The sequence below is a fragment of the Cyprinodon tularosa genome, unplaced genomic scaffold (genome assembly GCF_016077235.1).
Source record: "Cyprinodon tularosa strain WSP-4 unplaced genomic scaffold, ASM1607723v1 ctg196, whole genome shotgun sequence".
In the NCBI taxonomy this organism is placed as follows: Eukaryota; Metazoa; Chordata; class Actinopteri; order Cyprinodontiformes; family Cyprinodontidae; genus Cyprinodon; species Cyprinodon tularosa.
In genome coordinates, this window is record NW_024038715.1 from 456,609 (window position 1) to 517,363 (window position 60,755).

Genomic DNA, 60,755 nt, shown 5'->3' on the forward strand with positions numbered 1-60,755 from the left:
GAAATGGGACCGACTGACTTTAATTGCATAAAAAAAAATGTTTTATTTACCCTCTTTTTGTAGTTAAAGCTACCAGTGATATATTACACACTTTGTTAATAGGGCCACATTTACTTCTTTTATTTATCTATTTGGCAAGCTGTACTATTTGGGCTTGTTTATAGACAACTTCTTACAGGATTAAACCTTGGTTCCTCAACAAAGAAACAAAGCTGGCAGAAAGGCTCGTTCTAATTATTCTACCTGATGAGAGTGAGGTGAAGTGATGTCCTTAAAGTAAACTCTGCTATGTGTCTAGTGAGCCAGAAATAGCTGTATTTGTTTCTGTAGCCCTCCTTTCATGATTCCTTTAGGAAAAGTGTTTAAGAATACCTCTCGTTTTTTTTTTTATCAGCTGTCTAAAAAAATTATCTGGTTTTATTTTTGTAAAACTGTCGAGTTAGGAAAATGTATGTAAGCATATTTATATGAGTGTTATTTTTGGTAGTTTTTTTTCTGTACTTTAGAAATGACCTGCTATTATTTCTAGTTTACAAAGAGTTTTTGGATATGATTTACTCAGACTTATTGCTTTTAAGGCTTGTGAAATCCTAAGATGAAAAGAGAGATAAAACTGGATTTGAAACTAATAAATAATTGCATAATTTTTGCTTACAATCTCAAAAAAATTGTAAGAAATTGCAAAAAGTAAAAGCTGTTATAGAAAATGGTGAGCCTGTTTATGTCATTGTACCCTTACTTAATTCTCCTATTACAATGTTTACATTAATTAAGCAGCAAATGCGAAATGGTTAGCACTTTTTCTGACTTATAGGTGAACTTATATTCTATTCATTCAATGCATATGTATTTAACATATATATGTGTTATGTACTTCAGTCCGTTTTTATGTTGTTCTTAAAGTGCTCTATTAATAAAAAATTTATGGTAAAACATGGGCTGAAAAGCACTTCATTAGGAAGATTCATTAATTTATAGCAAAATCAGAAGACATTCATATTTTCAAATGATCACACAAATAAGTGACTTATCTCTTTGGAGATTTGTGGTCTGATAAACCTAAAAGTAAAGTTCTAATAATACCCATCTTTAAAGCTAAAGGAAAAAAAGACTAATTGCTGATGTAAAATAAAAAAAAAATTATAATGCCCTCACCTTGATGGCTTTGTTTTATTTCATTTTGCTGCAATGTGACTGGTGCTCTTAGTAAAATAGATGATAAAGCTCAGGTCTGTTTTTAAATATGTTGATGAAAACATGTAATAATCTCGAGATGTTGCTTCAACATTTCAAAACATCAGCCATGAATGTAAAGTTTGGGAACAACAAATCTTCCAAATGGACTATTACAATACAGCACCAATTAGTTACTATGGTAACTGGTTTACAGACAACACAATCAGTGTGTTTAAATGGGACTAAAAAGGCTCTGATCTCATTATCCTTGGAAAAATGATGAGAACAAACAGAAGGACCTGCAGTCTATAGTGGTTCTGTCACGAGATACGAGCTGAATCTCATGAAACTGTTGGAAGGAGCTTGTGAAAGGAATTATTTGATCCATGTCCCACAGCCAATTCTGTTAAACACTAAGAAAGTTTAATCAAAGTTTTGACTGTTTCCCTAATACCCTGCATCCCTAATTTATGTAAACAATATGTAGAAAATGATATTTTCTCTCTAAATGACACTAAAATGGATTAAACGTTCCATGTTGAGTCTCTGGGACATGGAACCTACCTATTAAAAAAGAGTGGTGTAAAGTCCTGGTTTGATTCTAACTGCATATCGTCATTTGAACAGTTGAATGTGGGAACTTCAGTCATCTGCAAATCATGATAATTACAAACAAAAATAGAGGAAAACAATTGTCTTGCTGATATCATGACATCTTTAAAGGAAGAACTGGGTTTGGGATGTTGTTTCAAACACATTAAAGCTGTGCATATGTTTAATGTGGATTTTGTAAAATTCAGTGTCAATTTTATTTATAAGGCACTTTAACAAAGGCTTGGAATTGCACCAAAGTGCTGGACAGTTTTCAAAAAACATCAATGAATTAACCACATTTGAATAAAACAAATAAATGCAAAACACAAAAATACCATAACAACAAGAGAGGTCTAAATAGTTGGAACTTTTTAAATGCCAAGAATTAAATCAGCCATTTAAAAGCTTACATCATAATGAGTGGTATTTTCATCTGGGCTTTCCTAAATAGTTTCAATGCTGACTTTAAAGAAAGTAAAAAATATTTCTATATTAGTTGGTAACTTGTTAAGTAAATGTAATTTTGCATTTGATTTTGTCATCCAGTTTAATATTTATGAGAATAAATAGATATAAAATTACTGTGACGTGATTTTGTCAGTATGTTTGCGTATGTGTTGTATACTATATTTGTTTGTATGGTATAATTAAGGTATTTCTAACATAGTATTATTTCTTTTAATTTGGTTTGATATGTCAAAAAACTGTGAGTTTACTTCAAGTGCTTACAAAAGACCAAACATCAATGTGTTTTTATCTCTATCTGACGGAAGCAATTAATTAAAAGCCCATGTTTAGATACAGCTAATTTGTCAGCTGGTTGTTACGCATGTGCTTGTTCTACTGCAATTCCAGTCAGTTACATAATGTTCTAATTGTTTTTATTGTAAGTCTTGAACATTGAAGCCAGATTACAGCAAGGATTTCAACCCAAAGAGATTACCTCTAGATTTAAGCACCTTATTTAGTTCCAAGCAATGAAAATCAGTCATAAGCTTGTTTGTTAGGCACATATAAAAAGGCCACCACGATTCCAGGCGGGATCTGTTGCAGAGAGAACACAACCAGAACTTTGATTTTTAATCACCAGACTCCAAACAGGTGAGAAGCTGGATTTCATTCTTATTATTAGTAGATTATTTTTATTATTGCTTAGAGTGATGTTTCCTGCTGGGTACAATGTGGTGCTGTAATGAGAAGCAGTTATGCTGAAAAAAAGAACATCCTTGTTGAATGCTGAACTACATTAGACACATATTGGAAAAGAAAGATCTCATGTAATAATGCAACTATTATTATTTATCAAATACATCTAACTTGGAATAAATAAATACATTTTACTTTCAATCATATTTTGGAGTTTGGATTTAAATGAGGACTAAACATATATGTTGTAGTTGCAGGTTTCTCCCTAATCTAAGTATTTTTCACAACAGAATGGGATCCTGTAAGCTTGCCCTGCTGCTGGTTTTTGTATCCTGTGTTGAACGCAGTCTGTCTGCCTCCTGCATCGTAGACAGTTTCTCAGTCAAAGAAGACTTTGACCCCAAAAGAGTGAGTCCAGTGAAGCAAAACACATTGTTTGGGACGGTGTAAAACATGTTCTGATAGCTGTTTTTTTAAACTATTACCACAGTATTCTGGGAAGTGGTATGCACTACAGAAGAAAGACCCAGAAGGACTTTTTCTGCAAGACAACATCTCAGCAGAGTACACCATTGATGACGATGGCTCTATGACTGCCTCCTCCAGGGGACGAGTCACTCTGTTTGGGTAAGTGTTAAAGGCAGGAACACAAAAGCTTCTGCAAATATAATTTGCTGATATCCTAAAGAAAAGAGCAACCCCTCTTTTAAGAACATATGATGACAGGAGTATGAATAGATTTTTAAAATGTGCTAAAGCTGAGAGATTTAGGAATAGGAACATTCTGGTTGGTATTAGTTTTAAGCAGTGGATTATTGAGGATTAGGAAGAGCTCCTGGAGGAAACAGGTTTGTTTTGGGGGTTTTTTACACTAGAAGTTTAATGTTTTTTGGATTTAATTATAGGTCATATACTCAAAATATATTTCTTAAACTCAAAAAAGCTAAATTAAAGATCCTTTTGCTTAATTGATTGGATCTTTGGTTTTGCAGGTTCTGGGTTGTCTGCGCTGACATGGCTGCTCAGTACTCTGTACCGGACCCCACCACCCCAGGAAAGATGTTCATGAACTACCAGGGCCTGGCTAGCTACCTCTCAAGCGGAGGTAGGTTCAGCACATTTTTCTATCCTACAGTGGTATTTTTTTGAACGTCATTACCTTTAAAATTGCATCTATTCCTTCCACCAGGTGACAACTACTGGGTGATCGACACAGACTACGACAACTATGCCATCACCTATGCCTGCCGCTCCCTAAAAGACGATGGCACCTGTGAGGATGGCTACGCCCTCGTGTTCTCTAGAAACCCCCGTGGCCTGCCTCCAGCAATCCAGCGCGTTGTTCGTCAGAAACAGGAGGAAATCTGCATGGCTGGACAGTTCCAGCCAGTCCTCCAGTCTGGGGCCTGCTAAACAGATTTAAAAAAAAAGAGAGAAAAGGGGAGCAGCAGCATATGCCAGTTAAATGCAGTTTTACAGCATGCTGACCGAAACATCTGAGAACAAGCATGTGAGAAAAGATTCATGTGTGAGAGTGATGGAGTTGAAAATTGCAAAAGAGATTGCAAGAAATTTTCTTTTCTTCTGCCTTTTATAACATTTTCTTCAACTTCCATCAAATATTAATTCATTGTCAGAGAAAGGAAAATGTGACCTTGCAGTAAAGCTTTTGAGTGAATGTGACCATAAATAAAATGTTTTTCTACACAAATTAAGCTCAAAATGTTGGGGTTTTTTGTTGCTCAGAAATATAAATACAATAACGAGGATCACTTCTATTTGACCCATGAATTTTAAACTCGTAAATGTTGGAGTTCATCGAGAGCAACTTAAAGATGACCAAAAGACAGTGTGGTTATTCTCACTGTAACAGATGCAGAAAAAAAACAAGATTATTAATACCACTTGCAAAATAAAATGTTTAATTATTTTTATTTAACCAAGATGCTTTTGTCTAAAATGTCAAAAATGACACAGGCTTCTAATTAGGGATAATAAAACACTTTTAATGGAGTTTAGATCTTTATCTATTTTCATGTTATTTTCTTGTCATTACTTATACCCCTTCCAGATTTTTATTTGTTCAAAACTTTATGACCCACTTTTTACAGCACTTTGGCTGCAATAATTACAAGCAAAAGCTTCTTTTCATGTTTCCACTACTTTAAAATCGTATCTATACAGTAATAACAATGGGCTCTAATTCAGTCTAGTTGAAAGAGCTTCCAGCAATCCTAGTAATCTTTAAGTTCCTCCACAAATTCTCCATCACATTGAAGTGAGGTGTCTTGTTTGGAGTTATTTAAAGTTGCATCCTCAGGGACATGGTCAAAGTTTGGGCCTGAAAGTTCAATGTGAATTCAGTCACATTATGAGCTTGATTCTCTCTTCATCTGATGCACATAAAGTATATGTTGACTCAGACATAGTCATGGTGGAACATGTACCAAGCGCTGAGTAAAACACAGACCTACAACATAAATGCCCATCTTTATCAAACTTCACAGCTGACAAAATGTAGTCATGAGGTAATCATGTTCCTATGACAACGGCCAAACCCAGAATTCTTTATTGGATTCACAGAGAATTATGACTCCTAGATTCAGTGAATATCTTCCCTGCTCAGGAGTCAAATGTTGGTCTGCTCTACACCAAGGTTGTAGTTTTTTGTTTGAGTGCAGTTATTGGGTGTTTTGAAGGATGTCTACAGACCAAATGTGTTATTATAGCTTTATTACGCCAGGCCCTAAGGACCCACGGTCTGGCATATTTTAGGTAAGTCCCTGCTGTTTCACCAGACTGGCACTTCATGGCATGTTGAAGGGGTAAAGCAATCATTTCTAATATACTTGTGACTGTGGAAGTGATGGGAACTTCTAAATGTAATGAGTTGTGGGGTGAGTACATTTTTTGGCACCATAGTCTATTTTAAACAATAATAACACTGATTCACTCTGAACATTTTAGCATGATTTATTATGTTGCTTAAAAGTATATTTTGAATAGTAAACATTTGTCTTGAGTATTTTATCACAATCACACAGATCCTCAAACCAAAGCAACCATTTAAGCCTGAAAGCTACATAATAAGCTGCACTTTGGCCGTGCAAATCCCTTTTTAGCCCCAGAAATGAAGCCAAACCCCAAAATACAGTAATATTAGTAATGGGCAGTAATGGGCTTACTGGTAGTCTGAGGTTTAGGAGTACTTAGTTAAATTGCACTACATCAGCATTCAGGCTATCGGGGGCAAGCAGGCTCATGATCACATTTTCTTTTCCTCTATTTGTTAACATAAAGAAATCACTGAGCCCCGCAAGGGATATATAAAACAAAAACAAAAAGTAAATATACACCCAGTTGCGTTGAGATCCAGCACAAGTTTTGCAAGATCTTGACTCAACTTTCCGTGACTCTGCAAAATCTTTGATCAGTTGAAATTGGTTAATTTAGAGATGCCCAGAACCACCACAGCAATAAAGTGCACACCAATGGGAAAAGATTTGTAGAATTAGATTTTGAGCTTGGGTTAAAAAACAAACATCAAAGGAGGACTTGGCAGAAGAAACTTTCATAGCTGCAGTCAAGCAAACCTACCCTTTGAAAATGACAGGGAAACCAGCCCCAGTGGGTTTGCAGGTCATGCAAAGACAATGAATAAGAGTAGTGTTTGGGAATTTCCCTTGTGTACGAATATTTATATTCCCTTCCCCAGGGCAAGTTTCCCTTTTAATATATCTTTGTGTTCAAATTCTGTACAGTTAAATGTAATAGGTAAAATACATTTATTAAGTAAAAAAAAAAAAAAAAAAAAAGAATTAGTCAGTCTGGGTTGCATCCATTAGAGGGCAGTGAAGTCAAATCTGTGCCTCTTTATCTAAGAGAAACAAAAATATATGCTTTTTGCTTCATTTAGAAAAATAACAGTTTATGTACATAAACTATTATCTTAAATAACACCAAAGCTCTTTTTAGCATCAATTCCCTTTTTTGGAGTATTTAAAAACTTTAAAATGTTCTAGTAAAGTCAGTGACTGATATTCAAACTGCTGCCACCAGATGGCACATGTCAAAGCAAACAGACAAGTTGTCAGGTCAGACAGCCTTTTTTCTTCAAGACCCTCCAGTTAGGTTTGACATTAAGGAACCAGCAACATATAGAGAAATGCAAGGAAGCCTAAAGGGACAAAGGACTGAGATAGAAAGCCATAAAGAGATTTAATTATGTCTATCTCAGCTTTTTGAACATTTGAATTTACTTAAGACTTTTTTTGTGTATCTTTTGAAATAACATCTTAACAAACTTTCAGTCTGCTTGTTTTCAATGCTTTCCCTATTACAAAGATCCCTGTCTCTGCTGTCATCGTTTCACAGAAAAATTAGCAAAGATATTACCCTAAAATGACCTGCCTGACTAAGCCTAATCAGATAATTAAATTCCATGGTACAAATCTCCCAGATTTCATGGAATAGATTAGTTATTCTGAAATCCACTTATAATATATTTCATTTAAATAATTTAAAAATATTAAGATATTGCAAAAATACAACTATTACAGTTAAATAAATTATAGTCAAATTTCAGATATTTGTTAAAACTGCATAAAACAAACCCAAACCCACTGCTAGAGTAACTATTATTTATTGTATCACTTATGGCAAAGTCAGAAGTTTACTCATACTGTTGTTTGTAATCTTATAATCTTCTGTCTGAACTTATATAATTCTAAACAACATTAAGAACCCAAATGTTTTTATAATCATAATAATCAGCTCACTTGCACAAGTCATTTGTTTTCCCAGATATCAGTTTTGTCCTTGGATGATTTTAATAGCTGTGCTTCTCTTAGTTTAACAGCATCTTTTGCAGAAATCAGACAGACTTGAACTGGAATACGACTTTATTTAGTGAGAGTCAAAGCATCAAAAAACACAAAAGAAATATAAACGCTACTTCAATAAAAGAGCTAAGTCCATGCATTACACTTGTTTAGTCAATGTCACCACATGAGGAAATAAATATGTAATTCCACAGATTTTTCAAAGTGTAACAGAACGTATTTAAATCTAACATAAGGTAAAAATAAAAGACAAGTTTAGATGTAGTTATCTGTTGTTATCTTACAATGTTAGAAATCAAAGTAGCTCTGAATAGCCAATGTTTGAAATCCTTTCTCCTAAACTAAAGAGCATATGTAGCCAATGCATGCTCAGTTTAAATCTAAAATGCATTCTTGTAAAACTGAAAATCACAGCACTATTGAATATATGATAACATGGTTATAATGTTTTCTTCTACTATTTTTGTTTCTTTTGCAAACACTGCCTTATTATCTAAACCATGTTTATGTTTCCCTTTTTTTATTTCTTTGTCTCCTCAATCTGCTCCACCTCACTAGACTCATCTATCACTTTCCCATTGACCATTGTCTGCGTCACCACCTTTACGATCTTTCTGGTGCGGACGTCTGGCTCCTCTACAGAGAAAGGAGACAACATTTATCAGAAGAGTTTTATAATAAGGATGTACTAAAAAGAGACATTATTATTACATTTTTCTTTTTATTATTGCTAGATAAAATTAACAAATAAAGAAAAGGATACCTAGACAGGAGAAACAAAACTTACAAGCTAAAAGAAATCATTTATAATGGATGATAGTGTAAGGTTCTAAGACATGTTTCTATCTGGATCGTTGACATGAAATTCAGACTAGAATATGGGAACAACTGAAATAATTTACAGAAAGAAATCTAAAAATGTGTCCCTGAATGTAGGTAGGCCTATATGTAAAAAATATAGAATGAAATAAGAAATAAGCATTAAACATGTGGATAAAACAATAGCAAAAAATCAGGAAGGAAGCCAACTAAAATCCGTCATTAAGATAGCAAACCTGGTGTCTGAATGGAAATTAATCTCAACTGCCTTAATACTGTTTCATGGTTTATAAATTGGTTTATATTATCACCAAGGTGTTACACAGAAAACATGTTATGGAGGTCAAAAGTAGAGTTTGCTTATAACCTTTACTAATCTAATCCAAAATTCCCCTATAAATCTGAAACAACCAACTGTCTATTGCAAGATTTCTGACAGTGAAGCAAAAAACAATATTTGCAAGAGCTGTCAAAGTGCAAAGGATTTATCAGAGAGCACACAATAGTTCCTTTTTTTTTCATTATTAAACAAAACAATTGTACTCAACTACAATAAACTTTGAGCACAATCACTGCAAAAATACTCCGCCTCTAAAGAGGAAGCATGTCAAGGCTTGTTTATTGGGACTTTGTCATACTATGCCTAAAACAATCCCACCAAATACCAAAGGTATAAATAAAGAATTATATATGGGGTGCCTACAGAGAGATAAATCAGAATTAACTTCCATATACACTTATGAAATGAAAGTCTTCCACGTACTGTACTGAAAATCTTTCGCAAACAACAGTCCCTCATAAACTAGAGAAAACATTCACCTACTATATAACCTACTCATAAGTTGTTATACAAAGCATTGAAGACTGTTAATAAAGTGAGGAAAATAAGTATTTGAACACCATGCAATTTTACAAGTTCTTTCACTTAGAAATCATGGAGGGTCTTAGATTGTCATCGTTGGTGCATGTCCATTGTGAGACATTATCTTAGAAAAACAAAAAGAAATCACAATGTATGATTTTTTTTAACTATTTATTTGTTTGATACAGCTACAACTAAGTATGTGAACACCTGATAAAATAATTGTTAAAGGGGAGCGCTGTCTTTTTTTTTTTTTTTTTTTTATATTGGGTCCTTGATTTTACGTTATTACATAATGTTCTACTCACCCATAAGAGTTTTGTGTCATTTGGAGCTGTTCTGAAGATATTCCTTTTGGTTATATCCAAGTATAGTCTTCCTATGGGCAACGAGTTGAAGGCACAAACTAAACTGTTCATAATTTATCATTTATGGTATGCCAGCATTGATAACATGTAGGATAATTATTGTCTCCCAGACATCCGCGGTCATATTTTTTATATTTATATATTTTTTTAAACAAAGCGGCGCATGTATAACGTCATCCGTGCATGCGGAGTGGAGTCATAACAGGAAGCCCGGGCCACAGGCGGCTACGCTCTACCCCTTCTATTCATTCGGCGAGCTAATCTGAATCGTTCAATTCCATTTTGAGAGCTAGATCATCTGTGGTAGTAGCACTAGACATCTTCCAGGCATGTGAGTAAAACTAGCAGCAGTTCAGCGGATAAGATGAATGAACGTTAGCCGGTGCGCACGGATGACGTCATACACACTCCGCTTTGTTTAAAAAAATATATAAATATAAAAAATATAACTGCGGGTGTCTGGGGGACAGTGATTTGCCTACATGTAATGAATACTGGCGTACCATAAATGATAAATTATGAACAGTTTAATTTGTGCCTTCATGTTGTTTGCCCATAGGAAGATGTTACTTGGATATAACCTGATGGAATATCTTCAGAACAGCTCCAAATGACACAAAACTCATATGGGTGTGCGGAACATGATGTACTAACGTAAAATCAAGGGACCAATGTAAAAAAAAAAAAAAAAAAAGCGTTCCCCTTTAATATTTGGTACAGTAGACTTCTTTTGCAATTACAGAGGTCAAACATTTTTCTGTAGTTTTTCACCAACTTTGCACACCCTGTAGGAGGGATTTTGGCCCACTCCTCCACACAGATCTTCTCTAGATCAGTCAGGTTTCTGGGCTGTCACTGAGAAACATGGAGTTTGTGCTCCATCCAAAAATTCTCTATTGGGTTTAGATCTGGAGACTGCCTAGGCCACACCAGAACCTTGATATGCTTCTTCTACAGCCTCTCCTTGGTTATCCTGGCTGTGTGCTTTGGCTCATTGTCATGTTGGAAGAACCAGCCTTCACCCATCTTCAATGCTCCAACTGAGGGAAGGAGGTTGTTCCCAAAAATCTGGCAATACATGACCTCCAAACATGGTTAGAGGAATTATGACCAAAAAGTTCTATTTTGGTCTCATCTGACCACATAACTTCCTGCCATGACTCCTCTGGATCATCCAAATGTTCATTGGCAAATTTAATAGAGGCCTTTATATGTGCTGGCTTAAGCAGGGGAACCTTCCGTTCCATAAATGATTTCAAAGCATGACATCTTAGTTTATTACCAACAGTAACCTTGGAAACAGTGGTCCAAGCTCCTCTTAGGTCATTGAAAAGCTCCTCCCGTGTAGTTCTGGGCTGATTTCTCACCTTTCTTAGGATCATTTAGACCCCAAGAGTTGAGATCTTGCGTGGAACACCAGTCCGATGGAAAATGAAAGTCATGTTTAGCTTCTTCAAATTTCCAATGATTGCTCCAGAAGACTTTTTTTCACCAAGCTGCTTGGCAATCCAAGGTGTACGAATTTGTCTCTAGTGTCTTTGGAAAGCTCTTTTGTCTTTGTCATGTTAGTAGTTAGATTCTTAATGATTGTATGGGGTGAACAGGTGTCTTTATGCAGCTAACGACCTCAAACAGGTGTATCTAATTTAGGATAATAAATGGAGTGGAGGTTGACATTTTGAAGGCAGACTAACAGGTCTTTGGGGGTCAGAATTCTAGCTGATAGACAGGTGTTCAAATACTGATTTGCAGCTGTATCATACAAATAAATAGTTAAAAGAATTATATTATTTCTGGATTTATTTTTTAGATAATGTCTCTCACAGTGGACATGCACCTACAATAACAATTTCAGACCCCTTCATGATTTCCAAGTGGGGAGCTTGCAGGATAGATGGTGTTCAAATACTTATTTTCCTCACTGTATAAAGTGGTGAAAAGCTTTACTTTTCATACATACTAGTGAAAAGTGTTTATAGACCCTGCTAGCAACCTCTCACACACTGTACTCAAATATTTGTGGATTTCATTTGAAACGGAAGGTGTTTTATTAAACTTGAAAATATAGTTTCAAACAGAACTCCTTCTGGTTAGCTTTGTGTGTTTTGTCCAGTCTCTGGCCAATATGCTACCAAATGAAATTATTGATTATGACTCAACTAGCTACTGAACACCTCACCCAAGTAATTACTTCACTTTATTTTGGCTTCAACCGAGACCCCGTTAAGGTCTTGTCATAAGGACATGCTGTATATCTAGTAGATAGATTCCCTGATACAACCTCAATAAAACAATTGATGATACAGCTCAAAAAATATTCTTAAAGAGTAAAAAGAAATATCATGTGGAGAGAACAATAAGCTGGACTTCTGTAAATCTGGTCCATAAGTTTAACATTATGACTACTTACAGTACTATTATGTGACCTGAAGTGTTCCTAATCCCTGCTAAACCTTTAAAAGCAGCTTGTTGATTCCATAACCCCTAAAGATAAATCTTTGCGTTTTTGTTTAACCCCATAGTCCAATGGTTTTCAAAGCAGCCTCCTGTTTGCTAACCCATCAGCATGCATCAGTCAAAATAAAAAAACAGTTACCACACTAGGATAATATTGCCCCACCCACAGTTATTGCTCTCGAACCTGAGCTTTTCACTATGTTTACTTTGTCTGCAGTTTTGTAGAATTCTAATTCTTCCTATACATCCTTTGGGTGAGTTATCATACAGTATATGCCCCATTTAGTACATCCATCCATCTATCCATGTTGTATACCCATCTAATCCCATTAGGGATCAAGGGTCTGTCATCTTCTGTGTATAAGCTTCAGTTACCAGTATCTGGCTTACCAATGCATTTTTTACATCTTCCAAGGCAGTTCTCTTTTTGCTTCTCTCCTTTCATTGACTCCTGTTTAATTTGCCAGATTAATGGTACATGGTATTACCTTGAACTTATTGTTGCCTGTCTACAACTGTTTGGCTGCCTTATCTTATTGTATGAGTACAAATGTCGAGGCTTTTCCCAAACATTGAATCACTGTGAATAAAGAACCTTATCTAGCATCTTCACTTTTCTACTGACCTCCTGATATGAAATTCATTTTCTTTTCAATTTAGGCCTGACAGTAACTTGCTTTGGAGCTGTTCTGATCCCAAAATACTGCCTCACTCCCTTAGAATCTGTCTGACCAACTTTTTGGTGCAAATAAAAATGCAAGAAAAAAAGAAAGAAAGTTGAAAAGCCAAGGACTCACTTTTTGGTGGAGCAATGACTTCTTTGGCACTAGGGGGAGAAATAAACTCAGTTAAGATCACATAAAAGAAGGATAAATAGACATTTAAGTTTTTTTTTTAAACCATATTGTGTTTAAAATATGTTTGATCCATAAATTTGAGCATGTTTAAAATAATCAGACATTTCCTATATAAAAAGATAACTTGAGTAAACACAAAAGAAAATGTTTTTGAAGTCATTTTCTTTAGGCAAAGAAACCTATTCAAGCCAACCTCTATGTAAATAAGTAATTGCCATCTGAACCTAATAACAGGTTATGCCACTTTTAGTGACCCAGCCATCAATCATCTGCAATAACAGGCAATGAATCTTTCCATTGCTACGGAGGCATTTTGGAACATTCTCCTTTTTAGGATTGTTTCAATTCATCCACATTACCGGTAGGTTTTCAAGCATAGACAGCCAGTGTGCCTTGCTTGTCAGACTTAAATTCAGACTTTGACTTGGCAAATCCAAAAACCTTCCTTTTGAGGTTCTCTCAGCCCTTCAAAGGTGAATATGAATGTCTGACCTGTCCGGCTGTATAATCCAGGTGTGCTTAGGGAACATGCTTTCTCAGGATTCGTTCTCCTGGATACAATAGTTTGTTTCATCATGAAGGCAAATTGTCCACATTCTCAAGAGACTTAATCTGAATGTCTTGAAGGCAACTTCAAGGATGTTGTTGTGTATTCACTATTTTCAATCCTCTATCTTTATCACATGCACTTTATTTGAGATTGTTCATCTAAATTGTTACTTTCCTTGTTAATTAAAGGCTTATCAATAATATTGATATTCATGATATTTCTATGCCCTTAATCAGCTTAGACAAAAATGAAATAACAAAAATAAAATAAAATATCAAGTCCCAATTATTCTCAGAGACAGCCATTTTGGGCCCCTGAGCAAGACTCTTAACCCCTCATTGCTCCCTGGGTGCCACACAATGGCAGCCCACCACTACCCAAGGAGATGGGTTAAATGCAGAGAGTGAATGTCCCCAGTGTGGGACAGTGAAAGGATTTACATTTAGTCTTTTATCTGTGTGCAGGTAAGGAGGTGGAAATTGCTTTGCTGACCACTCTCATACTTTTTTGTGGTTGTCCATATAAGTAATTCTGGGAGTGGGCTCATTAGATTAAAGTTACTTAGGCACAAATATATCAAAAGCTAAAAGATAGATCCCAAAAATTATAAAGGATGGCTAGCTGTAAGGGTTCCCGTGTGTGTGTGTGTAAGTGCGATTGATGTATACATGTTTACTCTGTGTATACAAAATGACAATAAAAGTTGTCTTTGTCTAAGATTGATTCATTTTTTTCAGCCTACACATGTGGAGCTAATCAGTCCCATCAGAGAGCTCGGATTAAAAGTGCAGCAGAGCCTTCACTCAGCGCTGGATTATTAATGTTTACCGGTAGTCTCTCTAGCCATCTTTTGTTGTAACCTTTGTAGTTGTTTGCTAACACCTGTGAATACGCCAGAAGTAGCTCAGCCCTTGTGTTTTCTGTCTCTAGTTTTTTTCCTCATTGGATTTCCAACGAGGAAAGGTTCCACTTAATCACCTTCTTTGGATTTACCTGCAAGTTGCCTCCCTTCCCGCTGCACCATTCGTAATTTCCTGCCCAGCTCTATCAGACCCCTGGTTCTCTGTATTACCACCCACCTTGCACTATCAGTGGAATATAATCAACATTCCAATTGAGGACCCTGAACTCTCCATGCCTCGCTAAGAGTTAGTCAGAAGTAATCTCTCTTTTATTAATCCCTGATAAAAAGTTTCTTGCCACCATTAACTCCAGTCTCATTCCAGACGCCACCAGACAGAACCTGTGAGACAAAGCCAATCTCTAGCTACAGGAGGTGTGGAGTAGCCTGGGTGCCATTCCGAACTTAGTCCCGCCCACAAGGTTTGAGGTCGGGAAGTTCGGTCTGGCATTGCTCCATAGTAGCGCGAGAATGATCGCCCACTCTCTGGCGATCCACTCAAATTGTCAGGGCGGGCTTTATACGATGATGGACAGATGATCAACAGTAACGTAATCAACAACAATGGCTGCCGCCGGAGAGTTGAGTAGATTCTGCTATTAGGTCTGTTCTAGAAGATATCGACAGCAAATTAATTTTAATTTTAATTTTAAAAGAGGAACAGAGAAACGCGATCAAGGCTCATCTTCTTATTCTAGGCGTGCAACTGCACGCTTTGATTTTTGTTGACAACAACTATGCCTCGCTTAACATACGTCACGCACTCCGTTGCTCTTATTGGTTGTAGGTCTATCCAATTGAGTGCAGAGGCATTTTTTTCCTGGTTCGTTCAAAACACGCCCCATAATCACAGCTCTACGGAGCAGTGTCAGACTCATATTCTGACTAGAATTGAGTAGGACTACGTCAGGCTAGGTGTGGAGGGAAACTCTAAGAAAACTTCCCATCTAACACTACCTTGTACCTTGGTTACAAGTAACATGTCCTTAGACTTTTGTTTTAATCAATTATGAATGTGATCAAAACCTTGTTGATGACAATCTGGTTAACCAACTGCAGATACCCACTATTCCTCTTCCAGTCCCAGTCTTAGTCTCTGCACTGAACGGTAATGCCTTACCTGTCATAACTCATCGCACTATCCCCATTGAACTTTTAGTTTCAGGAAATCATTGTGAGAAAATAACTTTTTTTCCTTTACATCAGTCTCCAGAGGTTCTAGGCTATCCATGACTCATCCGCCATAATCCACACCTTGAATGGAGGAACAATCAGTAGACTCCTGGAGCAGAGACTGTTTATCTTCATGTCTTCAATCTGCTCTTTTCCAGTAGTCTCTCATCCTGCTGACTTCATCAGAGTACCGTCTGAATACCATGACATTCACATGGTTTTCAGTAAGTCACTAGCTCTCTCTGTTCTTCTTCCATCTCACCATACATATGTTTGTGCTATTGATCTTCTTTCAGGAGCACCTCTACCTACCTGCCGTTTGTTCAGCATATCCAAACCAGAGAGGGAAAGCATGGAGAAACACAGTGAGTCCCTTGCCGCTGGCATAATTTGTTCATCAACATCACCTTTGGGAGCTGGGTTTTTCTTCATTGGTAAGAAGGATGGAACAGTCAGACCATGCATCGACTACAGGGCCTTAAATCAAATCACAGTTAAGAATAAATACCCTCTGCCATTACTTCCCCAAGCTTTTAAACTTGTTTATTACCTCCGTAATACCTACCATTTTATCGGAATTTGAGAGGGGGATGAGTGGAAAATAACATTTAGGACACCCTTCTGCTTTGGTTAAACCATTGGTTGTGCCTTTTAGCCCCATGAATACTCTAGCCATGTTCCAATCGCTTGTCAATGATGTCGTTAGGGACTATCTAAATTAGTTTGTCCTTGTTTGTCTCAACGAAATTCTAATTTTTTTTCAAGATCTCTAGAGGAACACAAGAGACATATCCGCCTGGTCCTGCAGCGTCTTTTAAAGAAGCAGCTGTTCATCAAAGCAGAGAAAAGTGAGTTCCAAGACTGTTTATTGTAGAAGTGGATCCCTCTGATTCAGAGGTAGGGGCCATCATGTAACAGATTTCTTCCATTGATGATAAATTGCACCCCTGTGCATTATTCTCTTATCACCTCCCACCAGCAGAGGGAAACTACGATGTAGGTGATTGCAAACTTCTGGCCACTGAGATGGCTTTTGATGAATGGCGTCACTGGTTGGAGAGGGCCGAACATCCCAATGTTGTTTGGACAGATCACAAAAATCTTGCCTACCTGCAACAAGCCAAGAGATTGAATTCCAGACAGTGTCGCTGGTCCCTCTTCTTCTACAGGTTTAATTTTACAATTTCTTACAGGCCAGGGTCCAGGAACACCATACCAGAAGCACTTTCAAGATAGTATTCCCCTGATTATGATAAACTTGCTCCTACCATCATTCCACCATCACGAGTTATCGGAACTCTGTCTTGGGGGATTAGAGACTAGATATTGGCAGCTCAACAGACCGAACCTGGTCCCATTATTAGACCACCCAACTGTCTCTACGTCCCATCATTTGTAAGGGCTTGTCTCTTTCATTAGGCCAACACAGCTAAATTTTCATGTCATCCAGAAGTCTCTAATTAGACAAAACTTACGGTGGCCATGATTATATAAGGATGTCAAAGACTACTGTATGTGTTTGCCTGTCCCATTTGTGCTCGCAAAAAGACCCGTAATCAACCCCCCAGTGGGTTACTTCAACCTCTTCCAGTTCCCAAACATTCATGGTCACATATAGCATTAGACTTCGTTACTGGACTACCACCTTCAAAGGGCTTCTTCACCATATTAACTATCATTGATCACCTCTCTAAGGCTTGCCATTTTGTTACCTTACGTAAACTTCCAACCACCATGAAAACTGCTCATCTTCTAACCAAATATGTTTCGTCTGCATGTTATCCCCACCAAGATCCTGTCAGACAGAGGTCCACAGTTTGCTTCTAGGGTCTGGAAGGAGTCCCCCCCGCTCTTGGTGCTAAGGTAACCCTCAGTTCAGGGTTTCATCCCCAGACTAATGGTCAGACTGAGCGTCTGAACCAGGAGGTTACCCTTCATTGTATCTGTTCTTCGCACCCTTCATCCTGGATTGTACACTTACCTTGGGTGGAGTACACCCACAACGTTCACACCTCAACAGCTACTGGCCTATTGCCTTTTGAGTCTTCCCTAGGTTATCAGCAGCCTCTGTTCCCGTCAGACGAACAGCAAACATCTGTCACCTCTGTCCGCCATCATCTCCGCCATTGCAGACACATCTGAAGACAAACCAATGCTGCTCTCAACCAGGCCGCTGAGGGTAACCGTAAATGGGTTGACTGTAAGAGAACCTTTGCACCTTCATACTCACCTGGACAAGAAGTTTGGCTTTCCACTCGTGACATCAATCTCAAAGGATCAAATTGTAAACTGTCTTCACGATTCATTGGTTCATTAGAATTTACCTCTGTTCTCAGTCCTTCAGCTGTAAGCCTCAAGCTTCCTGAAGGGTTAAAGATCCACCCTGTATTTCATGTCTCTGTCATTAAACCAGTCCATTCGAGTCCTTTTTTTGCCCTCCTTCCTGACCCAGATCAGTCAGTTCTAAAAGCTGCAATATCGGTTTTATATTGGAAAGGAAAAAGTTAGATCAGGACGCCCCAAATTATTGTTGAACCCCAAAATGTTTACATTTAGCCTTTTTTTTCTTCTTTTTTTTTCCAGAAAAAAAAAAAGAAATTCTGCAAAACACCAAAGACAATATATAAGTTACAAAATCATAGTATAATATGCTAATACATATGGAATACAAAACAGGAGAAGGAATTGAACAAGAGGCAATTTAACTTAAACCTGGAATATACTTTTGGATTTATCTAAATAGTATATATTTGTTCCATTTGAGCGGTACATAACATAAAATCTATTTTAATAACATTATTTTACCTAAAAGATGCAGTAATAAAGGATGACATACAAAAAATGCTGCAAATCATTGCTGCTTTACATTTAGATTACACCACAGAGTATTTTTTGTTTTTCTTGATCTGTTGTGATAACAGATGCCTTCCCCCCAGGTTACTAAAGTCAAGTTGATTTAAAGCTGAACTGTCTGAGCTTTCAGACGTGTAGGTGGGATGGGTTTTTACACAAATGAGTGTTTGCTCTTTTTTGCAGACTTAGTCATAAGCGGTATGTTGTTTTTACATAAGAGGGTAAACATGGGCTATATGTAGCATATATATATATACATATACATACTGCATAAATATTTCATGGGAATTGAGTCTCAACACAGGCAAGTGATTTATCAGTCTATGCACGTTAAAGTATCTTTACAACTTAAATGTATTACTTCAGCGCTATCACCAGACAAAACAAAAAGTACCCAACCCAAGTCATAATCCGTTAGAAAACAATGTTTGCAAGCGAGCAAGGTAGGTCACAGCTGAAAAGAGATGACAAAAGTCAGTGAAGCTAAGAGTTTTATCGTCTTTACTCATATCTTCCAGATTATAGATTAATCATTCAAAATGTATTTCACATTTTTTCTGCCTGAATTTTAAGTGCGGCTAATTGCAATAAAACTATTTAACCAGTTTGGCAATGTTGCCTGTAAGCCTGAAGCTGGAAAAAAGCTTTGTTAGTATTACTCACGTTTCCTCTCCTTCAAGGAGGCGCCTGTAGGTAGCAATCTCCATTTCCAGGTTCTGCTTGATGCGGAGAAGCTGCTCATAGTCGGTCTTGGTGCGCTGCATGTCCAGCCTGAGCTGGGACAGGTCATCCTCCATCTGATTCAGGGTGACCTGCAGCCGTTCCATCTCTGCAGAATACTTCTGACTCGTCTCTACCAGGTTACCCTCCAGAGCTCCTATCTGGGGTTGGCAAAGTGAATACAATGAACCATATCTAGAAGTTTAAATGATCCCATAGATCAAAGATTCTTATTTAACCCAGGGATAGTTTGCTCATACACAGCTGAGCAAGCATGAGCTTTACAAAAAAATTGTATTTAACGTAATGTTGGTATTTAATGAGCTTAGAAGAGTTTCTCTAAAAAAACAAAGATTTGTTTTTATATATATATAAATTGAGGAACAGTCACTCTCATCTCTCCATTTGTTAGCTCTCATGTTTAAGTTTTTACTCTCATTTCTTAAATATATTTTTTCAGTTAATGAATTTGATTAACGTTTTTAGTAAATTTCGGATTCCATTACTAAGTTTTATATCTTAAATAAGAACTTTATTCTTTGTTCTGATTTTGTTCTGATATTACTTGATGTACAGGAAATTATAAATCGAGCTCCTTAGGTTCACACAATTACCAGATTTGAAAACTAATTATGGAGAAAAAAAAATTCAAAATAAAATAAAATAAATAAGAAATAAGAAAAATAAAATAAATCTAAAAATATTCTGGTACTTTTAATGTAATTATGTTGTGAAATTTCAATTAAAATATATAGTGAGTTTTATTGAAGAGGGTCCAAAGAGCCACATACAGATCTGGAGCTGCAGGTTGCAGACCCCTGATTTAGATAATTAGACTGACTTACATTCATCTTTAATGTAATGTACAGTAGTATCACTACAATAGATGTAAAATATCAATTAGTTTTAAAATGTGGTAGTTGTGTGAACTTAAAGGACTGGATATATGAAAACACTGTAATATTGTTTTCTTTGTGTGGCATCTTGCAGGTTGATGCCTTGGAGTGATTCATTAAAGTTGTGGGTTTCTAGTCTCCTCCACTTGCATCAGAAGGTGTTTTTCTGCTGAAATCTTACCACAAGAATGAATATTTAATCCAAAATAGCTTCTCCAACAACAATCAGCAGATTTCAGAGAACTGATAACACTGTGGAACCCAAAACAAACACACCCTCCTCAGAAACAATTAGCCATCTCAGCTCAGTAAGTAACCCTCGTACCATTTAGCAATGGAATCCCACTGGCTGTTGCGTGTCTTATCAACGTGGGAGAACATGTTCACTGTCAACATGGGATTACAAGAAAAAAAAAACTTAAAGCTAAAAAAATAAGGGATCCCAAACTGTAGAGTGCAGCAGTGTGGAAATGTACAGTACTAGAGACGCAAAAAAAGAAGACACTTGTCTGGTTGAGACTGAAGGTTAAATCCTTTAAGGATTTTCTTCATTGTTGCTCTTTCTCTCTCTGGAAAACAGCCTCTCTTTATCGGTGTTAAATAACCCAGTTTGTTTTCCTTTTCCTGTATAATACGCTTAACTGGGATTTTACATTTCAGGTTGCATTACATCATTCGCCTACTGTAAGTTGATGTTTTTATAGTTTCCAAAACAGGGGATTTCACTGACTCTTTTTATTTTTTCAACTTACTTTATTTTTTTATATGCAACTCTTTAAGATATCTGCATCCCCAAGGGTGAATATTAACCAAGAGTTCCACATCATGTATCACAGTATTCCAGGACTAGTTGCTCACCTGTTTGTGCAGACTGTCCAGCTCCACCTCCAGCGTCTGCAGGAAGCGCTGCCTCTCAATCAGCTCTCCCTGGGCTCCCCTCAAAGCCTCGTTGTTCTCTTTCACCTCATTCTGCACCGTCTCAAGCTGCATAAGGAAAATATTTTAATAATATGATTTTGTCTTTTTTGTAAGGTATATACAGTGAATATGAACTGAAGATGCTTTGTGTTTCCTCACACCTTCTTACGGTACCATTGCTCTGCCTGTTCCTTGTTTTTCTTAACAATTCCCTCATACTGGGAGCGCAGGTCAGACAGGATGGAACCTAGCTCTGGCCCACTGGCAGAGTCCACCTCCACATTAACTTCATCCCTGGCAATGCGAGACCTCATCTGCTCGAGTTCCTTCAGGGACATAATGATCAGAAACTTTATGTTTGCCTTTGCTGTACCGTAAACAGTTTTTCTTGTTTGGTTAAAACCAAATCCTTCAGCCACATTTATCACCAGTGCAAACATCTAGTCTCATAAAACTGAGAGTAGAAAACTGAAACTTTCAGTTGGAGATTGGATTTTTAATTATTTAGACATTGTTCATTAATACTTGATTGAACTTAGCTCATCTTACCACTGGCTTTTTTCTCTTAGCTTCTTTTATTCCTGCACAGGTGTGCTCTTTAGATCATCTACTCTGTCACATACATACTCTATAAAAAATACTCTGCCCCAGTATCTTATTCATGACTATCAGACCACATATTTTGTTGTGTTGCTATCACAAACCTAAATGTTTTTATTTATTTAATTTTGTTGATTTATTGTCACAAACTAATATTATATAGAGTAATGCTAAAAGAACAAGTTAAAAATTAAATGCTTATTAAATATCTTTGAAGAGCAGTGCATGTTTGCTTTCAGCCCCCTTTATTCTGATACCACTAAAGAAAATATAAAGGGGCATGATTGACTTTAAGGCAGCAAAATGTTAAACATCTGAGCAAATTGGATTATGAATATGTTAACAATTGCAGCTTTTCCTATGAATACCATAGGGAAAAAATATATATTAATTTAAGAATATTAAAAATGCAAACAACAGTGAATCAAAACGAAACACACTGATGCTGGTTTAAAAATATTATTTTTGTAAGATGCAGTCGACGACCTTACAACTAAAATAGAATAAAAAAAAAAATAATATGGTGGCTAGTTTTAAAGGTTTTCCATGATAACAGTCTATGAAACTTGGGTTTGTAAAGTGAAAGCTATCAAAACTAGTTGTGTAATATTATTCTATGGTCAAATGGCATTAAAAACACCGCTCCATCATTGGAAGAACTTAAACACATTCCGAACTGAATTTCCCTTTAGGGTTTCATAAATTATAACTGAACTGAACTCAACTCAGCTCAACTAGACTCAACTGAAATTAATTGAAAAAAACAGTATTGAACTAAACTAAGTAACACATATAGAATAGAATTGAATAAATTAAACCCAAAACTTTTTTTTTTGAAGGATGAATGCGTTCTTTTGCTCACTTTAACAATACTGAAAAAATATATATGTTTGTTTATCTAAGGTCATGTTTAATGTGCTTTTTTAATAAAATTGTACAGCGGACTCCCTAACTTGACTCCTTAAAATGTTAAAGCAGTTTTGCTTTGGAAAATAAATTAACAATGGCTATTTTCTTAGAGGGCATTTTGCAGCAGCAAGACTTAGACTCAGACATCCTTTTATTTTGTATACACAGAGTATACAAAACAAAATGTTGATGCATACAGCTTTTCAACAGTGAATGAGCAGCTTACAGCAGTGAAATGAACATTTCCATTTTATAAAGTGCAGCAGTGATTAGAAGAAAATGGTACAAATGCACCAGTGAGACAGTGAGATGAGTTATGTTTAAAGGGATTTGAAAACTTTGCCATGTTGTGCAAATATGATGTTCACAAGTGTAATGCAGAATCTTGTTTTGTGACTTGATTAGAGTTTCAACATTTTAACAGTCTTATGGCAGCGGAGAAAAGCTAATACCCTCCAAGTGCAGTTTCTGAGCAACCAGATCTGCTTGCCTTTTGTCCACAGGAACCAGAGTTTCACCTCAGTTTGGCTCCACAAAAACCACTTAGACCATTAAATTGGGTCAGGCCTGTATCAAACAATGTGTTGTCTGTGAGTTGCATTAAAAGATATCGGGGCGGGGAGGGGGGAAACAGTACAAACGTGGTGTAGACCCTACTAAACGGATGCTTACCTCCTCATGGTTTTTCTTGAGGAAATAAAGCTCCTCTTTGAGGCTGTCCAAGTCTCCTCTCAGTGAAGCAATGATCTGCTCATGGTCGGTCTTAGCTTTTTTCAGGGCGACACAGTCTCTTTCCACAGATTGACACATCACCAATTCAGTTTCCCACCTTGGAAATTCCAGGAAAAAGAAAAAGGTAGAAAATTATTCTGAAACCTCTATTGTTTCAGAAAGACACTCATTTCTTTAGAAGAGTGGACTCTGTTTATTGTTCCGGGAATTATTCTGAATACTAGGAAACATAATGAATGTTTATTGCTCATATATTATATAGAGCACTTTTCATATTGGTTACATGTAAAATATTTTAGCTGTGATCTGTATTTATGCAACAATGAACATCATCACCTAAATCACCAGTGAGTCATTTACACAGTGAGGGAAAGGTCTTAAAATAGAAAAAAAAAACAAGTACATGAAAATGTTTTTTTTCATAGAAGTGCTATGCTATTAACAGTTCAGGTCCTTCAAATATGCTTCTCCCTGCTGTTAAAGAACATTAGGTCTTTCAAGGCGACATAATTACATATCATTAAAGCAGATCTGCAACAGATTGTGTGTAGAAGGACGGCGAGTCTCCCTTTTCCTTCACACATGGCCTAACCTGGGTAATCATTGCAAATATTTACCTTAGTGCCAGTTTTTTTGCAGCACTCTACTATCAGAGACATTCACTGTATAAAAGTACCCAATGCTGTGTTATGCGTTTTGTTCCACTTATATATACTCTCCAATCAAAGTTGACAATAATCTGAGCAAATAAAAAGGAATAAACATTCCTTCTTTTAAGAAAAAAGCTATCATGTGATTTTATTGGCATACAATTCCACCCAGTAAAACAGAGTTAAAAAACAATCCACTGGACTTTGTTTTCAAGTTTGAAATTCCAGTGTATTATTTTTTAACTTTTTTCGGAATGAGCATCACCAAACTGTTACCAATTTTTTCAGTTTCAGATGCCACATCTGGTGTGGACCCCTACCAGACCTGTATAATGGAGAAATCACTAAATGGGGCCAATCTAACAGCATAAAAATCAACACAACATTCCCCAACATAAAGGATGTAATTAAGACATGAGACTTATGTCAGTTTTAGAAAGCTTACAGAGCTGTTTCTGAGGTTTTGAGGCTCTATTAAAGCACATCAAGAGCCATAACATGAAAAAGCATCATCAGGAGGCCACAAAAGCCCACAGGAAACATTTTAAGCATTGTAAACCTCAATTGTCTCAATAGGGTTCAACATCATCAGTCTAACATGGTGGTGATGAAGTGACGGCTGCTTTGATGCTCTCAGGACCTTGATGACCGGGCTTAAATGATAGCATGAGGAAATCATCTTTTAAGAAAAGAATGCTGACGTAAAATATATCTTGTGACCTTAAGCTCAAGCTCACTCGTGACACAAGCAACTACAAAAGCACCTTTGAACAGCTACTAAAAAAGTGTTTATATTTAGATGTTTTGTTTTGACTGTAAAAAAAAAAGGGTAATTCAGTTGTGCAATTTTGCAAAGAAGACGGTGGAACATATCCAACTGACAACCGTAAAAGGCAAATGCTTTTTCACAGAGGAGCAGGATGGGAAGTATAATGCTTTCCCTGATAAATTAGATTAAAATTTGAACAATCCATTTTGTATTTCTCAGATTCAGCTTGTATGACGTTAAGATTAGATATAGTGTGGTAAGAAAAAAGCAGAAAGGTGAAAGGTGCAGGCCATGAAATTTTTATGCTTCTATAAATCCGGCAATTCTAAGGTCTGTGATTTCATTCAGGTTGGACAGCCCATAAAATACAGTAGTTTACATATTTTATTAGGCTATCAAGAATAAATGCTTCGAATATTTACACTGCATTTTGGCACTTTTGTTCTGCAATTAAGAAGAGAAGATCCAAGAAATACTTAAGATTCCGGCTGTTTGAAACAAAAATAGGAGAAAAATCATTAGAAATTATGACACTCAATAGACATTTAACAGTTTTTATCACATACACAACAAAAACTGTACTGATTGGGATGTAATCATTAAACACTCACTTGATTCTGAAGTCATCAGCAGCCAGTTTAGCATTATCGATCTCTAACATGAGACGAGCATTTTCCAAGGTCTTCTTCCTCACCTGATGAATATTAACAGTGGTTAAACACAGGTCATTAATCCTCAGAGGGAGAGCTGAATGCTTGTATTGTTCTGAAACTCATTCCTTATGGGTTATGACCTTATAAAGATGTATATACAGCATTATTGCTCATTTACACCCAGCATTGGACATACATTTGTTTTGTAAAATAAATGATTTTCAAAGATTGAATGTTGGAATATTGAAAAAACTTATTGCATGCCAAGTACAAACATAGTTTACTTTTTAATATGTTTCATATTTTAAGTAAATATTGACATAAAGCATAACTTTCTAACTCAGGACAGAAATCATGGCATAAAAGTAAAGAAACATTGCAATATTTCTTTATAGACAGAATTCCCATTGTCACATTTTTGGGGTACCCCCCAAAATTTCTATAAAAATAATTGAAACGTGGTCAGTTATATCACTTCTAATCCATTTTCTTCATTTAGTGTCAGAAAATATTTGGTAAAAATCTATTACAACCTTTCTCCCTAAATTATGGCTTGATTTTCTTAGTCACTCCTCAAAAAACAACATCCAATTGAAGTAAATTAGCTGTTTGCTGATCTTCAAATGTTAGGAAATTGCTACGGGAAATTAGCTGTAATTCCAATTTGTTTTCCCTTTCGTGCAGTCAGGGGATAATCTGAAAAAAAAAAGAGAAATGCAATAGGGTATTTGATGTGATATGCTGGTGCAATAAAAATGGAATTTAGTTCATTTTTTATTGCACATGCTTAGCAGAATTCCATACAAATTCAAAAAAGGATGTAATTCTGTTTATTTAGGAGCAAAATGTTCAGTATAATTTCCTTTTGGATCACATTTCCTTGGATTTCAGGCACCTAATTGTGCTTAAATACAATTGCTACCATCATGTTTTTGTAATACTATGCAGTTAAAGGGATTATTTTCAGCATTGCTGAACAACTAAGTCAATTGTCGTCTGTTCCAAGTGGCAACGCATCCCTTCGTCCCACCTCTTGCTCAACAGCATGAGCCTGGGCCATCATTGAATCCAGATCATGACCTTTGGGAATGCGCTCAATCATCAGCTGCTTGATCTTCATCTCCAGGTCAGCGTTGGAGCGCTCCAGTGAACGCACCTTAAAGAAACAACACACAAAAAAAAGAGAAAGTGTTTCAGGTTCCAATTTCCTGTGACCTTACAATGCTCTTCTCTATTACACCTGGTACCTTATCCAGGTAGTTGGCCAGACGGCTGTTGAGACTCTGCATGGCCTCCTTCTCATTGGTGCTGTTTCCATGCAGTCCGTTTAGCTGGAGGCTCACTGGTCCGTTGAGATCCTGGCTGATGGAGGCTGAACGGGTCAGTGGGCTGGCCGCAGCGAAAGAAACAGAGGCCCTGGACCGAGACCGGCCTGTGTCCATCAGGGAACGACTGGAAAATGAGGGGCGGTTCATGGAGAAGCTTCTCACAGACATGCTAGAGGCCATGATGAGCAGCTGTGAGAACAGAGGACAGCAAGCTTTAGTTGCACTGAAGACACATTTTCTATTAATTTTTATATTGACATTGGTGTTTTATAACAGCTTCTGACACTGTTACAGTAAAGGGGTATTTTAAAGTTTTAAATTTAAAGTGTTCAATCCCTTTGTATAAAGTATAAAAGGAATAGATGTATCACTCTCTCTGGTGGCTCTAAATAATTAACATTTATAAATTAATCTTTGTGAAAACACACACAAGTTTAAATGTCAATCTGAATGACCTTTTTAAGTCATTTAAGGCGTCTCTCACACTGGATCTAGTTTCAGGAAAAGCCCTTAAGCAAATGGGCTTTACTGCTGCCTTTGGCCGGCCTCTTTTAATGGAAACACAAGTAGGGCCTAATAGTCAATTCCACTGATCGCCCACTGAGGGTGATGAAAGAAGCTTTTCAGTGAGTGAATTTACAGGCGGCGAGTGGCCATTCAGACGAACCATCTGCATCCAAGAGATGGACGGCTTTACGGCCACAGCCACTTCAGCGAGTTATTCTCAGCTGTGTGCAAATTCAGCTTCAACTCCAGCCATCATGAAATCAAAATGCAAATGAGCTAAGCCTGGCTCTGAGTCAAGGAAGAGCCTCTCGGGACGAGCTGAGGACTTTTTTAGAGCCTTTTACTGCGATAATAAGATTTGTGTTGAATTGAAAAGAAGACAAAATCTTACCAGGGTTAATGATTTGTGCCAGAATGCTTGGATCTAAGATTGTCTCTCTTTAAACAGGTGCTTTTCCTCACTTCCTGAACGACAGGCATGGTAAACTGCTGTTTAGATGTAAAACAGTTTAAGGCAGTGTATCTTTGTACCTGTGTATGTGTGTGGGTGTGTTGTGCAAGGCTTCAGTGGCTGATTAGTGGTCAAGTGAGCATCTCTGTGTCTCTGTCACTTGATCCTCGCAATACTGTTCCCACAACACCACAAAAGACCCACAGCGGGAGACAGGCAGCGATTGTTCAGATGAAAGATAGAACTTGGGAAAATGATCCAGAAAATATTCAGAGGAATTCCACCTGCACAAGGAGACACTTTGTTCTGCAGGAAATGGACTGTCATTTCAGTTTTTCATATCAGCTTGCTACCAGCTGACAGGTAGCTGTCATGACAGCTTTGAATGAAACAAATTAAAAAAAAAATGGTTTCACAAAGAAACTTTTAGTAAAATTGTCCATCAGGTTTTACAATGAATTTCTAGAATATGGATGTAATGTGTTAATGATATCAGATGTAACTTTATATTTCTATACAAGGTAATAATCTTAAAAACTACATTATCTTATTTACTAGAATACAATAATCATCATAGTATTTCTATAAATATTTTTCTTCTTACCAGTTTTCAGTTCAGATGGAGTTAAGATGTTTCCCAGAAGAAGGCAGAAGGCTCTGTGTTGCTGATACCAGCCACAGGTGACTCTATATGCAGGTGTGCTGGAAGTGGGAGGAGCTTTTTCCTACGGGAGGTGTGTTTACTGTACTACACCTGAATGATTACATTATGCTCTTTGAATGCAAATTATTTAGTTTAACAGTTGCTCAGTGGCACCGAACAATGAATGCTTACTTCACATTCTGATTACTGTTAAAGAATTACTGTATTTGAGAATCTAAAGGTTTTTGTTTTTAAAAAACATATTCACCTGCAATCTTTTGGGGTATTGCATAAATACATAATTTGAGCAAAAGTTCCAAACCTCACATAAAACAAACAGCTTATGTTGCCTTCAGCTATCTTAATCGCTGAACAGGTCCTAACCTTGGGTTTAAGAATGTCTACTCTTCTCTTTGTTGCTAATGCAGTGAATAAAACCACAGAAATGCACTTTAGAACCCAGATTTTCTCTAAAATACTAAATCTATGGAGCATGGTTTGCTTTTATCAACTGTTGATCTTTTTTTAAGAGATGAAAACACAACATGCACTTTTAAAAATGAAATGTGTTAGCATATTTTAAATTAATAACAGTTTTATATATCTTTCCAAATCTACCATACAATAAAACAAGGGCTGCCTGATGGAAAAGTTGTGAATGTTGATCATATCGCTTAGAGAGCTCGATCTTTGTCTTATTTCTTAAACATCTTGTCATTAACAAAACAAGAGACACAACTGTGGAGGGAAAATGATTTCCTGTCTTATTAGTGTATTAATAACTTTTAAAAACCTTTTAAAGGATCACCTAATTATGTAGTAACAAGGACTATTCGGATTAGTTGGCCTACTCATCGACTACAGAGGTGGTCACCAAAACTTTACAAACCGAGAAGCCATTCTTGTCTATTCTTACTAAATTGAATTAGCTTAGAACTTTGAAAATAATAATTAATTGGATGGATGGATGGATGGATGGATGGATGGATGGATGGATGGATGGATGGATGGATGGATGGATGGATGGATGGATGGATGGATGGATGGATGGATGGATGGATGGATGGATGGATGGATGGATGGAAACCTATTGTTGACAGCTTGTTTGTTATGCAGTTTATAAATCATAACTGTATTACCAGGTTTTAGATCAAGAAATGCATTATCTACAAAATAACAGGGAGGACATTTTCTTCTTTGCAAAATGAAGAAAATGTATTAACACTGATTTTAATTTGATGTGAGAGTTGCAGAATTATTTGCAGCCAGTGTTGAGAGTCTGAAGAAGCAGATGCAGCTCTGGAGTCACAGGTTGCAAAACAGTGATATATATATTGTTCAGATTCACTAAATTGGTCTAAATTTTACTTCAGTTTACAGGAAACGTATTTCCTTAAAGTTGTTCAGTATGTTGTTTTAAAAAAAATTATGTTTTTATCTAAAACAAAGGCGAAATAAAAAAATAAATAAATTGCGACTTCTCAAACTGATTAAAGAGTCACTGAGAAATATAATTTTTTTTATTAATGGTATTTTTTGTAAAGTAAGGCAAGACAAATACAAGTAAGAACAACAAAAAAAGCTTGAGTTCATTAAATAAATGTGCATCACAATCAATACAATACAATCTATACAGTATAATAATCGGATTAACCTGTGTTGTTGGTTCTGTCATGTAAATGGACCAGTTACCCACTTTCTTTCTCCAATTTCTTTTTGCAGTCTTAAGGAATAGGTTGTCTGCTCAGGGAGGTTAAAAATGTTTTACTATGCCAACAAATGTGCCCATCGTAGCTCTTTCTTTCTGAAGCCAATATTTGGTAATTGCCTTTTTCCCTGCTGCCATCATAATTTTTAAGAGATACTTATCATCTTTGTCTAATTCCTCAGGAAAATTACCTAAATACAGGAAAAAGTAATGTCACATCCACAGTATAACCCAAGACCTTATCAATAATTTCTGTCACCTCCTTCCAGTAAGTCTGGATGGAGGGGCACAACCAAAATATATGGGAATAATCCATAATGTTTTCTCCACATTCTCTCCAGCATCCCAGCTGAGTGTCTGTTTGTTTGCTCTTTTGCTTAGGGGTTATAAAGAAGCAGATCAGATTCTTCCAGCAAAACTCTCCACCCTAATGAGTTTGTAGTAGTTGACTGTGTTTTCCAACCATTCGTCCATATGTCCTCTGTTATTACAATGTACAGTTCTTTTCCCAACCAGGGGCGTCTCTAGGTTTAAGAGACAAGGGTGGCTCAGCTCCCAGAAGATAATGAATTTTTTCAGTGCACCTGCTAAGGCGTTGTCTAAGACAAGCGTGTAACTTTGTGTTGAAAGTTGGTGGGGACGGCTCATAAGGAAAGGGAGCTACCTGCGCGACGCCTTTTTTTTTTTGTTGGAAAGGATAAAGCCAAAAAAATGCGAATAACATTTATCAATTTAATGCTTATAGTTGAAAACATAACTGTTACAATATTCACTTATATATTTTGTGCAAAAAATATCACATAAATCTAAACAGACAGTACAAATCAAAGAAATCAAATAAATATATCACTTTTGTAGAACATTTATTGACAGTCAATTTTGGGTCACTTTTTAAAATTAATTTACTTTTAAACCAGGACTTGGACAAGATCTTATGGGACCTTAAGCAGAATATGATTAAGCAACTCCATCTTTCTGTCAAGAACATCCACTAGCAGGGTATCCAGGGGGGGATTTACCATTAGGCAATACTAGGCAGTTGCCCAGGGCCCCAAGTTCTGGGGGCCCCATAAAACTCTGTTTCCATGTATGGTTAATACAACTAATCCTTATTTGTGCTCATTAATTATGTTTTTGATAAAAATCCTTTGGCTAAAATGCCATCAGAACGCTGATAAATAGAGAGGAAAAAGGGACAAGAAGAGAGGGACAAAACCTAGAACAAATAATGGATGTCTATTCTATTAACATTTCTCTATCTGTAGAATGGGTCTGTTTTATGGGTTTACTTCTCAGGGGGCCCCCTGCCTGTCTTTGCCTAGGGCCCCAAATTTCCTAAATCCGCCCCTGAGGGTATCAATACTGATTTGATAGAATCTGGGAGAGCGGACTATGTTCAACCATCCATTTTCTTTAACCTTATCCCTCAGTGGGATCAGGAGGTGCTGGTGCATATCTCTAGCCACGTTCTGGGTGAGAGGTGGGATCACCCTGGACAGGTCACCAGTCTGTCGCAGTATGTTCAACCAGCTTAAAAGTAATCGGTAATCAGATTTATTATTTGCACTTTTACTAAGTGAACTTTCTAACTCCCTTAAATCTGAAATTCCAATGCCAAAATTGTTTAAATCTTTTATCTTTGGACCCCCTGCAGAGTGACGTCACACCTGCAAGATCCTATCCTTACCTTCCTGCTAGATTGCAAAAAGCATCTTGCTCATGAATTGTCAACTTAACACGCTAAATCTTAAATGAACGTGTACATATAAAAGAAAAAGGGGCGCAGTGCTTGCTACTGAATGGCAACACTATCAAAGTCAGGAAAAGGTTTTAAGTAAAGCCGGGATTAAAACAGTAGCTACAAGAAGCTTCAAATAAAAGGTGTTCTTTATGTTCAACCTAAACACCAACTCCGATAGACCATCAGTAGAGCAGGTGTTTAAATTAATCAATCACTGCTGCGAAAGCTTATAGCAGTGAAAGCTAATATACCACAGCCATCACTTAATAAACGCAAAATAAACAACCCTCTAAAAACGGAAAACTGTAATGGACTGAAAGTCCTGTTTTTTATGTGGGAAATTATTTGCGTGTGTTTTAGTATAATTCTGATATATTGGCGCTGCTGTCTGTTTCTATGGCAACGATACTGAATGTAGTGTAGCTTAGAGACCTGCATGGGTCGAGTTTTACCAACCCGCACCCGCCCGAACCCGTTAGGATGACTACCGAACCCGACCCGTCACCCGCAGATATCTTCAATTCAAATGTTATCGAGAGGGCGGAGGGGGGTGATGGGGAGAAAGCGAGAGGCAACAGATTCTTTTTTCTGAGTTTTTTTGTCGGGGTTTGTGGACGGTGAGCAGCGGGGAGAACTTTTTTATTTTCTTTCTGAGGAGCGGCATGAATGGGGTTTTAATCAGATATACACAGCACCGAAAGCAAAATACGTGTACAAAATATTGGTGGGGACATGTCCACACCAGTCCTTAAGGAAGTTACGCCTATGATTGTTCAGATTAACTTGTCTTCTTTATGGCTTTTATTCGGTGCTTTACTGCATTTGTTTTGGGAAAATATGAGGAAAAAATAAATACAGAAAAAAATATATATTTTTTAAAATCGCAAAATAATTATAGGGTGGCTAATGCCAAAGAAAGGGTGGCTGAAGCCACCCTTAAATAGGTCTAACGACGCTTATGTTCCCAACGCTGCTTCACATATTCTGTAGAGTACTTCTTAAGAGATATGACAGCATGGTACGGTTTACTTATAAGTCCTTTACTGCTTATGCAGTTGTACGCTCCAACAAATAACTGAAAAACCTAAGACCAACCTTTCTGTTCAGAGTTCCTGACCTCTTTACATAAATTATCAGAGATTTGTAAGTACCTGTAAAAATCCTTTCTCCTCAAACAATAGACCCTACATTAATATTCTTTAACTATTGTACATAGAGATGTGATAGCATGATGGACCCATAGGCGGATCTACTGGGGTGGCATAGGGTGGCGAATGCCACCCTAAATGACAGCCTTGCCACCCCTGCTGCCACCCCAGTTGGCGGTAGGGGTGGCGAGGCTTATAAATTATGGATAATTTGAGAATTACGACCGCTAATTTCTAATGTCGGACTGCAGTGAATGCAGCACGAGATGACGCGAGAGCGACTGAGACTGATTGTTTTGAAAACCGATTGGGGCAAAGCGAGGGAGCCAGGGGTGATGGGGAGAGGAGACACAGGGTGAAACAGGTAAAAACTGATTAACTATCTATCGAGAAATGAAATCATAATGAAAGCACAACGTTGCTAGCATAGCTGCAATGCTGATTTTGAGATGATAAAAATCAGGTTGCAGAACGTTATTTCTCTAACTATGATGTTAGTTAGGCCTGACGTCTCAGGCTCATATAGACATATTTGCGGTCAACAATGACAGAAGAGACGATCAAGTTTGGTTGTACTCAAATCAAAACGCACAAAGGTATTGGATCTAAATAAATTTTTGAACCGTTTTGCTGAGCAACGTGGAAATCACTGCATTCAGCTGTTATAGGCATGTTAACTTTATGTTCTGCTCTCTGGTGAGCCTTTACAGAGCTGTTACATTTTGTTTTGGCACCTCAGAAAATCTGATATTTCCTTTAATAAAACCAAAAGTGTTAAAAGTTAAAAATGTGATACTGGTGTGAATCCTGCTTAATATGAAGCAGTGTTGTTGTTTCTTTTTTTGTATATATAATATGAAACTATCCAGAAATGACCCGTTTGAACCTACTCACAAGCAAAATTTATTTTTTATGTTGCTTCTTTTCAGATTTGTGGAGATTTTGATGTAACATACAGAACCCGCCTTTTTGTTGATTTGTTGATACAGCAGTATGGAGGACCAACTCTGCCATATTTAAAAATATATACAAAAATAAATGCTCAATAAATAAATAAGCATACAATTAATTGCCACCAAAAATACAAACAACAAATAAATGTAAGTAGAAATTAAATTATACAGCTAGTCATAAAGGTATATAACTGTTTTTATTTCTTTGCCTTTTTAATATTTACCTTATTTATTTTTTTGTCATTTATTATCTTCAACTTCATTTTTTTTAATTACTTATATCTTTAAGTATTTATTTATGTGCATGTTATAATAATTTTTTTCAGTTTTATTCTTCCTTTGTATTTTTTTACCCTAGTTATTTCTTCGCCGCTATTTCTTTCTGCCTGCCCTTTTAACATTTCTGCCTGCCATTATAATATAATATCTAATTACATTTATTTGTTGATTGTATTTTTGGTGGCAATTAATTGTATGCTTATTTATTTATTGAGCATTTATTTATTTCTGTATTTATTTTTAAATATGGCAGAGTTGGTCCTCCATATACAGCTCTATCTACAGCATATTTACATGCATGAAATGTCCCTTTCATGTTGCTGTAAATGTATGTCAAGTTACTGAGGAACAAATGGGGTAAATGTGTGTTCAGAGTAAACATTACATAGATGTCCAGTACCTTGTTCGGGTACCTTGACCCATTTATTTCTACTGTGTAGTTCTGCTCACTTTAGTCCAGCTCAGTCCATAGATCTCTGATCAGTAACTTTTTCTTTCTATCGTTTCTTCTTGTGCAAATGCTGCAAAGCTGCCTCTCTGACAGTCAATCTCACACATCTGCAACTCAGCACCTGTGTCTTACCTTAATACCTTTCCTGTCATAAGGCCCCTCTAGAAGTAGTGTTATCATTCTTCTATCTCCTATTAAGTGAGATCACATTGTACGATGTATTATTAATATGAACTGTTTCAGATGAAACACTAGTACTGTACATACTATTCTCACCAAACTGTGATAACTGTGATTAAATTCAGTGTAAACAAATGCCATATGTTGCCACCCCTAAAAAATTCCTGCCCCCCTCTTGCCACCCCATAAATATTTTTCTAGATCCGCCCCTGGATGGACCCGTTGTTTGTATCTGAAAACTATTGTATTTTCAGAGAAGATTTAAAAACAGCAAGTGAGTCAGTATGTCTGCTCGCTCAGCTCTTTACATCCTGTTTGGTTTCTGGACAACCAAGAATAATTGATCTCCCGACCTGATTGAGCGTAATGGAGCAAATATTTGAATCAGCTTGGACAGATACTGAGAGGTGAGACCATTTAAAGGCTTAAAAACAAAATCAAAAATCAAGATATATAGATATATTTATATTATATAAAGATATAGTCTGATTGTGAAGTTTCATTTTAGTTTTTTTTGCATTATTTTTCAATGTAGTCTACTTCTAGGAACAAAAAGCTAGTGCTAATTTATTTTGACCTTTTGTATCACCATGGAAGCATCAGCACTTCTCTGAAGAAGTGGTTTCTATGCTTGCTTCACACATGTTTTTTTGTAATCTGACCCACCGTTCTACCTGCTAGTGATTAAATATTTACTCCTATAAGACAGGAAACCTGCCAGTGTGTGTTACTTTGGTTCAGGTATTAACAGAGTGGCAGCCAGGAGACACCCCTTCTTACTTTATTGCTATTTGGAATCATTTTTAAATTATTTTTAAGAAGATAGTTTAAAGTATTAATAATTAAATGAGTAGTATTAATGGGGAGTCTTTAGATCAGTGTGAGAATTTTTAGACAATTTTTAGCATCGTTATGGGAATTGTGTGTGTGTTTGTGAATCCTGTGCAGAGCAGTCAAGACTAATGAAACTCGTACTGCCTCTCTAGCGAACTTTGTTCATGCAAAGTCTCTTGAAAACACAGAGGAACCTGTGATATTAAGAATGTGTGGGTGGAGCTTTTAATTATCACATAACGTCATATTCAAATTAAAGTGAGAGGAGTTTTGCTGAATTGCAAATCCTCTATTTGCATTATCAGTAATCTGCGTTGAAGTCTTGCAAATTCTAGGCAGGATGTGGGAAGCTGATGCGGGTATAGTTTTTAATTTGAACTCTAGTTTGGAATAACCTGTAGTTAGTGACAGAGGTATACTTGTGATTCACTGGTGCAGTGTTAAGTAGCTTTTTTCAATTCTTCCAGACTTCTCATTACCTCATTCACAGTAGCATTTTATTTTGATAATAATTTCACTTTTTTGGAAAAGGGCAGGAAAATATTAGATAAAGCTCTTAGCTCAAGCGAAGAAAAAAAACCTTCTGAACAAATACAAACAAGGTTAAAGTTCAATAAAAAATTACTGCTACTGTTTAATCGTATACAGTAGTCCACAGATTCTTAGAAAAATCATGCAGTTCTTTTTCATTTTCACATATTTGTCTATAACTAACTTTACTTATTTCCTAACTAAATATCAGAAGTATCTAAAAAAATATATTTAAATTATATAATATTAAAAAAAAAATGAAAATGTGTCAAACATTAAATATATAGATCTTATATGGTGCAGTTATAACATACAGCTAAAATAAGCTATAGACACATGTGAACAGGCATATAGCAGTTTTCTTTTCTTTGTGTTCCTGCTTCCTTGCTTTAAAATTAGACTAAATCTTTCCCGTTATAGGTTGGTTAGGATTTCCAACTTATTTATTTTTGCTTATGTGACATAGAAAGAACAATTTGTTAGTTTATTATTTTCCTCTAATTCAAAAGTTTACACACAGTAAGATTATCACACTTGTGAAACCCCAGATTATGTCATGGTTTTGTAAATCTAGGTCAAACTGTTTTTCTTTTTTGTTTAACAGCATGGTTAGTTGCCAGATCAAGCTGGTAAAACATTGTCATTTTCCACAGTAGAAGGAGTACAGCGTCAACATGGGCTGAAAGACCACTCAGCGAGGAAGAAGCCATTACTCTAAAAGCAAAATTAAAAGCCACAGTACAGATTGCAATTACACTGACACGGCAAAGGCTGTAGTTTTAAGGACAGTTCCTTTGTTAGGATGGATGGGTAATGCGATTTACAAAAAAAGTGTAAAAATATTATAGACACAAATAAGAAATCAACCAGGATGTTAAGACTTGGTCAGAAACGGCCATTTCACAAGCACAATGACCCAAAAAAGTGCCCAATAAGTTAGAAAGTCACTTCAGGAAAGTAATGTTCTAGGGTGACAGAAATAGTCTGAATGAGCATGGAGGCCTACAAGCCTGCCCCAGAGGTGAACAGAGGAACCAGGCGAAACTATCAAACTGTTGAAGAAAGCAGGAGGAAGCACAATAATGTTTGGTAACAAATACATTTAAAGAAAGCATAAAAATTTACTTTGTTGAATAAATCAGCTTGTCATTGTTGTGGTTCTTAAGAGATTTCGATTACTGTTCTGTTCGAAACTGTTCTTAAACTGGAAATGTTTAGTCCAGATTTACACTACCAGAAAAAAATTTAGGGCACCTCTACTTTAATGCAGTTTTTGTTAACTTTAGGGTTCTGTTGTACGGTATATACAAAAAAAAAAAAAAAAAAAAAGAAAGATATTTACCTGGAAATATTGTACTTTTTGTTAGATGATCTTTGTGCATCAATTGTCCAGGAGAACATAGTGTGGTTTATTTTAGTGTCTCATCCAAGTCGTCTTAGCTGCAGATAATGCAAAACCTTCAAACTGTCTGGCCTTCAAATTATCACATTAAGAAACAAGCCTCTCTCTGCATTAAAGTACAAATATTTAATATTAAAAGGTATTTCATAAAACAGTGCTAGAATTTAAAAAAAATCTTAAAGAGATGGTGGGGAATAGGTAATAAAACAAGGGTTAAAGAAATATGCATGCAGAATGTGCTGCTGAGGTGCAGTGATGTGACTGTTATCTACCACCACCAAGTGGTGAGGATTTGTAAATACGAGCAAAATATATCCTATCAGACTACCTAAAATCCACAAGGGGACACTAACAAGCCATGTAGGTCATCCTGTAGTAGTCTGTGTTTTTTTTTTTTTTCAGAGTAAAATGTTATTTCAAAGAGGTTTCTAAGAAGAGGATTGAAAATGTATAGTCCATGAACATGTTTGGCTTTTAAAAACCTTTTAAAACTCATATATATTTTTATGAATTTTGTGGACTTTTTCATCACATGGTTTGAGCTGCATGGTAAAGCAGGTTTCATAACTTCCCTGGTCTCCGTAGCCGTTTATAGTGGCACAGATAAGGAATGATCCAGGATGAACCAGAGCAGCAAAGACACAAATGACAATAGTATGGACATTAAAATATGAGTAGGAGTTTGAGGATATATAGAGGAAGGGGTGGAGAAATAGATAGCAGAACGTTATTACTAAACTTTAAAGCATTTTTAGAAAGAGAATATAAGAAATTATAAGAGTTAAAAGAATATCATCCGCCTGAATTTTTGAATGAAGTTGAATGATGATCGAATGCACAAGTGTATGCAAAGCGAATGATAAGCATGTTGTACTGACCATAGAAAGTAGATATCTCAACATGACATCACTGATATTGAGCCTTTGATTAAGCCACCCTGCCTCACTTTCACTTTTTACCTCCTTTGGTCAGTACAGAGCAGAGTTTGGTTGTTAAATAAATAAACAGGTGATTAGACTGGCAGGATGTCAGGATGATACTCATGACCCCACTTGACCCCTCGTGACCTCTGTCACATGTGATCATGTGACCACTGAGGGCAAAACTCACATCAAACAGGGAATGGTGAAGCTGCAGGACTGCTGACGGCCAGGTCAGGTAAACAAGAAAACAGATAGAATTGTCACAACAAAGTCACTTAATGCAGAAAGTAAACTGAAGAGAGACCCTTTAAAAAGATCCAAAGTTGAAAACAGGGTATGAAATAAAGTGCACGTAAGGCACAATTTGTAGAAAATCAGATTTTCTACATATGTATCTATAGATATATATATATAGACATATATATATCTCTATATACATGTATATAGAGATATATATATCTATATATATATATATATATATATATATAGATATATATATATATATATATATATATATATATATATATATATAGATATATATATATATATATATATATATATATATATCTATATATATATATATATATATATATATAGATATATATATATATATATATATATATATATCTATATATATATATATATATATATATATATATATATATATATATATATAGATATATATATATATATATATATCTATCTATCTATATATATATATATATATAGATAGATATATATATAGATATACATATATATATATATATTCTCAAGCATGTTTACATACATTGAAATATCTTTAAAAAATGACACAAAAATGGGTAATTTAAAATGGTGACAATTAAATACACAAAACAGGCTTGATTACAGTAAATGATAAACTTGTTTTCAGTCCAAATTCATCCAGTAAAATGACCTGTATAGGCAATTACATGATTTATACTGTCAGGGGTGTAAATCTATTCAATTTGTACAGATGTATACAAAAAATGACCACATTTTTGTATCTGACATGGTTCCTAGCTGGGTTCAGAAAAAAAGCAAAATAACTCAGAACTGTAGGTCACAGGTGTGACTGTTTTATTATGTACTGTAGCAGTAACAATGGTGAGATTAAAAAGTGTTTAATTCATTTAACATTTCAAATATTAAAGGCTACTCTGAAGGAATAATCACAGTCTGCAGTCTGAACTGTTTTGTTCTTGTTCTGTTTGGATTTATGACTAAAAGCATAACAAAGGGGAAGCTTTTCATTTCTTACAACAAACTCCAAAATCTGACCTTACTTTGAATCAATTAATCATAGATTTATATGCTGTTTACCTTCTCATTATATTTAAAAATAAATAGGTGAAATAACAAATTCATATTCAGAATTCTGTTCAGCAGTGAAAACAAGATTAAGGCTGTTTGTTTTGGCACAGATGTGCTCTGCTTCTGCCTTGTTTCTCACCATTCTCGTCAGAGCTTTAATCCTAAAGCAGCCCTATATGGAAATGCATTTGTTATTTCACCAATTTGAAGCACTGCTTCCCCTTGCATGTAATTTAGCCCCCAAGTTGCTGTTTGATAAGTTGGACTTCAGTCCACCAGCCTGACTGTGATAAGGTGATAAGTATCTGTGGTGAAGAAATTGCACACAGATAAAAACATATGTGAGCAACTCTGGAGGTCAGCATCTGCACATGCTTGAACCTCCTGTTCTTCAGTATCTGTTGTTTTTTTTCCCTTAACGTTTGGGTTTTCCTACTCCCTGACTAAGTGCAGGTTGCTTTCCTGTGACGGAAACACGTCAGACCACTCAGTGTGTGCTTTAAGATGATTATCAGGAGGTTGGTAATATTTAAGATACAGATCTATATGCAAGGCTGGTGACTGTATAAAAGCTGGAAGAAAAACAGACCTGTTTGTGTGCTTTTGTGTGTGTATGAACCCGTATTTAAAAGAGGAAACCTGACAAAATCCTATTCTGCACATAAAAGGGGGAAACATAATGACACATGGGAGGTTTTTTAAAAGCTGCTTTGAGAACAACTGTGCAAGTCATTCATAAAAAGTTTATTCAGTTTTGTAAAATCTGCATTGCTTATGTTGCTTAAGTTATTTTTAACTATAACTTTTTCTCTGTTAAAGTTGTTTTCACGGTTGCAGACATTTCCACTGTGTGATCATGTTCTGCAGGACAGGCAACAAAAACTTACCTAGTTTAGACAAAAAGGATTTTTATGTAATGACATACAACAGGTACAGTATGTTGTATCAATTACAAATGTATTAGTTATTAATTATAAGGATGTTTTCATGCCATCAGATTAGGTTCTGCACTGTAGTCTTAAAAGACCTGTAAACTGTCTTTTTCTGCTAACTTCTCCTTGTAAGTAATGGGATTTGAACATAATATTCCCTTCCAAACTGGAAGCACTTTTTGTTATTTCATGATGACAGCTTTTTGTTTTTCTGCTTACATTATTGTTCTCCTGGGACAGGAGCTGGATGAAGGTGATATGTAATGGCAGCTATGGAACAGTTTAGAAATGTAGCTAAGAATAAATACAGTCGTATTAGTGAATTCACACCAAGAGGAACAGATTTGTAGGTTTCTGACGTCTGATTTCATCAAAAATATAGTATGAAAATCCTACTTCTGCTGTTAGATTCAGCCTCAGAGGGATTTCTAAATATTTTAAATGCATTACTTCTTAGAAAATACACCAAACTCCCTCATAACTGGGGTATTTTTCACTTTTTTTTCTGGAAATGTTATCTGTAGCTCTAATAGCTTCATTGCAAATATAAAGAAGTGGATTTTTCAGTTCATAACAACAAATATTTGAGTCACTGCCATCTAAAAAAACTCAGAATAAAACAACAGAAAACAGGGAGGACACAGAGTAATCACAGAAGCAGTGAGTCGGGTGTAGTTTCTATGAGAAAAAAACTAAAACAAAGGGAGAACACAATCTTAATGAAGGCAATAGATCCAGGAACGATTCCATTCATGAAGAACAGAAAGGTAAGGCAGGCGAAGAAGCTGACAGACATGTGTACTTTCCATTGAAAAAAATAAGCATGGACAGCACACACTAAATAATGGAACCATTACTAATTTCCTTGTTTCTGTCATGACAAAAGACACAGCTTAACTGAGAATCTATAAGCTGGTGGCACTTTCTACAGAAAAGTTTTTCACTCCTTTCAAGATGGTGAGGCGGGATCCAAACTGTAGCAAAAAGTACAAGCCCATATGACAGCAACAATAGCTCACTGTTTTTTATTCCTGTAATAAGTGCAATTTTTTCTTGAATTGAGCAGGTAAGTGAGACGCTTTGACAATTTACATATAAAATAAGAACAAAAACAATTACATTGTCTTATTTCAAGTGCATATTATCTAATTATTTTATTTTAAGAGTAAAAACACCAATTTCATTAGCAAATCATCTTATTTACCTACTCTAACATACACTTATTTTAAGAAAATTTAACTTATTTCTAGATCGTTTTTGCAGTGCACCACAACAAACCAGAAAACCAAAACATGAACAATGGATGGTAGACTGCGTAAATACAAATGAAAGGAAACCAATACAATAGATGAAAGAGCTGATAAGAATGGATATTGAGAACTATAAAATATTTACATTAGAATAATAGTAAAAAAGGCACCAGAGTAATAAAAAATATATATAGAAGCTTTATCCTGAAAGTTTCCCAAATGATCATAAAATGCACCATCTTGCTAAAACAACGGTCATAACTAATGATTTTCTGTTATGACACCTTCCCAGAACCACTAAATTAGGTACAAATGCTGCAAAAAGATTTCTCTAAACAAACCTGCTAGGAGATGAAAAATGGGTGTTTATATATATATATATATATATATATATATATATATATATATATATATATATATATATATATATATATATATATATATATATATATATATATATATATATATATATATATATATATATATATATATATATATATATTTAAACCAGTTTGTTTATATATTTTTTTTTAAATGAAGGCAATCATCTAATGAAATGCAAAAAAAAAAAAAATTATAAATAAGAAGACAACCTTTTACAGTGGGGGGCCAAAATAAGCTAACTGAACAGCAATTCGCCATGAGTTTTCTATGGTGGCAGGTGTTCAAATGTGATGCAAATACAGAAATGTGGAGCAAATAAAAAATTGTGTAATTATTGCGTCAAATTTTTTTTTCATTGCAGTACTTTTAAAATTTGCTATGTTTTATGTATTTGCAAGCCATTAGCACCATGTTGCCAAAGTAGCTTTTACTAGTATGGACAAAAAGGTATCTGAAAAGTCAATTTACTTGTACTGTTGGTGGCTCTTTGTTGCTTAACAAAAACAAGATGTAAAACTGCAATGATGCTAATTAGCTTCAACAATCGACCCCTCCAACATAGACAGGAAAATAAATAGTAAAATAACTTAGCTGGGGCAACTTTCTGGTTGAAAGAAAAGTAACTAAAACAGATCCATTGCACCTATTATAGCCTTTATAGCAAAACATAATGCTGCAAAGACTCTTCTCATAAAATATAGAGCTTTAAATCTCCACTGATTGATCACCTGATTCACTTAAAGTAATAAAACTATTTGCTGAGGCATATCTCAGACTTGCTACTTGTTCAGTTTAATGCAAATATACAGCAAACTTTGATTTCTTATGGTACAGTAAGAAAAGTTTTTGTTTTTTTTAAACAGCAGTTAAATCTATTTAAATGGTTCTGTTTAATATTCCCTATTATTTAGATAAAGATTCGGCTAAAAGGCCTAGAACATAAATAAGTTGGTGTCTTAAAAGTAGAGGAAGTGAATTTATATATACTTACCTACTGTACACAACGTGAGAGATTATGCTGCTCAATATGTCTGTGATTGTTGCATGACTATAAAAGTTTAAGCATGTTATTGCGTCAATAATTTTTTTCTTTAAAGCATTCAGGGCTGGGGCTACGGTTTTAAAGTCATCACTGACCTAAGGGCAACAGTGGCATCTTTCTGTGATCCTCACTCTTCTGATCGTTAGATGTTTGTTTTTGTTTCAAGGGAAATGGCTCAGAATTTAGCGTTGCTCAGCTTTCCTTCATTTGGTCCAATTTGCTGCTGGCAGGGCTCTTGTTTTTCCGTTGTCGAGAGAGAAGTCCTTTTCATATTCATCTGAAACGCTCTGAAGTCTGCAGAGAGCGCATGTGTATTCCCTTAGAAATTATTTAGAGAAAAATATGCATGCTTCAGAAAGAAGTTGATGGCAAAATATGAAATCAACTCAATCAGAGGAAAAGGGAAATATGATGAAGAAAAAGCCCCGTCTTGACAAACACCTACAACAGAATAGTAAATAAAACATGTGATGTGATTTAGAGAAACATACTTTGTTTCATGCTCTTTAATATTAAATAATTAAACCCTTTTAACACAATTAATTATCAACATTTTTATTATTTCCCTGTGTGAGGATAAAAGCAGAAAAGCTAAACCTACATAATATCTAGAGGGTAAAGAACTTTTATTAAGGTAAGTGAAAAGGGGAAATTATTATTTGAATGAGATCTTCATAGCTGTTATGTTTTGCCACATCTTTCAAGCACAATGCATTAACAATTAGTCCAAGCCTTAGCCTGATTAAAATAAATATTAGTTAATTTTTAAAGGGTTTGTCCCCCAAGATATTACTGTCAAATCTGACAGCAGGACAGGAAAGAGGTATTTCTTTCAGAACTGACAGAACGACATGATATATTTCACCAAATCTTGCCTGAAGTTAGTTGTTGATCAATATGCCCAGCGGGTGCGATGAATATGCACAAGGCGTCCGTCGCCGCGGCCCAGTAATTGCCGGTCGTCAGGGGTGGCAGGCACGGTAATTTGCATCTCGGGGATCCTGCAATCAGCCTTCTATTCATTACCCCGCCAGTCGCTTCATCTGCTGGCCACTCAAAGCTGCCAATCTCCTCTCAGCAGCCAAAGCATTTTAAAAAAAAAAGGAAGAAGAAAAAAAAATATAGAATGGAAAAGTTTCAATTATAAGCCAAGGCTGTGTGTAGTGGTGTAACAAGTCTTAAACCCTATATTTAGGCTGCTTTATGCAGGTGATTGACTGTTATTGTATTGTGAAAGAGAACTGGAGCTCAATGAAGGGACCATAATCTCTTGTATTTTATATCACCTTTATCCCTGGGTGATGGTCTGCATTCACAGTGGGAGAGGGCAGCAGCCAAGACTTCTCTGCCTGTCTCAAGTAGGACTTCCATCAAAATACAGGGGGGGGGGATGAGTTACATGAAAGAAAGCTTGTGATAAGTAAACGTTGAGCCTTAAGACCATTGTCTCATGACAAAACACATAATGGGTATGCTTTAGGCCTCCATTCAGGAATATCTATCATTTTGTCTGCAACAAAAGATATGATTGCAAATTTCCTCCGTCTGAGGCATTAATAAAATAGTTGTATCTTGTAAAAGCCTTATCCAGACAGTTTATTGTTTTTCTTCCTAAAGTCATAATTTCAAAAACAAATCTGACATTTAGAGTATAGACACTCTTCACAACTTTATGTAACATGCCTTGTAGTGTTCTACAGAAGTATTCTCAAGATTTGAAGTTCTTTCTTACCTTCTTTCACATTGTAAAATAAATTTGATGGTGGTTTATTACAACTGAATGACCAACACAAATTTGTACGCAGTAATTGTGAAATAGGTATAATAGATGGTTTATCACATTTTTCAGGGATAAAAATATGAAGAGCTGTATATTCAGATTTTTATTCAGTAGCTTTGACAGGCTTTGTCATTTCTCACTGCCTTTTATGTTGATGCTGATGTACAGCATCCCTTTTGTTGATGCTACCACCAGTCATGTTGTCATAATCTTGGCACTGATGTCTGGTCTGATTACTCCTTTTACACACCTGCTTAGCTGCGCCCAGTTCCCATTGCCTGCTTATCTGATCCACCTGCATTAGTTTCTATTTAACCAGCCTTCAGACCAGTCATCAGTGAAAGATTATTTTCAAGCCGTTGGTGAGAATTATTCCAACATTCCTGTATTCTCATTATCTGATCATGACCTGTTCTGTATTCGAGCCTGCCTGTTCTCATCTGATCTGTTTGCCTGAACTGTCTTCTGACTCCTGTCGGATCTCTGCCTGTTTGTGTACCGTACCTGGAACTGTTTCCCGACTCCGTTCTGAATTCTCCCTCTGCATCTCACTGTTTCTCTGACATCCTGGCTCTGACTACCAAGTATGTCACCGACATCGGCTTTGGCTTCGCCCTCTGGATTATCCTGGCTATTTCGTCTGCTCGATTCTGATCTCCTGCCTGTCCTCCGACCACAAATACATCAGCGTCTTGGACTCTCTTTGCAGCGAAAGTCGCACTGTGTTGCCAGCACCAGGCTGGAAGCATCCTCACACTGTGGGCTCAGACCTAACTAAAAGACCAGGTTAGTGACTCACATGTTCATTGTCATCCACTTCCAGAAAGGCATGGTCACTAACCCGTTGTCTCCTCCTGCAGAGGTTCCTGCCTTAGACACAGAGGCCTCTCCCTCTGGTTCAGTTTTTAATAAACGTTTTGAGAAATCCACTTGTCTTTCTACTGGACCACAGTTCTGAGCCTGACATTACAGTGCCAGTTTTGGACTTAACCTCTAGCAAGAAAGCCAAAAAGTCCAGTTTTTGTCTCAAATAAAGAACTTCTCATGGCCACTTTCCAATAACTGCATTTCTTCCAAAGTCTCCATTCAGCCTGTCAAGTTATGTAGCATCACATTGAAAAGACAGGGTGATATTCTACCTGCTGGGCATTGCTGCCTGACGCACCTCCATCAGTGCCTTTAACAAGTGTGCATTGTACACCCCTGGGCTTGAGTGAGTCATCAGCTGGGGACCACCAGTCGTGGATGTTTCGCTCTTTTAACCCCAGTACATCTCTTGGTGGCAGAACATAACATAACACAAATCTAGATAGCAGTTACTCTAGATGTTTTTAATTGATATATTAAAAATAGTTTAATATAAATGCATGAAACATCTTTAAGATTTTTATTTTAAAAAATATTTATAGTTTTCAATTCAGTTGAGATTTCTGGCTGGGTTTAAAGTTTTACACACCCTCACCTGTTTGCAGTGTTCCTTGGTCATTGAGAAGCATCAGAGCAATGTAGGATTGTAGATGACATGTGTACTTTTCATATCTTTCTTTCTAAGACAGTTTGAAACCCAAATATATTTTTCTTGCTCTGAAACGTGATGCCAGTTTTGGTTAAAAATATTGTAAGTTGTTGCAGGTAGCAGGACTAAATATATAAATGTTTGATTATAAGAGCTTTTAAAGAAGAGATTGCACAGTTGTTGAGCTCAAATAGGGATGTGTGTGTTTCTTAGGGCAATGCACCAGGAAGGGAGTTCCTAGACACAAAGACAAGTGAGTGCCAAAACAAATTTAATGTGTGTGGCGGTACATGTGAATCCTCTGCCTATTGTTTTATAGCAACACCACTACTGCAGTTTCCTGCACTGTAAATCTAAAGGTTTGGATACCAATATACACATAGGTGTGTTTTAGTTCCAGCGGTACAATTTTTATTGTTCTTAAAAATCTACTTACACAGAAACACACATGTCAAAAGGCAAAAGAATAAACAACTTATAAAACAAAGGGATTCAATTATAGATTTGATTGCAAACATTACATAAACACTTCTCTGTGCACAGGGCATCTGCTGCACCATTGTCTTGCAGAGGAAGCAGAGGAGTCTAAAGAGTAGGACCTTTTCTTAAACCACTGGTGAACACATCGTGAAGAGGGCTGTTGAGAGCAAATAGCTTGATGGTAAGATGAAGCTATGATGGCGGTGAAGGAGGAGGAGAAAAGGAGCTAATTGTTACTGTTAGGGAACCAGAGAAGTTAGAATTTAAATACAAATCAACTTGATATATTGTATCTTAAAGCCTCATTTTTATTTCACTCCTACCTTTTTTGTGACATGTTCTTGCAGATATTTTATTAATTATTAAATAAATTTAATTCAACAATTGAAGTCAGTAAATATGGTTTATTTATTGTATAAAGACAAAAACAGACCTGGAGGGTTATAGAGAATCCTTGGTTTCCTTTAGATAGATTTTTCTAACTCTAAAAAAAATTACAAAAAAAGTTAGATTTTTAAAAATTGTTGAATGTAAGATTGAACTGCTGCTATTATGGATCTGTATATTTTAATAATATATAAATACAGGAGGGCATTCTCTATATGGCTCTGTTACAACAACCGTTATGATTTCTAGTTTGGTGTTGTTTGTATTTTTCTCAGAATTACTCTTTTTTTTTTTATGGAAACACTGCATTGTAAAGAAAAATTGTTCACAAAAAAACTAAAACTTTCTAGGTGCAGTATGATTCATTTTAAACTAAAACTTGCATTATTATTGTTTATATATCGTACATGGCTATACTATATTGTAAAGAGGTAGCTTCTGAAATTCTGAAAGAAATAGCATACTGTAAACTAGAGAGTCAACAGATGTTTAATTCATAGGTATAATATTTTATTATTCGTCCCTTTGCAACTAAAACAGCATTAAATCTTCTTGGAAATGATGCATTTCTGGAAATTCTCATCTGATCTGGAAAAACATGAAAACAAGCCATAAGATTCAATATTTACTGTATATGTTATCAGGTATCACCCTCTGGAGGACATTTAACCCACAACAAAAAACAAGTTCTTTCAACTATTGCTGCATTCCTGTCACTGCATTCCTGTTTATTTGAGTTATTTAATGGTGGCTTATATGGGCAAAATGTTACATTTTGCTGTGGTAGACCCCGATTTAACCCTTTCATTAGATTAAAAGCGGTTGACAATTCATGTTGCCTGGGATGTTACTGATTAAGTAAGAGGTTTTTAGGTTTAGATTGAAAACAGTCACTGGGATTATGTTTTACGGATGGAAGCATATTTGCAAGAAACAGAAACGGTTCCATAGATTAAAAAAACATTGCCTAAGACTTTATATTTGTCAGACCTCTGAAGGTAATCAGATTTTTGTGTTAAAAAGGGGGAAGTGAAAACACAAGTTTATTCTTTCTTTTTTATAAATTTGGGAAGCCCAATTTCCAATTTTCTCTCTCCATTTCCTTTCTCTGTTGTTTTCACAAATGTGTATAAACACATTCTGCATTCTTAGATGCTATAATATATACATCTGTGGCCATGAAAGTGAAAGAAGTCTTGAATTTGATCATTTGGAGAGTTAGGAGTCTATTTTCCAATATGTTTAATTGGGGTTTATAACTTTCAATATGTACTGTACATAGATAATGGGTATGTGTATAGCTACAGAGGTAACACAAGGACGTGTGATTCTAAGCAATAAAGGCCTCTAAATATGAAGGTATCCATGTGGATCTTTGCATAAATTACATCTGAAATCTGTTATCATTCAGAAGTTAAATGAGTTCTACATGTTTATTGACAATAAGAAAAAAAACCTTGAAAGTCAATATATATTTAGCAGAGCTTAATCATCTCCCCTTATGTACATAAAAAGGCACACACAATGTGTCTCAGGGTCTGATGACTTTATAATAGTATCTACCTACCAGATTGAGTTGGCTGGCAAAGAGCCACTTAACTGATTAAAGCCACCACATCAATCTATGTGTGTATAAACATGGGAGTGATTGATACATTACTTGTGTTGCCATAAAGAGTTAACAGCTACCATATTGATGTGAGCAGCATAAATCAAAGGATTTGTCTGATTTAAAGAATGTCATATTTTTGTAAGAAGTGTAATAGCATTATTAGGAGGGGAAACAACACTCCTTTTATCTCATCTGAAGCACAATTTATCTTGTGACCACAACATCTGCATACAAACTACCCATCAGCCTCTGATTTTTGTTTTTCACCCATTAAAACTGTTTGTTTTTGGGGGCAAATTGGCTTTTCTTAAAAAAAAAAGGTTCACATGGAAGAAAAGCAAAAGTTCTAAATAATGGCAGTTCAACAACAAGTAATCACCTTTTTTGATTTTTTTTAAGGAGAATAATTTCTTAGCAGGTGTAGCAAAAGAATGTAAAACCAACAGAATAACAGCCATCAGATCTTTTTTTTCCATATAATAATAATATAATTCAAAACACGCTTACATAAATTCAGTGTCAGTTGCTTCACAAAGGCATCCTGACAGAATGTATATTCTTAGCAACATTGACAGTACAGCACTCAACCAGATATGGATATAGTGAGGTTTCACTTATGTGGACAGAGGAACGATTACATTTTATAGTCCTTTTAATAAGCAGGTTTTATCAAATGAAAAAAATCCCAAATGAACTAAAATACATAATTTATCAAGTAAAGAAAATTTTTAAGTGCTTTTCATTCTATCTAGGTCGTGCAGAAAACAATGTAGGATATGTTAAGATATAAGTAAAAGGATAAAGTATGAAATACCTCAAAAGGGCGACCTATGAATTAAGAGGAGGAACAAAGTCCCACAGAGAACCTACCTAACAACACTGGTGCAGGGGTTTAAAGATGAGTTAGGTTAGATCTCCAATGATTGTTCTTCTTGAAATTAGGCAGCTTCTATGTCCGGTCAGTGGACTAGGCATCATGTCGAAAATAAAAATGGAACAACTCTGGGAGAACTGACAGGCTAGAATCGCTCCGATTAATTATCGATTCTCTGACACCAACCATAGTTCTGTTAAATGTCCTTCTTTTTTCTGCAACAGTTTTGATGGCAGCAGTCCCAGATTAAAAATGAGTGCTGCACATTATCAATCTTACTCCCCTATGTGGAGGAAAAAAAAAAAGGTATAAAACAGATCGTATTCATTCAAACATACAGACAGCAAGTGCTGTGCATGCAGGGTGTAGTGGTTTCCTTTACACAAGCTGAATAAAATGTGTCATTTGGAAAATAATTTGAAACAGCAGCATAGTTTGATCTGTATGATCTCAGATGGTTTAAACTGGTACTGGTACTCATTTTTTTCTGGTTATTGGGTCCAGGATGTAGCAGTCTCAGTAGACTCCTAAACCTCTCCTCAGACACCTCCTCCAGCTCCTCTAGTGAAGCCCAAGTCGTTCCAGGGCCAGTCATGTCATATGGTCCCCTCAGCTTGTCCTGGGCTTGAATTGAAATTGAAACCAAAACCAAATAGAAAGAACAATATTTGAACGGATTAAAAGTTGTTTAAAAAGACAGAGTCTTCAAATATTTACCTCTAGGATGTTCAAAGAAGTTTCCTGTGATATCTATAGCATATGCTAACGAGGAGCTTAGGGATCTACAATAACCCCTCATGAAGTTCCATTGTTGAAAACATGACAGTTAGTGTTTGTATAGCATATTTGCTCTCCCTCTATGTATTCACTTTATTCATAGTGTGCCAATTCACAACTCATGTAATCTTAAGGAACACAACTGAAAGATGCATCATCAACCTACAGGCTATGGTGTCATGGTGCCAAGTGCGCTGATGAACATCTTTATGTTTGAATATGGTGTTCATTATGGGCAATCCTAGACTAGAAGAGTGTCATGATCTTGGTGCTGATGATTGGCCTGATTACTCATTTCTTCCAACTGACTAGCTCTGCCCAGTTCTCATTACCACTCATCTGATCCACTTTCTTAGGCCTCTATTTAACCAGCCTTCAAACCAGTCATCAGTGCCAGGTTATTTGAGCCATTGGTGAGAGTTTGCTATTGTACCTGAATGTTTGTAATTGCCTGCTCCTGACCTGTTCTGCCTCTGGACCACTGAGCCTGCCTGTCCCCATTCTGATCTGTTTGCCTGTCCTGCCCTTGGACTCCTGCTGGATTCTGCCTGTGTACCGAACGTCAAACTTATTCCTGACACCATCCTGGATTTCCCTTAGGTACCTCTTCGTACATCTGATCTCCTGTCCCTGACATCTGAGCATGTTATCGACACCGGCTTTGGCTTTCAACTTCTGGATTATCCTGCCTTCCTTCGTCTGCTCCGTTCTCATCTGCTGCCTGTCCTCAGACCTCTGGGATCTCAGTGCCTGGGACTCTCTGGGTGGCGCCCGTGGCGTCTTATTTGCAGCCAACCGGCTGGATTCAACCCCATCCCCTGGACACAGACTGAACTTTAACACCAAAGGATCCTGCCTTGGAAGCTGACGTCTTAAATAAACATATTGTGAAACTTAACTGTCTCCGCCTCGAAAACTGGGTCCTCTTATTCTGAGCCTGACTTGAAGAGAGTTTCAGTAATGACAGAACACTCAGGTTCAGAGCTAGGGGTTCGTTCCTCCCAACCACACCCCTCAGGATGTCATTGTTGTTTCCTGTATGGACTATCCAACAAGAGGTCATTACATCATATAATGCTATTTAGTTTGTTTTAAAAAAAATCATCAGATATACCTGTTTCATGAAAAAACATCTCTAATTACTTTTGTTCTTATCTTCAGGCATCACAAAAATACCACTATGTTTAATACAATGAATTTGTCCTGCAGGTTGTTTTTGTAAAGATATAAGACTATGGCGTTATGGCCTTTAAACGCCATAAAAGACTCCCAAAAAGAATGTAGAATGTAACAAACCCCTTTTGCAACATAGATCTCATCAAGTACCCCTCTTTATGATCAAGATATGCTGGTTAAGGTTCTCAGTCATCCAGTATATAGTCATTCCAAAAAAAAATTATAATAATAAATGACCACAAAAAAATCTATTGAATTCAATTGAAAAAGCTTCCTGGATAGGAAGCGAAACGTCTTCAAACTTGGAAACCAAGTCCAGTGGATTGTTTTTAATTTTTTTTGGAAGGACCATATAAAGAGTCTTTTTAGAGTCTTTCTTTAGAGGTCCTGCATAGTTTAAATAAACTTTAACTTCCTGAGCAACATAAAAATATAATTTTTCATCTTGGTTCCAGATTCTAGCTATTACTATTTAGGTAGATAACAATGAAAAAAAAAACGATGAAATAGTTTCTTTGAAGAGTGTCGTTGCACAACACTCTTGTAGATATAACTGATATGGTGTTGTTTACCCTGGGTTTGAATAACTGAAACCACAAACTAAATATGAGCAATTCCTTTTCCTGCATTCTCTAACCCAAGATAATTGATTTGACATGTTTCTGTCAAATTATCTTGTAGCACCTCTCCCATTTCTGCTTCGCTGCATATCTCAGCCCTGCTTGTTTAACTGGACTCCACATGCGAAGCGACTCTCTGTCTCCAAATGATTGGAATAACACTATTACTCCTGCCATCATCACGTCAAAACCATTTTTTTAGTGGCAGTCTGTCTCAAACAGGGCCGATGACCTGAGCCACACCTGTCAAAATTGTGAAAATAAAAGAAAAACAATAAATTTTGCCATGAAAAGACTCTTCAGGATGCATAAAGGGGAAGGGAGGAACAAATGGAAAGGAAGGTGAATTCCAGGCAAGTCAAACAGTGGGAATTTACGCCGGGAAACGTCCTCCGGTTTAGAACAACAAATCTTTTTTTGTTGTTAGTCTTGAGAGGTGTGAGTGGTATGCCAACACCGTTGCGCCTCTCTGGGCTTGAATAGTAAGATAGTCTGTGCAGCTCTGTGCAGCCACGGCAAGGTGAACACCCTGTTCAAGGAGACAACTTGACACGCACCTGCCAGTTCCACCAGTGCTGCTTTCTACATATGTGTATGGGACACAGAGGCATAACGGGAGGGAGCAGCAGAGAATGCTTTACAGCTTTGTGGGTGGCAGAGGAAAGGGATCACTGGATCTGACAGGAGCTATTTGACTAATCCAAAACAACAGCTGTAAGGTAGGGGTAAGGAGGAGACTGGGGGCAGGAGGAGCCGGCCATGTAGGTGGAAATGGAGGTGGGCTGTCAGCTAAGGGGGAATGGGGGAAAAGGGAAGCGGAATATTAAAATTAATTCCTCATGTAAGCCCTGAGGCAGAAGAAAACCTAAACTGCTAAAAAAGAAAAAAGTTGGACATCGTAAAATAAGCATGTAGGGTGAGTTAATGTGAAATCGGCTCGGTAAAAGACAGAAATGACACGTATGAACCCCAAAATACCTCGAGGTTGCATCCATTAACCCTTCTACAGGGGTTGGATCAGCACACACACCATGACCCAGGTGAGAATGATTACACACATACACACATACACCATCCTCATGCATCCACTGGCCTTCATTACACATCTGGTTGAATTTTGTGGGAGGAAGCTACAGTTGGGTGGTCCTCGCGCCCCTAACACGTCTGCCCTGTAACCACGCCAGGCTGCTTCCCTTCAGCATCTTTATGTTTCAACATTTTGGCCCGGTTAAGTGCAGAGAAGGGCAAAGATACTTAGAGGTGTAGGTGAACATGCAGTTTAGCTTCTCTATGCTGCAACGGGTATCAAACACATAGTAAAAGCTGACATAAATTTAAAAAAAATGTCATTAAAAAATTTAGAAAACTTGAGCCACAGGCACCTGAGAAGGACATCTTTTCAAGAACATCAGTTTGGAATAATTTCAAAATGTTTTCACCAATTAACTGACAATGGTAGTATGGTGTTTATATGCTTAAGGATGAGTTAAAAAATGGAAAATAAACATATTAGAAGGACCAGGGGGAAGGAAACAGCTATTGGCTTTGATTATCATCATTCAGGTGTGAATAAGTTGTAAACTTTGAGCAACCGGACAAAGCAAGAGGCATCTAAGAGATATAGCTAGAGATGCAATGAGAAATCAAAAACTCTCTTCTTTTTTGCAACCAGTCAATGCATTATACCAAAGTGACCAGGCTATGCTGAAGACAACGCTGTGGTGTAGATGTTGTTACAGAGTGAAGAAAACTTGATGCAGACTTGGCACACAGATTTCCTAAGCTGTTTAAAAGGAATTAGTCTTAATTGCATATAAGATATCAATACCTCTGTCTGTGGATCAATCAGACTAACAGGAAGGGGCACAAAGAGAAGAAGATGCTTAGAACCTAAACCTCTACCTGTCATCAGGTAAGCAAGGAACTGAGGGAAAGGTTAAGGTCTAGAGGTAGGGCGCACAGGTACCCTGTGTTTGTAAAACAATTAAAGCTAGTCAATTATAAAAGAAGCCTAATTCGATCTAAAATATGAACTACATCATGGTCATTACTTTGATTTAAAATATGATAAATGGTCTCATAGTGAGGGCCAATGCATCTAATGTACAGTTAAAACTCAATGTTTAAAAACGCTGCACAAAAACAGATACTGCACCCATTTTTTCTCACTGTCTGAAATCTTACTAAACCTTTACTGATATAGGTGAGATGGAAGTTTCAATATGATTGCCAGTAGCTAAATGTCAAGCTAATCATAGCATTAGTTTTGAGAATATGTTTCAAGTAGAGTAATTTTCCCTTTGGAAAGCTAATCTGTGGCTACGAGTTTTCTTCCTAATATGGAAAAACAGAAAAAGGCCCTAGCTGGGATGTAAACCAAAGAAGTTTTTGTTCCAAGACAACAGTGCCAACAACTACGTTATTGTGCCATCTGTACTCTTTCTATACGGTTATGTTAAAAGATGAACCCAGAGAATGTGCATGTTAAATATACCGGGGTTGACAAGAGATTTCTTTCTTAGCATTTTATTTCTTAACCCTCTGTATCTTTCCTCCTTCTATTTGAAGGTCATCCAGTAGTTTGTATCTGGAACCACTGGACTTGCACAGCTACCAGTGCTGAACATTGCAAAATTGTAATGCTGAATCTAAAAATAAGCAGAAAAGTTAGGAATTACCTCCAAAATCCCAGACTAAAATCTAAATTATATAACTTGGTCAAATAAAATTACTTACTAAAACAATTGCCAATAGGTCTGATAGTAATTTAGACCTCTCTGTATATAGACACTGTACACTGTGACATGCAGATCTGGGTTCTATATAACTTCTGAGGTTGCATAATTTCTACTGTGGGCTCTGGCTGTGAAACCAGGCTCGTGTGGCTTCAAACTACCATGAACAAGAGCTGTTTTCCTTATCTGTTTTCTGTATTTTTAGCTGTCATGCCAGAATTTGCAAATGCAAAAAGTTTGTTTAATTCCAACAGAAATTATGCATCACTTTGATCCAGTCAGGACAGTTTTTGGGCAAGTTAGGGTTTTGGGAAAAAAAACATGAGTAATAAACTTAAATGTGAAGAGTAATGCCTGGGATATCTCCAACCAAAAGCTGCAGTTTCCAGAGTAATCCACGGTTTTCTGCAGCGCAGTAATATGATATAGGAACAGGAAACTCAAACATGCTGTGAAAAAGACAGGACAGCATGAAGTCATCGGAAAGTATTAATTTTAAACAATTGCATTTTTTTATTGTTACTATTATTGCAACTATGTAATGACTTATCTATAATTAGACATAGTGCTAAAAAACAAACTTTAAGACTCCCACACACTCATCAATTTACATGACACAAGAAGGATTTGAAATGAAACTCTCTTTAAGGTACTTCCAGTACTTTAAACACGCCTTCATGTCTGCTGGGGTCTTGATTCTTCTATAACCTTTACTAAGCTGATCTATGTGTGTGTGTGTGTGTGTGTGTGTGTGTGTGGGTGGGTGTGTGTGTATATTCATACTCATGATTGTATTGTGGACATTAGTGGCAACAGATGCTGGTATGACCTCAGAGGCTTCCTGGAAGCACAAATTTGTCAAAATGAAGAAGGAAAAAATAGCAGTTTAGGTGTGTAAACATATAAGGGACATTCACACGTTCACAGAGGGCACGATGCAAACTTACACACACACACACACACACACATACACACACACACACACAAAAAGCATGGATGCACTGATACATAACCCTCTTCACTAACTGGGCAACCAAGGACAATAATTAATATGCTTCTATAATATGGTTGCACACATTCATGCCAAAAAACAATATTTAACAAATATTCAACATTCCCAAATATTATAGGATTTGCTGTTAGGATAAAAGTAGAATTCATAACAACAATCATGTTATAAGTGCAAAAATGTGACTTTCCTAAGCAAGAAAAAAAAAATCAAATACAAGCTTCAGCATGTTGAGTAACTGGCAACAATTTTCTTAAAAAGGAAAACTAGTTTTATTGAAAAAAAAAAAACTTAATCAGTGGGAGTCGGATCAAAAGTACCACCAGCTGGTCTTTCTTGAAATAATTAGGTACATTGAAATAATAGGCAACGGCGAATTATTTTAGGTTTTGATAAAGAGCGATTTCCTCCTGACGTAATCCTAAAGCATTAAAAATATTAACTTGCAGAACAGATCGAGTTCTAACTGCAGTTTGGCATATTTACTGGCCTTTTTAGCGATAAGTGCACATGATTTGATGTGTGATTTAGCCCAGTTCCTTACTGAGAATTATAATGCCCTCTCATCCATCTTTGCTCTCCTTCTCCTTCGACACCGGAAACAATCACACTATCTTACTGACGAACAAGCAGCCTGACCACATGATATCACCTCTTTTAGGAAAACAGGAGGGAAACGCGTGCCAGTTGCTCTCACATGCGATCAATTATTTGACGTTGAAGTCAGGCTTGGAGGGGTGGTGGGGATTTTAAGCCATTAGCCCTTTAATGTAGGGATCACACTGAGGGTAATAGTGACTAAACACTGAACAAACACATTTGGCTAATAGGTCATTCAAACCTGAAGTGGGCCTGTTGATTGGCTGGAAACTTGGTGTAAGTACACGCATTAGCAACACTTTGTTTAAAGAACTCACATGTGAGAGATAATTCATAGTTAGATACTACAGTTACAAAGTACCAATAACTGTTATTCATCATATGTTATATATATATATATATATATATATATATATATATATATATATATATATATATATATATATATATATATATATATATATATATATATATATATATATATATATATATATACCATTTAATATAAACTTAATGTTTAATAAAAATGACAACTATTTTTTATTCTTATTTAGTTCATAGAAGAGTAATTCTGAGAACATGATTTTGGTATGGGCATTTTCTTTTTTTTAAACAGTAAGGGATTATGTGTGTGTTGAATTTTAGAAGTCAGGAAATCCTTAAAAGAAAAAAAGCTCTGCCGAAGTCAAAGAGCCATGATTATTTTGGCACCATGTGCCACTGCAATTAGCACCACCATATGCAATAATAGGGAATTCAGCTTTTTTTTATAACATGCATTAATATACATACCCCCACAGCTTAAGGCAATGCAACAGCACAGTGAAAAACAAGTACTTTTGTAATTACCGCCGTCTGAAGGTTCCCCCTCTAATTCCAGCACCTTTAACCTCAAAGGGCGAGAGAGCTACTCACCAGAAAACCATGACCTCAACTTCACTGCAGCTCTATTTTACTATTATTCTCATTTTTGATATATTTACACTGTAATTCACAATTAGGAGGTTTGGAGGATTGACAGCAGCAGTTTCACCACGCGATTGAACATGTTTGTTTTCACAGTAGAAATGTATTAACAGAGTAGGAACCAAAATGGACGCTCCCTCGCTCTTCCCATCGTCCTGTGTGCTTTCAGCCCCGCCCTCTGTCCTCTCCGCCTTCTGTTTATCCTTCTGGTGGTGCAGACCAGGCCCCAGAGCCCAGAGGCCAGTCATGTTCTCAGGGAAACAGCAAATCTCCACAGAGCTGATATCAAAATAGTTTAAAATGTGAATTGTCTGATAGTTCCCAGTGTGTGCAGAGGGAGCCAAACACTTCCAGCTTCCCCCTGCCAGCAGAATGTAAACAGAGACGGGCAGAGGGAAAGAGAAGAGAGAGAGTTTGTGAACCTGCTGGGTTCTGGAAACACAAAACAGTCTGGCTCGGTCTGCTTCGCTTAGTTGATTTTGACCAAAGTTTCTAAGATTTGTTTTGGGATTTTTTTTTTTTTTTCTGTTAGTGTTGTTTTTGCACAATTATCTAAGAGACTTTACGGGGAAGAACTTTGTCAAGGATAGAATCATGAGATTATAGCAGACTTGAACATTTACTGTCTGGTATTTCCACATTTTAAAACCAAACAGTGTGGCTAGGTTTAAGTTTCTCGTTACACATTAAGACATCATTAAATGATGAACAGACTTACAATCAAGCTGCCCTAAGGGGTATCAGATCTTTTTATTATTAAAGCCAATAAACTGTCTTTACTTCCGTTGGGCGCTCTTTTGTGTATATTTCAATGGAAGAAAAATATGTGACAGTCCCTCTGAGGGTCATGTCGATGATGGATTATAAGCACATTTGTGGACCATTAACATGTGTTTAAGTATTCTTAAAAAGTCTTTATAAATGTTTCTTATTGTACTCTATGGAAACGTCTAACATTTAGGCATTAAAGTATAAATTATGAGCATGAAAATATGTCCTGTCGATATATAATAACATTTTTATTTCAACAATCAGGTCATTGGAAACTGCAATATAAATGTTATAAATCAGTTGCACATGGAAAAATCTCAAACCTTAACTAAAGGTCTGCACTGTGAAAAAAGTAATAAAAAACCAATAGTAATAAACAGGACATGCATAAAAACATTTTTTATGTTAAAGTTAGAATTTTCTCAGGAATAGTTACAGCATGGTTCACCATTACTCGCAATTGTGGAGAAAAATGTGTCATCAAGCCTTTGATATTTTCAAAAGGTGTGGCTGGTTGGTTGGTTTGTTATGAAAAGTTTCCGCTAAAATAAAAATCTTTGCTGCAATTCCCCAAAAATTCCCCCCAAAAGAATTTGTCAACTTTCTTTCTATTTTCTTTACTGTTTTATTAGTAAAATCAAACTTTGAAACTTCTCTGACTGCAGCTGGAATCTTGAAAGTAAAACAATAGAAAGTGTATAGGCAGAAGAAACGTAACAGTACCACAAAAAAATGGCCATTAATGTACCTCCACTACGTTTTGCAGTGTGGACCAACGTAGTGGGGGTACATTTTCCCATGAGACTGGGTTGGAAGGGAGCAGCCCTGTTCTGGTGCTCACGTTGGTGGTGCATTAAATTGCAACACCAGCGTGACAGAAACTTTAAAAATCTTTTTTAATAAGACACAACTCTATGTTATACTGCATTTTGCATCATATTTATTTTGCACTGCACTGAACCTTCCATATTGGTGCTTTAGCACCATTATTTTTAACAGTTTTTCTCCTATTCTATTTACATGATGATCACTGTTGCACTTGAAATGGTAATGTTCATTTCACTGTTGTAAGCTGCTCATTTCACTGTTGGAAGCTGTAAGCAACATCATTTTATTTTGTATGCACTCTGTTTTTACAAAATGGCAATAAAGATTGTCTAAGTCTAAGTCATTTCTGGATTTATGAATAGCAACACATCTGCCTTCAAAGCCCATTTTCCTATGCTTCCAATTTTGAAGAGAAGTTAGATAAGTGTCCCATTAAATCTATACCCCAAGTTTGTTACTTAGTTGGTTAGTTTTTCATTAAAAAAAACTATTTTTTTTTACAGCCTGACTGAATCCATTAAATGTTAAAATGCACATTTTTCTACAATAAAATGAGATTACTTAAAAGCTTTTCATATTGTTTTGACTAGACACGCCAAAAAGTGTGAAAAAAAGGCAGGAGGGATTTAAAGATGAATACAGGAGATGTTAAGTAACAAAGTACAAATACTTTGTTACCTTACTTAAGTAGACATTTTTGCTATCTAAACTTTACTGGATTAATTATTTTATCTAATTCTACTCCTTAGATTTTTTTTTTTTTTTTTTGCAATTATCTCTACCTTCTACTCCTTACATTTTAAAAATAGGTTTTTCAGTTTTGTTTCATTTAGGCTCATTTTTAATTGTTGCCTTTTGGTATAAAAAAAAAACAACAACAAAAAACACATCAAGACAACTAATTTCTTGGTGGTTGTGCTGCACCAACTTGGTGTTCACCTCATACCAAAATAAAAAGTTCTTCAAGATGATGTAAAGTTAAATTTTACACTATTACCATTAGTTATGAAATTAAGAAACTTAAGTATAAGGAAGTTATCATCCACAATTGTAGAAAACGATTCCTTTAATAGGTTAGTGCAGTAACCAGTATAAGGTTTAAGGCTTATGTCCTTAACATTGATTTCCTGCATTACTTTTATACTTTAAGTAGTTTTACGAGTAAAAGTTTTATACTTT

At 36.2% G+C, this 60,755-nt stretch overlaps 2 protein-coding genes across 3 annotated transcripts; one reads left to right on the forward strand and one right to left on the reverse strand.

The window, feature by feature from the left end:
• Positions 1-2,724: 2,724 nt before the first annotated feature.
• On the forward strand, positions 2,725-4,631 carry rbp4l (retinol binding protein 4, like). Its single transcript, XM_038283611.1, has 5 exons — positions 2,725-2,871; positions 3,207-3,324; positions 3,407-3,543; positions 3,909-4,021; positions 4,106-4,631. Exons 2-5 carry the CDS (start codon positions 3,208-3,210, stop codon positions 4,327-4,329), a joined length of 591 nt encoding a protein of 196 aa, XP_038139539.1. The 5' UTR covers positions 2,725-2,871; position 3,207; the 3' UTR covers positions 4,330-4,631.
• Positions 4,632-7,799: 3,168 nt separating this feature from the next.
• Positions 7,800-28,428, reverse strand: si:ch211-243g18.2 (uncharacterized protein LOC559906 homolog). Of its 2 annotated transcripts, none has more exons than XM_038283602.1 (10): positions 28,335-28,428; positions 26,692-26,961; positions 26,475-26,600; positions 25,403-25,485; positions 23,313-23,469; positions 21,293-21,457; positions 21,072-21,197; positions 19,261-19,478; positions 13,061-13,089; positions 7,800-8,393 (listed from the first exon to the last, which is right to left on the reverse strand). In XM_038283602.1, exons 2-10 carry the CDS (start codon positions 26,950-26,952, stop codon positions 8,278-8,280), a joined length of 1,281 nt encoding a protein of 426 aa, XP_038139530.1. In that variant the 5' UTR covers positions 26,953-26,961; positions 28,335-28,428; the 3' UTR covers positions 7,800-8,277. The 2 variants fall into 2 exon arrangements, with proteins under 2 accessions (XP_038139530.1, XP_038139531.1); XM_038283603.1 differs by lacking the exon at positions 28,335-28,428 and adding an exon at positions 27,671-27,747 and having other exon boundaries at positions 8,278-8,393.
• Positions 28,429-60,755: the final 32,327 nt, after the last annotated feature.

Bases quoted from the DNA above. Each gene is read 5' to 3' on its own strand.
- rbp4l (XM_038283611.1), top strand. From the start codon at position 3,208: ATGGGATCCTGTAAGCTTGCCCTGCTGCTGGTTTTTGTATCCTGTGTT. The intron at 3,544-3,908 runs GTAAGTGTTAAA...TTGGTTTTGCAG, and splicing joins GGACGAGTCACTCTGTTTGG to GTTCTGGGTTGTCTGCGCTG. The intron at 4,022-4,105 runs GTAGGTTCAGCA...TCCTTCCACCAG, and splicing joins TAGCTACCTCTCAAGCGGAG to GTGACAACTACTGGGTGATC.
- si:ch211-243g18.2 (XM_038283602.1), bottom strand. From the start codon at position 26,952: ATGGCCTCTAGCATGTCTGTGAGAAGCTTCTCCATGAACCGCCCCTCA. The intron at 26,601-26,691 runs GTACCAGGTGTA...TGTTTCTTTAAG, and splicing joins TGGCCAACTACCTGGATAAG to GTGCGTTCACTGGAGCGCTC. The intron at 13,090-19,260 runs GTGAGTAATACT...TTCTCCCCCTAG, and splicing joins CTCCTTGAAGGAGAGGAAAC to TGCCAAAGAAGTCATTGCTC.